The 57,077-nt window shown below is 25.0% G+C and overlaps 5 protein-coding genes across 5 annotated transcripts; 3 read left to right on the top strand and 2 right to left on the bottom strand.

Moving 5' to 3' along the window:
• The first annotated feature begins 15,280 nt into the window (after positions 1–15,280).
• LOC145845980 (uncharacterized) lies at positions 15,281–16,827 on the top strand. Its single transcript, XM_082952945.1, has 3 exons — positions 15,281–15,375; positions 15,646–15,674; positions 16,351–16,827. Exons 1-3 carry the CDS (start codon positions 15,308–15,310, stop codon positions 16,665–16,667), a joined length of 414 nt encoding a protein of 137 aa, XP_082809071.1. The 5' UTR covers positions 15,281–15,307; the 3' UTR covers positions 16,668–16,827.
• Positions 16,828–29,561: 12,734 nt separating this feature from the next.
• Positions 29,562–30,641, bottom strand: LOC145845982 (uncharacterized). The gene is made up of 2 exons (XM_082952947.1): positions 30,536–30,641; positions 29,562–29,896 (listed from the first exon to the last, which is right to left on the bottom strand). The coding sequence occupies exons 1-2, from the start codon at positions 30,613–30,615 to the stop codon at positions 29,587–29,589; spliced, it is 390 nt and encodes a 129-aa protein (XP_082809073.1). The 5' UTR covers positions 30,616–30,641; the 3' UTR covers positions 29,562–29,586.
• A 257-nt stretch (positions 30,642–30,898) lies between these two features.
• On the top strand, positions 30,899–32,114 carry LOC145845981 (uncharacterized). The gene is made up of 3 exons (XM_082952946.1): positions 30,899–30,993; positions 31,238–31,266; positions 31,741–32,114. The coding sequence occupies exons 1-3, from the start codon at positions 30,926–30,928 to the stop codon at positions 32,055–32,057; spliced, it is 414 nt and encodes a 137-aa protein (XP_082809072.1). The 5' UTR covers positions 30,899–30,925; the 3' UTR covers positions 32,058–32,114.
• A 16,563-nt stretch (positions 32,115–48,677) lies between these two features.
• On the bottom strand, positions 48,678–49,489 carry LOC145845984 (uncharacterized). The gene is made up of 2 exons (XM_082952949.1): positions 49,373–49,489; positions 48,678–48,984 (listed from the first exon to the last, which is right to left on the bottom strand). Exons 1-2 carry the CDS (start codon positions 49,450–49,452, stop codon positions 48,681–48,683), a joined length of 384 nt encoding a protein of 127 aa, XP_082809075.1. The 5' UTR covers positions 49,453–49,489; the 3' UTR covers positions 48,678–48,680.
• A 240-nt stretch (positions 49,490–49,729) lies between these two features.
• Positions 49,730–50,920, top strand: LOC145845983 (uncharacterized). The gene is made up of 3 exons (XM_082952948.1): positions 49,730–49,829; positions 50,069–50,097; positions 50,592–50,920. The coding sequence occupies exons 1-3, from the start codon at positions 49,762–49,764 to the stop codon at positions 50,906–50,908; spliced, it is 414 nt and encodes a 137-aa protein (XP_082809074.1). The 5' UTR covers positions 49,730–49,761; the 3' UTR covers positions 50,909–50,920.
• The last annotated feature ends 6,157 nt before the right edge of the window (positions 50,921–57,077 follow it).

Below are 57,077 nucleotides of genomic sequence, written 5' to 3' on the forward strand. Positions count from 1 at the left end.
TTTTTTAAAAGCAAGCTGTTTAGTTTAGTATACAACTCATTAAAAACTAAAAAAAAAAGACTTTTAAAATAATTTTAGCTTAAGTTTATTAGTTTAAGCTAATTTTAAAAGTAAACTGAAAAAAATATTGAAAGTTAAACTAAAGAAAGTAAAATTATATGAAAATAAAAAAAAACTATATATTCAGAAATATGAAAACACAAATCAACGGCAATCGAATCAAGCTGCAATGAAAAAATCAGAACAAGGGTAAATTAATAATAGAAAAACAATCACGTTTTTAGGATTGCACTAATTTTATTACAATTACTTGGCTACTTTGTAGTTCTATAAAGTTTTTACAAAGTTTTATTCATATTATATTTATAGATATAGTTTTATAGTAGTATTTAATTAAAACTTAACTTAAGATAAATATGCAGGCACCAGACAAGAAGTTCGAGTCATGCTAAAAAACCTTTTCGAGTAACAGGTTCAGTTCATGAAATTTTATTATATAGTACATAGTATGTTAATATATAAGAACTAATTTATAATTTTAAGGTATATATAGAAATTAAAAAAAAAAAACTTATATATTAGACATGTCATAAAAAAAAATTACAAACTTATGTATTCAATTTTGGTATTTTAAAAAACTTTCTGATTTGTAAAAGTTTGTCAAACAATTTTTCTAAAGAAAAAGGAATTAAAAAATACTATAATTAGCTTAAGCTCACAATAGTAATAACTATTTTAACTCACTTATATGTGTAGTATATAATAAGATTCATTTTAGTTTTAAATTCCTTCACATTGCATAATAATTGAAAATTTAGAGAAAGCTTAATTGTAAAACCTTTTTATAACTTTTTATTAGGACAGTTTGTCATAAATAAATGTTTGTTTTATTTGCAATTTAATATTGTCATGATATACAAATAACCTGAATTTAAAAAAATTAGAAATAGATTCAAGAACTTTAGAGGCTTACATAAACTATTGGCCTGCCACAAGTCAGAGCAGCAGGTCAAGAATGGTTGATTGGTCAGATAATTTTGATCGTAACATTGAAATTGACAGTAACCGCAAAGATGTTGATTGTGATCGCACAAAAAAATTACCAAAATCTACACATGGCAACTATAAAAAGGTTGGTAAATTCAAAAGGAGTTAAAATGTACTGGTTTTTATGCTTAAAGATAAACTTTCAATGATATGGATCAGTTTTTCCAAACTGTGTGCATTAGTGCACATTATAATGAACCTGTTTTAAACGAGTGTGTACCTGTTCAAAGTGGTTTATACTGTTAGTTGTAAAAAATCACCGCTGTATATAAAATAGACTTAAAAAACTTAAATTTGTATCTTTAACTCTAAGTTTTTAAATTTAGTGCATAGCCAAATAGTTAGAGTAAAAAATATCAAATATCTCAATCCGATAAACTAGTATTTTCATAAACATTTTGGGTAATTTTATACATTTTAATACTGTAAGCCCGATTAGAGGTAAACTTATAAATTGATTTGATAAACAAATGCATGTTCAAACCTAATATAAATGATAAATTGGTTTGATAAACAAATATATGTTCAAACCTAATATAAAGTCTAAAGAATAATTGAAGTTATTGTTTTACACATTTAGAAATACGAAAATGCAACTCAACACAAATCAAATCAAGCTCCAACGAAAAAAGTAGTACATGGGTAAATTATCAGTACACAAATAGTCATAATGTTTACTTTTTTATAACAAAACTGCTTTAATTTAGTTTTATTAAACTGTGTACCAAACTTTATTGATAATAAAATATTCACATTTAGAATTAATTTTTGGTTTGAAGTTACTAATAAAATAGAACTTAAGCTAAACAAACAGGGACAACAGAAGAAATTTGGATTATTTTAAAGAACCAACTTTTCAAATGACAGGTTTTTAATTACTTATTATAAACAAATTTAAAACAAAAAAAAGTCAGTTACGTTTTAAAGTTATTTAAAACTGCAAATTGCATGTATAAATGTTTATATAAAATAAAAAGTAAATAGGTAGCATAATATTGATAATAATTTTCAGAAAGGATTGTTATATAGATAAACTTTAAAAAATATAACTACTAATTATCTAAGTTAAAAAATATTAGAAATAGATTCAAGAGTTAGGGAGTCTCACAAAAATGATTGGCCTTCTGCTAGTCAGAACAAACAAGATAATTGGTTGGAGAAGATTGATAGAAGTATACAAATTGTTGGTAAACGTAAAGATGTTGACTATGATCGCACAAAACAATTATCAACAACTGACAGTTATAAAAAGGTTAACATTAAAAAAAAGTCTTAAATGTACTAATAACTATCCTTAAATTTTTTTACTTAAATTGAATTACTTAATACTATAGATTGAAGAGACTAAGATAAACTTATTAATGTTTTTGATCTATTTTTAGCTTTTATTTTTTAAAGCTAAAGCAAATTGTTGTAAAGCTCATTAAACCTTTTAAACCAAAAAAACGTATAATTTTCTATATACAAGTATTGTATACAGATTGTTAGTGTAAAGTATAACTTAGTTTATAAACAAAATTTATGTAAAAAACTAAAAAAAGACATATATGTTTTTGAAGTTATAAAAAAACATTGAATTTTTTTATTTTGTTTTTAGAAATATGAAAGTACAAAGCAACGTCAATCGAACCAAACGACAATCAAAAACGAAGAATTACGGTAATCTATTAGTAAACAAATATTCATAACTTTGAGTTTGCCTTTTTATAAAAAAAAATCTAGATATATTTTAATTATTTAAAACTACGTACTAAACTTCATAAATAGTAAGTAACTATGTTTTTATTAAACACTTAATATAACTTTCATAAAATAATAAAATTGTAATCAAACAAACAGGTACAGAACGGGAAATTTAAACCATACCGAAGAACCAACTACTTGCGTGACAGGTTCTCAAATTATTTATTACCAGAAATACAAAAAAAAACAATCGATTATGTTTAAAAATTATTTAATACTGCAAGTTGAATTAAGAGTGTAAAATAAAAATAAAAAGAATTATATCAGTAGTGACTTTTCTTAAAGTATTTTCTTGAAATTTAAAGTTAGAAAAAGAGGCAATTTAAATATAACTTTTCTCTAGACTTAATTAAAGAAAAAAACAAAAGGTGTGATAAGCTTGTCTATTATACGGTTATCTTATATAATGTGATATATTATAGTCTTTGTTTTAAAGAAATACAAAACATAAATAAAAAAGATAGATAGTTATTTAATTTATACAACTTTTGTAGAATTAAAAGGCTTATTAAATATAAAAGTGCAGAAATTAACCAAGTTTATTTTTAAGTTTTAATTTGGTTTAATATTGTATGATCACGAAAGTTCTGTTTATAAAAAAAATAATTTTTAGAACTTTTTCTTAAATCTTAATTATGAATGGTTCTCTTTTTTATTTGATTTATTGTTGCCACAACATAAAACTTATAAAAAAAAACTAGAAATAGATTCAAGACTTAAAGACTCTCTTATATTTGATTGGCCTGCTTCAAATCAGGGCAAACAAGATGATTGGTCAGATAACTCTGATCGAAGCATAGAAATTAATAATGAACGTAAAGAAATTGGTTATGATCACACAAAAAAATCACCGAAATTTACAACTGGCAGTCATAACAAGGTTGTTAAGTATAAAACGAGTATGAATACACTTGTTTTTATAGCTAAAGGTCATTTACATTAAGTTGATATTATTTAAACAACATACTAAAGATTCAATTTTAAAATATACAAGTGGTGTTTAAAGATAATTAAAGTAAAACTTTTGTAGGTATATATGTTATTTTAATTCTAAATTTTATTTTATAATATCTAACAGAACCTAGAGGCCTCAGTCCAACGGTTTATTGATGATTGCAACTTAATCTTGATAAGTAAAAACTACGATAAACAATATAGAAAAGTAATTTGTTTATACAACTTAATTGTTTTTTTTAGTTTTACAATGTTTGTCATTTTAAAACTGACTTTTATTATAAAAAAGTTTCTCTTAAACACTTCTCAGTACAATAAAAGAAGTTTAGATTATACAAAGTCTTAAATTTATAGCTATTTTTTTCATAAAGTAACACTTTGTAAAAGTTGTTTTACAAATTAGTTTAACAACATTATTGTAAAACAAGCAAGTAAGAGTTGTTTATATTTTTTTATACAGTTGTTAGATTTTATTGTTAGATTTTATTTTTTTTAAATAAACGATTAAAAAAAATAAAAATTTCTAGAAAAAAGTGCTTTCAATTATGCAAGAAAAAGACAATTTTGAAGTTTTAAATAAAATACAACTTGATGATCATTTATGTATTATAGATGGTGAAGATTTTAGGACTTTATCTGGCTGGCTTAATGCCATGGTAAGTATTTGATATCACATTTTTATTGGTTATAGCTTATATAAAGATAACATAACCTGTCCTTAAAGTAACAGTCTTAAGGTTTATATATTAATATTATGAATGATAATGATTTTTATTTGCTAAAATTTTTAGTTTTAATAAATCATATTTTGTATTAAGCTGTTAAAGTCTTTTTACAAGTTTTAATTCTAGATAACAAGGATCTTAGTTCAATTATAAATAAACGTGCTTAATTTTTTATTAAAAATGTTAAATGTTATAATATAGTAAGTATAAAAACAACAACTTTAAAAAAATAAATTATCTGCAGGAAAAAAAAAACTTTATAAAAGATTTTCTTACAAAAACTAAAATAAAAAGTGAAATTTAACTTTAAACTTAAAAAAAAAGCTTTTTGATTTATAGTCATATTATACTTACGTAGGTAATAGAGTTTTCCATATGTTCTGAGCTAATATTAAACAATAAGCTTGGAAAAATACTCTACCTAAATAACTCAATTATTGAAGAAGTTTTGAATGACAGCCACTACAAAATGCCAATGGAAGTAAGTTTAGTTTTTTTATTTAAGAGTTTTTGAACTTTTTAATAACTCTTAACGTTTGCAGATTCAGTTCACAAAGTACAAATCTTTTATTTCTTTCTACAATGTCAACAAAAATCATTGGAGGTTTATTGTAAGTACTGTTGTTACTTATTTGTATTTTAAAACATTTAAATGTACTTTCAAAGTAAATGAGCTTTTTTGTTTAACCAAATCATTTAAAGTAGCTAAAAATGCAAAAATTTAACTTAGTCTTTTAAAAAAAGTTCATCTGTAAAAACATTTTCAAATGTACAACAGTATTTTCACAATAAAACGTTCTACGTACTTGACTCAATGAAAAATGATTTCGATAAGGAAATGGAACTTTCAAATGAAGTCGCAGAAAAATTCAGGTTGGTTTCAACATGTATTTCAGGTATAAGTCACTTTTAATACCAAGCAAGACAGACACTTTTTAACTGTTTATTAAGTTAAACACTATGATCATAACTTTTTGGTTTTACAAAATTTTGACGTTGTTGTGTCATTTATTATAATTTGATGTTACTTCTTTGCTATTTAAAAGTGTTTTTGTTTAGAATATTTATCAGTAATTAAGTTGTAACTTTGTTTTTGCTGAATTAGTCAAAAAAGTAATGTATCTCTGTTTTGTTTTTAGTATTAATAGTAAAAATGACAAATAACAAAATTAAATACTCTGGTAAAAAATTAAAAAAATTGTTCATGTAAAACTAAATTTATATTTATGTTATTTAAATTACGCCTTATTTAAATAGTTAAGTAAAGTTAAAAAAATATAATTGATTACCCTAATTTATTTTTAAGTTTTGTTCTGTAAGAATTAACCTTAAAAAATTTTAAGAATATTTTTATTTTTGTTTCAACCTTAGACTTTTTTATTAATTATTTAATCAAATTTATTGAATTTTAAAACTACAATGCTAATAATGCTAGTTCATATTATCGATATATATTTTTAGAACAAACAGGATAGAAATTAAATGCAAAGAATTAGCTGGTCGAAGTAGAATTTGGTAATTTGTTTGTTAGGGTTAAGCTAGTAAATATTTAGAGTTAATAAACTGTCAAATATAAGTTTACCACCACAGAGCGTGCCTCAGCAGAACGATGGGCAGAAGCAACGATTGGTTGCAAGATTGGAAATACTGTGCATTGAATCATCAGGTTCAGAAGGACAGTACAAGCTGCGGGGTTCACGTAATCGAGGTTTTAAAAAGATGTGTTATAAGCAAATAAATTAAAATGTTTAAATATAAACTGAAACTTTATACTCTTTAGTTTTGGCAACTTCACAAAATAAATGTGCTAGCACCATTAAAAAAGAATAAACTTAGTTTTTGTTTGTTGAAGTACACATATCTGCATTTTAATTAAAGTTTAATACAAAGCTAAACATATTTTAAAGTTTAAAGTTTAAAGTTAATTACTTAATAATTTATGGAACCAGGGGCTATCAATTTTTACAATTTTTTTGTTAAAAGTATTCGCAAGCAGCAGTTATCTGCTTAAAAAACAGCTTGACGTCCAACGATCAAATTAAAAAAATAAAATTGCAACAAAGTTTACTAAACTAACACTACATTTATATACTTTATCAACAGCATCACTTTGTTAACTTTGGTTGTTTTGCACAGTCTTTGATTACAATATTAGTCTTTTGATTATTTTATAAAAAAAATATAACTTAGTAAAATTTTAGGATTCTTAAAAAAATTGTTTAAAACTAAAGAGTGTTATTGCTTTTTTTAGCAAAGCTTGCTTAAAAATACACTTTATGTTACATTAAAACTGTATACTTTTGTTTTTAATTTGTAACATTGTATATTACTTTTTAAATTACCACCAATCACTGATAAATAAAAATCATGATTTAAAAAAAAGTAAATACCTAAATTAAAAAAAAGAAAAACGGAACAGATCAGCATATAAATAAGGTAAGTAGAGTTTGTGAAGCATCAGAATTTTTGTACAAATGCAATTAACTTTTTAATGATATATTAACACTTAAAAAAAACTTCATTGATTTTAATTACAGCATGGCAGTATAATATTTAGTATAAAGAAAAAAAGCAACAATATTTTAGGTTCAGTATTTAAATAAATATACTTTATTAAATAAAAATAAATATACTTTATCAAATATAAATAAATATACTTTTGTGATTTGTTTAGACATTCGTTTTTTAAGGTTGCTCAATCAATTATTCGTAACTATCCGTTAATTCCCGAGATGATTGAACTGAGTAATACAAAAAAGTCTACTTTGCAAAAAAGAATCGATATCGGAATGGATATAATAAATTTTAAAGGTAAGTTTTTACTTATTTAAAATGAATAAACAAGCTACAGTTTTAGCAAATGTTTATACAAACTTTATATGGTTTAAAAATATTTAAATTAAGTTTGCTAATATAAAATAAGTTTTAATTAAAACATTTCTTTCTTTTTATTACTAAATTTTGTTTTAATAAAAGAAAATTAGCTGTATTAGTAGAAATGTTTTTTAGTATTCTTCATCCCTTTGTTCAAAAATATATTTATTATAAGATATGGAAAAGAAGTATTTACAAAAAAAGCTATCTAATATCTTTCTTTTTGTTTTACACTGCAGTTTAATGAATAGGCCGTTAGTATTGTAAAAACAAAAACTATTGGTACTCAAAAAAAAACAAGCATGTTTTTAGTTTTTATTAACACTTTATTTAAATAACTTAATAAATTAACGTAGAGTATAGTTTTATAATCTAAAACCAAGTTTTAAAGAAACATCTAATTGTCTCAACATGTTTTTATAAATAATGAGCGATTTGTATAATTATAAGTTACAAGCTTTTAAAGTATGTTCAATCTAAATAGTGAAAAATGTTTTTCAAAGATACTGAACACGTTGAATCGAAAAGTAGGCCACGAGAAGAAAGTGCAATTAGCAAAAAAATGCGACTTTCCAAAAAAGTTCAGCAGAGACTTTATTACGAAGACGATAGTAATTTCTGTTAAGTTTTTAGAAATTTGATGTGACATTTTTAGTGCTGCATAAACGGTGTATTCAAGTATAACAACGGAAAAATGAAATTTTCATCTAAAACTTCATTTTTTTCATCTAACGTTGAAAACTATCTAAAGTTCTTCTATAAGTTTGCTTATATCATTGTCGTTTTATGAGTTTAATAAAGCTTAAGACATTTAATACCAGTGTTGTGTATGGAAATTTTTTATTTCAAACTTACAACTGTGTCTCTATGTTCTTGTTCTAATATATCATGGAAGTAAACGAACTTGTTTATGAAAGTATTTTATATAAGATACACACAATTTAAAAAATAAGTAAGGTATTCATACACATTCGTTTTATTTGAGTTTTTATTCTGATGCATAAATTAAATTTAAAGTATTACAGCCACAAATTAAAAAAAGAAAACTTCAAAAACCAATATTTACCTGCTAGCTAAAATTTTACATGCTTACTTATTACTAACGTGTATTTTTAGAGTATACTATTTGTATGTAGCATACTTTTTGTCCAACCTTGTTTTCTTTAATAATATTCTACTAACTGAATTAATCTGATATATACTTTTAATAAAAAATACCTAGTAAATTTTAGAGACCATAAGTCTGTATTAATTTTTTTTTTCGGTATAATCTAGATTAATTATTAGCAATATTAAAATGATTATCATTTAAAAACAATCCTTTCTAATTGTTAAAGGAAAAAATAAAAAAATAAACAAAATTTAGCGGTTTTAGGCTGTATGTACTAGTTTACATTTTCAATTTGTAGTAAAAATGTTTGGTTTTAGTTAATAAAATAATCAAAAATGCTTTGTTTTAGATAGTATTGTTAATTTATGAAAAAAAAATCTTTAATTTTACTTTGATTACAATGTCATATAAGCTAGCTGTACGTTTTTATTTTATCCTAAAAAAATATTTAAAAATGCTTATGATTTTTACGTTGGTCACAAACTAGTAATTTAAAATAGTATGTTTAATAAAAAACATTACACTCAAAGAAAGCAAATGATTTAAACATATACAAACATTTAAATTTGCTTCTCAGTCCCAACTTGGGAGTTCAAAATAAATTTATAAACTTTAAAAAAAATTTGTAAACATAATCGCAAATTAAGTTCAAATACTCAATGCTACTGTTATTGTTGTATGAACAATTTTTTATCAAAAAAGTTCTGATAATAATATAAAGATATATGTCATATATAACTGTGTTATTTATATTAAAAAAGTTTTGCTGTGTTTATATGTATAATATATAGGTAAAAAATATAAATAAGTATTGTTAAAAAGTACTGTAAAATAAAGCGTAGTGTTTAAACTTTATTTTAAACTTCGACTATATTTTTAAATAATTTTGATTTTTAGAGATGTTTCAAGTTAGGCTTTTCTTACACATTTTAAGAGATTATGTACAATTAAAATCAAAAACAAACTTGAAGTTTTCGATAAATATTGACGATGTAGCTTCAGAATAATAAAAAATAGTTATATAACCTAAAAAAAACAATTTTTTTCGAGTGATAAAAACTAAAAAATTTCTAGTAAACTTTTCTAAGTTTTAGCTCAAAGAAAAGAGCGTTTAAGTTATTAATAATTTATGAAGTTAACTCTGAAATCGATGGAAATTACCGTCCAGGCAAATGAGCTTACACTTGAGTTCGAATTTTTTTTTGAAGTACCATTGTTGTTGCTATAGTAGTGAAGTCAGTGCATAGAGAAAGTTTCTACTATTTTGAGCACAATTTTTTTAATTCATTTTTACTTGTAAAAGTTTATTTTTTTTGTTGCTTTAGTAGCAAAGCTGGCACATTTAGAATATTTTTACTTTTATGAGCATGAGTTTATAACTTTAGCTTTATTTGTAAAAGATAATTTAGAATACATACAATTTCATTTTAATTATACAATACTTTATGTTTCTAGTAGACTTAATGTTTTTGTTTTCTTATAGAAATTGTATCGCTTTAAAATGTAAAATAGCTTATTTAAAGTTTGAATCCAAATGCAGAAGAACATTGTTGTGAAATTAGATGAGAAAAGTAACACTGTTATTGAAAATTCTAGCAGGCCAAGAAGTTTTTCAAGTTTAACTAATGATGAGCCTTCAATAATAAATGGTTAACAAAGCACTAAGTAAACAATATTAATAATCTAAATAAAGTTCAGTGATCTTAAACCTTTTCAAAAACTGTGATCACTAATTTACTGGTTAAAACTATATGTACACAAGGCTATAAAAACATAGTTTATTATAAAGAGACAGGTTTTTTTAGTGTCTGACTATATGAATAAAATGTTAATAAGTGTTAGTTTAGTTCATAATTACGTTTTTCTTTAAGATATAGACAAAACAAATGTCATCAAAAAGAATTATTTAATCCTACTAAACTTTTTGTACAGAGTAAAGTAATTTCAATACACACTAGCTTTTACATACTGTATAGACCACTGATTTAGTTCATTCAAAACTTTAAAACTTTAAAACTTTATTCACAGTTGTTACAAAAAATTTACTAAAAAATAAACTTACTTGAAAAAGAGAAGTGTATGTTATTATAATCCTTGAGTATAATTACTTAAAAATTTAACCAATTTAAAGGTAACATAGAAAACGATGGTGTAGAAATCTCAGAAGGAAGTGAAATTAAGTTTATCAACGAAAAAATAAAAGTAAATTATTAAAATAACTGTGTTAAATTGAAAGTTTGTTTAAGTTAACAAACTTATTTTCCTCATACTATAGGTCACAAACAAAGAGAATTTAGACGCACTCAAACTCTTATCAGATTTGAAACGGAGGTATACTAGAGAAACTGATAAGTGGAAAAACTTGTCGATTCGTTTGAGGATTACAAACTTTATTTTGACTTGTGTTATTATTTTACTTCAAGTTACTCAGGTTGTTTGAAAAAATTGCTAACTTGTTGCATGAATTTTGTAATAATGAATGAAAGTGTAATAAGATACTTAACAAATGTAAAAAAAAACTGTAGAGGTATTTGCATGTATGAAATATATTTTTATACTATCACCACGAACAGCTCGAAAATTAAAATGAATATGTGACTTCAATACTGGTAAGAAATTCAGTTACTGAGAAATATTTGAACGGTGTAATTAAAAGAAAAAAGTTTAACATACTTTATTTGTTTAAAATTGTTCGTGTTGTTCGTTTTAAGTTATGTTATTTTTAGTTAACTGTTTTAATAAATTTTTATAGTCAATATTTGTTTTCTATCAACTTAGACCTTTAAATAAAAGTTAAAAAGACAGTACATAGAAACTAGTCTTATGTTTATGCTTTAATTATAAGTGTATTTAAAAGTAAGTTTTTTTGAAAAAAGATTTAAAACAATGCACAAAATTATAAGCTGGTTTGAAACTATCATTTCTGTTAAATATAAGCACATTAAAACTTAGGGATTGAATAAGTATTCACAACATTTTAACTAAGCTTAATCTTTTTGAATATTTTGCAACAGGGTATTGTGTTTCAGCTAAGTGACACAGTAATATCTTCTACAACAAAAAGTTCTCTGGGAACAGTCATACCCATACTAGTTAGCGGGATTGCAGCCATTCAACTCAAATTCGGCTGGGCCAAGAAGTCAGATAAAGCTAAAAAATGTTTGTTGTTAAAAAAATTATATTAGACAAACTTCTTAATTTTATTAGTTTTCCTAAATTAATAAAGTTGATTAAACTCATTTTTATTTTTGATTGTAAGTTCTTAAAAGAAGAAACAAAAGTGTATATTTAGTTTAATTTTTCTTCTGTAAATAATAACATGTCTAAATTATAACATAACAAAATATTTAAATGCAAGTTATACCAAAATTTTTTAAGTTAATCAGTTTAAGAAAATGTTCTAAACTATATTTTCTTTTTAATTTTAAGTATGTTGTTTTCAGCTTAGAACCTATTGTGAATTTTACACATCGAATATATTTTCAAATAACAAATAGGTTTATTTGTGTTAATATTTAGGTGCGTTGATGTACAGTAAAATGCTAAAGGAGGTCAACTACAGATTGGTACTTGTACAAAGTGGAGCACTTATTGAAGACTTGGACAAAATTTGCAACGATTTTCTGTTAATGGAAACTGAAAATGCACCTGCTTATATTAATGCGTACTGATGAGTGCTGCATGTTGAAGTGTTGCCTTAAATAGCTGTGTGAAATGCTTAAGTTCTTGTATTACTAATGGTAGAAGTACTTGAAGTATGCTCCTTTTTCTTTAGTGTTATATTTTATTCATAAATCTGTTGATAATGCTTTAATTTAATGGAATGAACTTTTCTTACTTAACAAATTTAAGCTTTAGTACGTTAAACTTGCTTTGAATTTAGTTTAAATTTTATTAATGTTAAGTATAATATCAATTGAAACTATTTCTATCTATACATAAAAAAACTTATTAAAAGCTTCAACAATACAAAAAAGTTACTATAAGTTTTTGTTTAAAATTGTATTTTCAGTGTGCAAAAAATGCTTGCGAATAAATTGAAAAACAAAGTTATGTAAAGTTTCAGTTGTAAAAAATATATTTTTTATTAACTTAACAACCTAAAAAATAAGTTCAATGTATACTATATGTTACTTTAATTTTCGTCTAAATGTTTTTTATGACGAACAATAGTTTTATAAGTTAAGTATAGATCTAAAACTTTCTACTTTATTTTATCTTACAATGACCTTAGTCTTATAAGTTCGTACAATCATTTAAAAAATGTTTATTAAATTAACAGTTAAATAGTAGTAGAAAACTTATATAAATATTAAAAGTTTCTAAAAAATATAGAACCGAGTTGTCGAATTACGGAATTTGGATTTATAAAACTTTTGCTGATTTAGTGTTTTAAGATAGTTTTGCTATTAAACTTAAAGTTTTTATAAACTTTCTAGGAGTATACTAAAATTTCTTAGTCTTCTAAAAGCCTTTGTTAAAAGCATATGAAATAAGATATTCTAGATCTATAGTATTCTTTGAAAACTTTTCTTAAAAACTTAAAACTTTTATTTTTACAGTTTGTTTACAAAATGTAGTTAAAACTTTCAAAAACATAGCTCTGTTTAAATTACAGTTGTTTTTATTATTAAGAAAAAGCAAAAAAAATAAATAACCGTATATTTAAACTATAAAGTAAAATTACATGGTTTTTAAAACCAAGATGTAAACGGATAAAATCTAAATAATGTTTTTGTAACCAATTAAGTTAACAGAAACTAACCTGATTTTTAATTTTATATTTTGTGGATATAGAACGATTTTTGTTTTCAATTTATGTTAGTTGTTAAAATGCTCTAACATAAAATTCTTAATATCAAAAAAAGTGTAAGCTTACATCAAAGTTTTTTATAAAACTACGCTTTTCAGTTTATAAACCATATAGATATGAATGTATTAACGCAAACTGTAAAATTTATTTTAAACTTTAAGTAGACACACTTGCAATTGTTGTCTTTTTTTTATTTGTTTTTAATTTTTGGTTGATTCTCAACATTAATAGATAAGAACGCACCAGTAAATTACTAAATATGTATCTTTTAGGCTGTTTTAAAATTTAAAAGTTAAACAACAGACTACTGTCTGTATATGTATACTAAAATTTCTTAGTCTTCTCAAAAGCCTTTGTTGAAAGCATATAAAATAAGATATTCTAGATCTAGAGTATTCTTTTAAAGTTTTTCTTCAAAACTTAGATATAATGTTTTTACTGTTGGTTTACAAAATGCAGTTGAAACTTTTAAAACATAGCTCTATTCAAGTTACAGTTGTTTTTCTTATTTAAAAAAGGAAACATAAGTAAATAACTGTACATTTAAACTATAAAGTAAACCTACATGTTTTTAAAGCCGAGTATTTGTACTAAAATGTTTAGCTGACTACTGTAATACAAAACTATTGTCCAGTTTACTTAATACTTTTATTTTCAGTTAAAATTATCATCAAATTATCAAATTTATTCTTCTTCTTCTTCTTCATCTCCTCTCTTTTGACGTCCCCCGCGTCTCCACCAGCAGTATCTGTTGCAGTGACGATATTTGCGGAGCCAGTAGTAATAGACGCGCTTGCTCTTTGCAACGCGCACCCTCAAGTGGTTGTAAATGCGGGTGAGATGACGGATCCTGTTGTTGCATTTTTTGATGATGCGCGGCAGTCTGTGTCTGCAGATGCGGTATTGGTGACGGATACGAATGGCGTGAAGGACGAGGGGATTCAGCCAACGACCGCCTTTGATCTGACGGAAGTCATCTTCAGCTAAGTCAGTTCTGTTTAGCAGAAATTTGTAATTTTGTGAATTCGAAATTTAACGTAGGCTAAAAAAGCTGTTTTCAGATTTTTTATAGCACTATGTTTATTACGAGAGTTAATAAACTAATGTTTAATAGAAGAGGAATTATTGTACTAAAAGTAGAGGAGACTTAGAGAACATGATAGTTTTTATTTATCAAGGCAAAACTTCTAATTTTAAACTATACAATCTTACAGCAGTTTAACTAAGTTTATCTTTAAACAGTTTGTTATGTTTCGTGTTTTAGTATTGAAAGAAACTTAGTGTAGGCTTTTACGTAAAGAAATTAAAAAAACTTTATATTAAAATGATAGAAATATATTTTTTGACACTATTAAGTTTTTTTAGAGTTTTATTTAAGATTAAATTATACTATATACTCTTATAATTTATTATTTAGTATATAAATGTTACAAAGTTATTTTTAAGTAAATAAATTTATAAAAATTTTTTATGTGCTAGGTAGACTATTTATATATCATAAATTTAAGACTTAAATATAAATAAAAATAAGCTTTGCTTGTTTTTATAGCAGTTTAATTTAAAAATTATGATTAGATGATCATTAATGATTAAACTTGTTATGATATTAAAAAAAATGTTAGATTTTGAAACAATAAAGTTTTAAACTAACACATCTTCTTTATTTTCTTCAGCTTTTGAAAATCCAATAAAAAAGATGGCAGCAAAAGCAACCAGCAAGTAAAATTTCATCTCTACTTTTTATTGTAGTCTTTTAATCAACTATAATAAGTTTCTGTTTCTTCATCTGTTTATATACGACTTGCAATTTAATAATAAAAAGTGGGAAAATTAGTCAAAACAGGACATGACGTAATCAAAGCTGTGGGTTAATTTGCCTCCACAGTTTATTAAATCAAAACAAAAATTAATTAAAAATTGAATTAAAATAAAAACAAAAACAAAATTTAATTAAAAACAAAAGCTAATATAAAAGAATGAAAATTTTGCATAAATTTATCATTTACATTTGAACTAGCGTTTGAAAGATCAAAAATAAAAATGAAATTTTTAACTTTTGGATTGTTATCCGTACTTTTGCTAGCATACGCTTATGCCGAAGAATCGAAGTAAGTTTTTTATATTTAAATGAATTTGAATCTTTCACTAAAACCAACTCTGTAAAAATAAAAGTTCAATTCTTAAGCTTATGCAAACTATAAGTTAAAAAACATAGCAGTGTAAAGATCTTTTTTTTTACTAACATTAAGTATTTTTTGATTAACGTTTTATTAATTCGACTATTTTATTATAGTACTAATTTCTACTTCAGGAATATAAAAAAATTAATAATTTATTATTAGAAAAACTGTAAAATTAAAAGAAATAATTTTTCACAGGGAGCTTTCTGATAAAACAGATGCTGAACGTTAGTTTTATTTTAAAAAATACAAAAATTAATAGTTAAAAGCAAATAATAAATTTGAATAAAATTTATTTGTTTCAAATATAGAAAATTAATTAGAATACACGTTATAAGCTTATACTTGGAGTTTTTATACAAATTGGTTTATTGTACATATATTATATTTACATATCATTTGCAAATTATTATATAAATTTTACTTATTTTATTTTATATTTTATTTCACAAACGTTTTCAGAACTTTACAAGTTTCATTATCAAAAAGGTAAACGTAATGAATTTTCGAAACCTTCCTATAATACTTTATATTATAATTTCACTAAATATAAAGTTGAAAAAGGAAAATATAATTAGTAGATACATAACATTAGAATACTTTTTTTACTAAATCTTAATGTATATTTCACTAATTCCTTTTACTAAAGTTTTAAAAAATATTTTTATGAATACTTATGCTACCAACAAGTTATGGCTGCTTTTCATATTTCTCAATAAAAAATACAAACTTTTTAGTAGTTATTATAAAAAATTATTTATATTGACTGAAAAAACATACTGATTATTTGATGTTGTATACAGTTGAGAACTACTTGAAATTCATTTTCCTGATAATCTAGTAAAAACGAAACATTTTCAATATACTTATACAAAAGAATGTTAAAAAAAGAAATTTCTACAGTATTGAACACTGACTACCATGTCTGCACCGCCGGACATCTTCGCGTCATCATTCGTCGTTTGACCGTTTTGAGGAACCGTTGCTGGCACACCACCAAAGTTCGTCGTGCTCACTGTAGACGTCGCATCCACTGGCTTCTGACCCGCATCAGGAAATTCAGACACTCTTTGAAATACTACAACAAACGTATCCACATCTACAAGAGGAAATACTACTGGTGCAGACGTCGTTGTTACTGGAGCTGCAACAAAATCATCAATTATTATTCTCGCTACGGAGTCAAAAAGGGAGATGAAGAACAGCAAGATGATGAATAAATGTTTTGTTTGTCGCAATAAATAAAAGTTCTTTAAAAATATACTTTCGTTCATATTTGTTTCAAATTGATTACCTAAAAAATGTAGACAAAGATTTAATTCAATTAAAAAGACTAATAAGAGTTGAAATAAGCTCACTATCGACGTTTTTCTTGAGTCTTTTTGATTACCATGCATACAAATTAACTTTAAGTTATGGTTACAAGCATCATTTGTTGTTAACAACTAACCAAATGTAGGCCGTGTACATAGTAAACAATTTTTTGATAGTCTTTAAAAAATTTGAAGTATCACTTATGTATGATCGTAACAAAACTAAATCTTTTAATGTTCTATTAATCCACTCGTAAACATTACTAGTACGAATATTAAAAATTTTTGAGCATTTAAATAAATAAAATTTAAGTTCCTTTAAAGTATGCTTTCTTTACTTAAATATTTTCATCAGTTTTTTTTTTGTTGATCAAGTTTTGTTTTGACAAAATAAAAATTACTTTAGTTTAATTAAAGTTTTTTTTTACAGTTTTAAAGATAAAAGTAAACCATTAAAAACATATCTACATAAACTTTACTAAATAATTAAAAAAATCTTACTGCGTTAGCTGCTATAATTTTTTTTTCAATTTAAGATTTTATCAAAGCAAAGGGAAAATCTAAATCTCGAAGTTGTAAGAAAAGCTAAACAATAGATAAATTATAAAACTTGTAACCTTATCAGTAAAAAACTTCAGTAATACCGCTAATTCTAACTTATAAGCATTAAAAAAAGGTACTAACTTAAGTAATATTTTAACAGGTTTAATTTTTTTTAAAGTCAATAGAATTTTTAAATGAAATTTTTTAATTAAATATTTTTCCAATATGTATTAAATATAGTTTTAAGCGAAATACGGAATTCATAGTTTAAGTTTCATTTCTCTCGAAAATTATGCTTAAGTCTTTTTTTTGTTCTTCATTACAAACGCCAGATTTTTTAGTGTAAGTTTCAACTATTTCTGGTCTAGCAGGCCAAGTTTACATGCTCGCTTGCCACAATTTTATCTTTTTTGGGCCGTATCCCACTTAAAATAAAAATATTCTCGTGGACCTCATAAATTAAAAAAAAGTGTACTTTTTTAAAGTTTAAACAAAAGATATCATAATCAATCTATTTCAGTCTGCTTTGAAGAAACTGTATTTTATAAACTTGAAAAAGTTAAGTTTTTTACAATAAGATTTTTCTTACAAGTTTTAATACAAAATTTTTGACAATTAAAAATTTACTTTATCCTTAGTTAAAGCATTCAATCAAATATAATTACTATTTGAGCAAACTAAAAAACTTTTTGAAAGTGATCATTATGAAATAATTAAGTTTTTGTATAATATTTCAATTTTTGATTTTAAATCTCGAGGATAGTTACAAAAAGTTAGTTTTTTTACCTTTTACTTAGGCGAAAAGTTTTTAAAGATAAAATGGATAAAAACTCGGCTTTAAAAGAATTAAAATATTTTACATGAAAACTGATTAGATTTGAAGAACTATTTTAATAACCAGATTTTTAAAGTTAAATGATATAAGATTGTTTTTTCTTTTAACAAACACCTAACGTTTGTTTAATATAAAATTCGACAATCTCGCTTTTTGTTCTATTTTTGTTCTTTTTGTGTCAGTTTCTATATTTTTATTTGTTTTTCTCAAGAAAGTTTTATTGCTCGCAAAACTTCAATAATTCTTAAAAAAAAAAAAAATTTGTGTGAGACCTCTGTTTGAAATCTCACAAACGCCAATTGTTTGTTTGTTTTATACTTTAAATATATCGCCTAAAAATTTAAAATCACGCCCGAATATTTCCGATAACTTTTTTGTTTAAATTTTAAATCACGTCCTCATTTTTTTGTTTGTTTTTTCATTTTTGCACGCGTTTCTTAAGTGTTTCATATGAATGTTCGGTTTTTGTGCGTTTCTCAATACGTTTATATAACAAGGAAGCTTGTATGCTGTATATAAGCAGCTTTGTTGTACTTAATTCATCAAATCATGTCAGCTAGCTATGTTGTGGTGTCTGAGTTTAGTATAGAAATTCCAGAATTATTAAAGATTTCAGATAGGAATTTTGTTCTTGTAGTTTAGGGGTGGGCAACGTTTTTAGCCGGTGGGCCAGGTGTAGAAAGTTTAGTCCTTCATTTTGATTGGTATACTATCAAAATCCACCCGCGTTCAAAATCCACCCTTTTTTTTTACGTTTTCTATGTTTTTTAACTTATTTCATATATTAAATTTTTTTTTATAATTTTTAAAAATTTATTTTTCACTATCACTGTTACCCCTAACCCTTACCCTCGATCGGTAAGCGGTTCTCAAATTTTACTGGGTGGATTTTGAACGTGTCCCTTTTGATTTAATTTAATAAAATTTATTAGTTACATAATCAAGTTATTTTTCATAAATTATTAGTTTTGTGTGAACTTTGAAATTTTTTTTTACAATATCTAGTGTAAGTTTAAATTTTCCGTAAACTGTACCTAATACCTTTTTTTTTTGTTTTTCATTTGAAAATCGGAATATATGATGTAAGTTTTAAAATTTACTTTAGCAGCCAAGATTAAAATGCTCATGAGCCGCTGTTTTATATTTTTCTGGTTGATCTCTATTCCATTCTTGTAAACATTGGCGAGCAAGTTATTTTCTTTCCAAAGGCCGTATTGAGCCCGCAGACCGTACGTTGCCCACCCCTATTGTAGTTGGTAGTTGTAATACAACTACAATTTAACTGATTTTTTTTGATTACACTTGATGTTTATAATATAAAGGAAATTATCTATACTTAATCTATACTTCTATGTAGCAGCTTTGATAAGTATTAAAAAAATAAAATTTCTAGCAAATACAATAACTAAGATCTATAGCTATAAAAACAGCTCAGTTTTATTTAGCTAAATAGTTAGAACTAGAAACTTTGTGAGATTATTGTGATAAGTAAGATTGTGAAAAAAAATTATTACATTAAATACCAAAAATCGTTGTCAAATAATAAACAAATTCAAATGTTACAATTAGTTTTTGTTTTATTTTACATCTTAATCATTAAAAAGTTTATATTCTTTTTTATTAAGTAAACTAAAGTACCGAAAAAATAAAAGAATATTTATTTGTGGAGTATTTAAATCCTTAAACCACATAAATTTAAAAATACTTATAATAAATAAAGATTATAAGAAAAAAACATCACATTACTTTTTTTTAAATATTAATGCTGAATACACTATAAACGAAGAATATGATTGTGAAAAAAAGAACGTTTAATTAAATAAAAAACTGGTAAAAAGTAATGAAGAGATTAATAAAAAAATTTAAAACTTATTAGAATGTAACAGAAACTTTTTTCTGTCATACTTATCAGGTTTTGTGTTTATATTGATAAACTTACAGTAAATAAATGTAGTACTTAAATTGAGCTCGAATTTTTGTAAAAGAGTTTTATTCAATTAATATACGAATCACATATTATGCATATAAAACTCAAGTCTGAACTTTTTGAGTTTACCAAAATTGAAAACTTCTTAAAGCTTTAAACTGCTAACTAACTTATTATTTATTAAAAATATAAAATATACATAATATATATAATTAGTACTAACTAAAAGTTGAAAAGTAATTAAACCAACGAAGGACATGTTTAAATGTATGATATATTTGTTTTTTGTGGTAGCTTCAGTCAGAGCTCATCCAATTTCTATCAATAAAGTTAAGAATCCATTTGACCAGTACTCAGTTAGTTACTAGATCATTAGTATCATTATATAAAACAATATCAGTTGTTACTACTATTTAAGTACAAAATAGCAAAGTTTACATTTTTCAAAAAGCTGTTGTTTACTTTTAATATTTTTATAAACTATTTAAAAATAGCTTGTGTAGATAAAAATTTATAATATTGTTAAGTCGTAAATAAATTTTCACCTCAAACTTTTCTTTTTAACTTATTATCGAGCACTAAAAACTTATATAAATACTTTTATTACAGAACAGCACTAGTCTTGTGAACGATGATTTTGTAAATGTGATGGCTCAAAATTTTGTTTTTCAAAAAACTGAAAAAAATGAATACTCTTTCTAATGTAGAAACTACAAGAAGTAATTTAGTGGACTTATAAATCTATCGTTATAAACTTAAAAAAAATGCGTTTAAAAACTTTGGTCACGTGACAATTCAAGTTTTAGAATAATACTTAGAGGACCACATCTCAAAAAGTAATAAATGTTTAAAAAAAGTGTTATATACCTCTAACAATAAGACTATAATGATGAAAAAAATCTGAAACAATATTTATAAAATTAGAAAAATAATAGCTACTAAAAATTACTATGTTTCAGTAATTTTTAAAACTTGTTACAGCTATATCTCAAAAAATTGTTTAAATTTTTCAATAAGAAATTCTCATCTAGGTCAAAATTGTAGTGTTATAATAATCGTAAAATATTGTAGTTTTTTAATTATTGTTAATAAAGATAGTCAAAAATAGCTCAAAGTTATTAAAATTTGTCGTGTCAGAAGTTAAATTATCAGAATTTGAGTAGTCGTGCAGTGAAAAATTTTTATGCTGAAGCAATTAGTCTTTTTATACCAATCTCATCAAATCGTGTAAGTTAGCTAAGTAAAGGTATATAAGTTTTCTAAAAATATAATTTATTAGATATTTCAAAATTAAAACTGCTTCTTAAAGTTAATATCTGTAATTAGAGTAGGGTTATTTAGTTTTTAAAATTAGTTCAAAAGATAATTCTATTAAGGCATTCAACAAAGTGAGACGAATGTGCTTCATTAAAAGTTGTTTAAAACTACAAACTTAACTTTTTTAACTGATAAAGTGTTTAAGTTTGGATGTAATTGGTTTTTATAAAATACAATAAACAAACATGATATAAGTGAATTTTTTCCAAAATATTTCAAGCATATATGTTTTTTCATTCCCATTTTGATAAAATTACTACCAGTAATAATTTGCTCACTACGTTGAATAATATTAATATCAAGTTTATAAATGTGGTTTGAAATGATATATTTTACTTGTAGTTTTTCAAAAGTAGTTGAGAACTTTATCTGAAATGAAACATTTTCTATTAAAAGGCACAACAAACACTTGCAAGGACGTCAAACACACTGATCCGAGTGCAGCCAGCGGAATATGCGAGGTGGAAGTCCAAGGTGAAAGAATTGAACATGGAGTTTGTGACATGGGACACTGCTGGCGGTGGCTGGGCCGTTAGTGTTTATTTTTTTTTTGCTTTTGTGTTTGTTTAAATATTTAAAACAAACCTTTGATTATCAAGTCCTTCTTAAAATTTAGTGGATAGTGAATACGCTCTGAAATAGAAATTCAGATAATATAAAGCTTTCATAAACTTTGTAGAAAAAGATTCTAAAGTTTTTAAACCTTTATAACACATTTTAAACAGCCTAAAGTATTTGTTTTGTGAAACCTTAGTGCTTTTGATGAACGATTTGAAAAAATTCTTATGTAAAACATTTGTATTTATTTTCATGACATGAAAACTAACCATTTTTTAAAGGTTATCCTGAACAGGTTTAATGGGAAAACTGACTTTGCCAGAAATTGGATTACTTATGAGAATGGATTTGGAGATTTAAACGCAGAGTTTTGGTTGGGTTAGTTAACTTATTTATATAAATTATTGTTAGAACTAGAACATAGACGTACATATACTTTTTAGATGTTAAAAAGTTTACAATACTGTTTAAAACATCATAGAGAAAAAAAAGGTTTGTAACAAGTAAAAAGTTGTACTTTAACAGCTTGTGTTTTTTTTCAGTTTTCGGTTTTACTAATCTATGCTACATATCTCTTGGATTTTTAGTTGAAATGACAAAAAAAAGTTAAGTAAAATATTTAAAACAAATGCTAAATGCTTATCTTATAACAATAACACTTTAAGAACACATGATCATACTCTAGAATTTTTTTTAAAGGTCTCAAAAACATCCACAAGTTAACTACCGTTAAACAAGTTGATATTCGTATTGAAATGTCCTCATTTTATGGTATAGATAAATATGTTGAGTACAAGTTAGTTTGTAGACAAATTTTACTTAAATAAGTATACATGTATAAATACATTTATATTAAAAAATTTGTAAGATAAAGAGTTTGAAAACAAGATAAATAAAATAATTTTGATATTCTAACTTTTGCTAATTGTGATCAATATTTTTCAGAGATTTTAAGGTTTCTGATGCTAGTGACAACCAGTGGCGTCGCGTGGTATTTTTTTTAGGTGGTGCAGAATTTTAAAAAAATCCCCTACTTTAAAACTCTTTTTTATCTTAAACAAAGACTTTTTTCTATAACAATTACATTAAATTGCTAATGTAATTTGGGAAATTTTGTAAAAAAATGAAAAAATTATTTTTTCAAAAAAAAAACTATTTAAGAAAAAAAATTAAAAAAAAAAGGTAAATACTTTGAAAATTAAAGTAAATATAGGAATAGAAAAAAAAATCAAGTAATTTAAAAGACTCAAAAATGTTAACTTACTTATGATATTAATTTTTAAGAAGACTTTAAAGTTTAAACTAACAGTAGAAAAAATTTAGACAAAACAAATTTTTATTATATTGAAAAATACAGCAACTTTATTAGTTCTTTTTTTTGCCTCAACTTTATTTAAAAAACATTTGATTAAACATCATACTAAGAATGGTTATTTTACTAATGTTTAACTTAACAAATTAATAAATGTCTTATTAGACTTGGCAAGGAAATTAAAAAGTCTACAAACAAAACAAAAAAATTTTTTGTACTAACTGCAAGTTATTTTAAGTAAAATTTATTTTACTAAGTAGAAAATAATTGCTTATTTACTACTAAATATTGAAAAAAATAAACGAATATCAACTTAGAACTAATTAAAACTGTTGATGTTTGAAAAAAAAACAGCTTGACTACTAAGTTGAAAACACAAAAGTAAAATAAGCAAGCTCATAAATATCAAACTTTACGAAGTCTCTAACTTACAATTTAGAATTTAGATTAAACAGACTAATATTATAATAAGAAAATACAGCAAATGCAATAATATTTCTCTTAGCCTCAACTTTAGTTAAAAAATATTGGGTTAATTAAACATCAAACTATTTATAATTATTTTACTAATACTTAATTTAAAAAAATCTATTTATACTTGGCAACTAAATTAAAAAGTCTACAAACAAATAAAATGTTGTGTACAAATTGAAATTTTTTTGAAGAATAACTTATATTACTCAGTAAAGAAGTTTTAAAGAATTTTAATATACAATTAAGATAAAAAAAAAGTTTGACTAAGTAAAAAACTCAAAAGTAAAACAAGCAAACTAAATAATATTAAGTTTTACAAAGGCTCTAAAGTTAAAACTTAAAGTAGCTTACAGTTTAGATATAACAAACTTATATTTTAATAGAAAACACAGCAAGTATAGTAATATTTCATTTTAGCTTCAACTTTACTTGAAAATTATTGGATTAAATACCAAACTAAAAATAATATTTTACTTATTTTTAACTAAACAAAAAAGGAATGCATAATGAAGCTTGGCAAGTAAATTAAAAAGTCTACAAACAAAGAAAATCTTATGTACAAATTACAACTTTTTAAAGAAAAACTAAACTTGCTTAGTACAGAAAATGGTTACTACTGAATGAATACCTAAAAAATAAATCTGAAGTTCTAACTTTGCAAACATAAATACTTAAACTTTTACTTTTCACCTTTGTAAGTAAAATTCATTCTTCTCTCCTTTTGGTTGATAAACTTCTCCATCACCTCTTCCTTGAAACTAGTACAGATTTTAAGTAAGTCCCTACTAATTGAAATTACACTTAAAGAATTTAACCTTGTCTGACCCATGGTGTTTCTCAAAAATGTTTTGATCCTTTTCAAAGATGAAAATGTTCTTTCAGCTTCTACACTAGTCATGGGAATAGTTATCAAAATTCTAAGAAGCTTTGCAGTCTTGTTAAATATTTTAGTCAGGTTATGTTCTTCAAGGTATAACAATATTTTCACTAAAGCATCCTGATGCATTTCTGTACGTGAATAAAATGTTTTCAGTTCTCTTTCTAACTGTTTACATTCAACTACAGGATAACACTTCTTCACTGTTTCTATAAGCTTAAAAGGAAAACAAGATTTATAAACAGTAAAATATTTTGCCAAAAATAACTGCGAAATTCTTAAATGGCCTGAAAACTTGAACCTTTCAGTGATGGTGAAGCTGACACTATCACAGACTTCTTTTGCTGAAAAAGAAAGGCTTTTTTTAACATTCTCTGTACTACTTGAATTTCTTATACTGTTGACTGCAGCTTGAAATGTTTCCAAATGTTGTTTAACTTTTTGAACAGTTAAGTCTGTGCATTGCATGATATTATACAAAATTTCAATTGCAGGCATAATTTCCTCTGTTAACTCTGATAACTGGCATGATTTAAGCTTAGAAACTTTCCAATTTACTTGACTAGTATTTTTCTGCATTTTCCTAGTTATAAAATGTATAAAAATAGCAATTACCTTGTTCAACAAAAAATTGTTTTAGATATACAGAGTAAACTAATAAACAGTTTCAATATTAAAAAAATAAAAGCAAGGTTGCCACTCTGAAAACAAGGTTGCCACTCTTTGAGTCAAAAAACTGTCCTGAGTGAGCTTGAGTTGGGATGAAACACTTTTTTCACAATTTGATCTTATTTTATGTAGTTTTTACTAAGCTACAAGATGTTTTTTACAGATTTTAAAATTTTTAAATATTTTTTTAGATATTGCCGGTTAAAGTCGAAGGCAACAAAAGGTTCCTTATGGGAGGCACAAACTGAAACAGGGTTAAAAAAAAGTGTTTTAACCCATCCCCCCTTTTAAGCCCTTAACATATACTTTAGAATTATTTTACTAAAATTGTTTTATACAGTTTTAATTTAACTACAAGTCATCTTTTATAAATATAAAAAAATCATATTAATTTTTGAGATATAGTAATTCACAGTCAGAGGTAAAAATATATGTTGATACTTTTAAATTTAAAACTTTTCTTCAACAAAAGTATAAAATTTTATAAAAAGTAGGATGAAAAAATTTGATAAAAATTGCTTTAAAAATTATGGAGAATATAGGTTTTCAGTAAAATTGTATTTTTTTTTCTGTTTTGGTTTGCTCCTTGTATAATAAATCATTGTACTCTCTGGCTTTGACCGGTTGTATCTAAAAGTTTAATTGGAAATTTCAAGTTTATTAAAGAGTAACTATCAGCTTTCTGAAAAAGTTAAAATAAGAACAACATAAAAAAAGAGCCTATACACCCCCCTCCCTTACCCCTCACTATTTTGCACAATTTTTTTTACAAACATTAAGATTTTTATTAACTTTTTTTCTAAATTTAATGTTTTTTTGTTGGAGATTAAAAATTCAGTAGTTTTTTAAAGGTATGTTTTCTTTATTTAAATTTAATTTGTTTTTCATTTTGATGACAGTATTTTTCTCAGGAGCTCAACCTTTTTTAAGTTTGGTTAGTGAGGCTGTTGACTTTTCAATAAATTTAAAGATAAATTATAAATATATAACCATTATAGCAGTAATAAAAATGGTTAGTTAGTTTTCATGTGGCCATAGGGGTAAAACACTTATCTTTTTAATTTTAAATAAGCTTGTTGTTTTCAGAGTAAAACTAAAACTGCTTTAGTCAGCCCGAATATTTTTCTAATTTGGCCTGTTTTAATTTATCTTGGGTAATCTTGAGTTTTTTTTTAATTTCTAAGTTATCCTGATTATGAGGCAAGGTAACCATGTTTCAACAATTTTATCTAAAATTTTTGCTTTGTTTATGAAAAAATTAAACCAAAAGTCATATAAAGTAGACTAAATTTTCCTAAGATGTTAAACTATTCTAAGTAATCAAAGTTTCTAAGTTAAAGCTATTTACTTTATTTAAATATGTGACTGTTTCAATAATACTAATTTTTATTTAATATAAATCTAAATTATTTTTCTGTAAGAGTAAACTAGAAGTTTATAATAAACTTCTTAACATTTTTTTTCAGAACTCAAATTTTACATTTAAATATAATTTAGTTAAACATTTTATTAACTTTATGATAACAATAATCAGTTATAGTTAAGTTTATGTATGCAGATTAAAATAAAAAATCAAATTTTTAAGACTTTGGTGATTTAGTTTTTTTATCTATTTTTTTCAAAATATGTAATTTATGACAAGTTTTGTTCTTTTATTGTTTCGTCTTAATAGAAGTGATCTCTTAAATTTAAAATATCATGTGGGTACATAAACTTAAGTTTAATCCTTTGCACTTTGCAATAGCTTAGCTTTGTTTTTAGTTTATGTTTACAATAGCTTGTAGATGATACTTAAGCAAGTTCTGTTTTAGGGAATTTTCAACTTAACTTACTTACCGCAAGATATAAATTTTGCGGTAATTCTTAAAGAAATTTTGCTTTTTTGAGTTCATTTGCGGCAGTCAGCTAAGTGTTTGCGGCAGTGAAGTGGGCAAAATGGTCGTTTTCAAAATTGGAGGTTTAAAAGAGATTTCGTTCTAAAAAATAACAAAAACGTTATAAATACTTTTTTTTTCTTACAAAATTTTAAGGTGGTGCAGTTGCGGTAGTGCAACACCCCACGCGACGCCCCTGGTGACAACTATAGACTATCTTTCAACGGAAGTTCTTATTCCGGTAATGCAGGTTAAAAAGTTTTGTATGGGACCATTACAAATAAAATTGTATTGGTGAAGAACTTATAAAAACTCCAAAAATATTTTCAATAATAAAATGACCATTGTTTCTTTCTATAAATTTTATGCGGAAATTGAATAATTTGTTTACAATAACTAGAACTTGAACTACTAAATTAAACGAACAAAAATACTAATCTGACTGTAAAAGCTTAATAACAAACTTTAAGTTCATACACCAAGGATAAATTTTTATCTATACTTTTTATACAAAAAAGAAACTTACAAAATTTAATTAAATAGCCTCAGTTAAATGGTAAAATTGAACAAACTTAATTTCAACACACTTGTGATCGAAAATTAGTGTTTTTAGGTGACAACTTGAGGTTTCACAACCACATGCAGTTTACCACGCTTGACGCGGACCACGACTTACTCCGGAACGAAAGTTGTTCTGAATACATGAACGGAAACTCAGGCAACTGGTTTTCGGGGTACTATGGATGCTTCTTGCAAAACTTGAATGGGCTCTACGGCCGAAAAGGTGATTTCGGTAACAAGTACATGGTTTGGTTGTACTGAGGAGAAGGAAATATCTACGATGCTTTGCTGAAGTCTCGTTGGATGCTGCGCGAAGCAGTTTAAAATATATAATCTTTTGTTAATGTTTTAACAACAACTGAAAAGTATATACTAAATATATTGAACTTGTGTTTAAAGTTTTAATGCGTTGTAATTAATGTTATTATTTATTCGTTTAAAAACTTTATCAAATTAATTTGAACAAAAGTTTTTAGAGAGCAATTAACGTTTAATGATACTTTGCATAGATACACCCTTATTTTCTGTTGTAATTAATGTAAAACTTTGCTTGTGTAAAAAGTATTTATGTTTAATTGATTGTCTAAATAAACAATTTATTTGCATATTTGTTTTTGTTTAAAAAAAATGCAGTATAAATGTACTTTTTTCTAGTTAAATTATCTTTTTGCATAGTTTATAAGGAAAAATTAGTTTTAATATTAACAAAATAATTTTAAAGTATTTTTAAATTTATTGATTGTTAGCGAATAGTATTAAATTTGTTAAAGTTATTTAGAAACTACTGTGTAGTTTCAACCTTTTTGTATTAATTAATTACTACTAGCAACCTAAGAAAATTTTGTAACTTGTAAAAAAATAACAATGGTATTTTGTGCTAATTTTGTTCTTCATGGTTGAAAAAAATGTATTTGTGTTTTTAATTCTATCAAGTTAAATGAACTTTAGTTTTAAAACAATTTTAAATAAAAAAAAATATAAAAACTTATTTGTACTCACCTAAAATACATAATAAGTCTGCATTGAATCAAATAAATTTTTTTTAACTTAATTCAAATAAAGATGACTACTGCTATTTTAAAATTTTAAAATTTTATTTTAAAACTTTTAAAATTTGCATTTAAAAATGTTATGAAGCATTCTGGTTTGTTATAGTTTAAACTGTCGAAGCAAGAAAGACGGCTGAGTTTACGTAATTGTTATATTAGAATATTATGTGTACGCATTAAGCTGCTAAGAACTCTTTATATTTCCTTATTCCGTAACTTAGTTGGATATTGATGTGAAACTTTATTTTTTCACTTCAACCGTACAAATACCTATTATTCCACAAAACTTTTGTTTTAATAAATTCTTGATTAAAAACCCTTAAAAAAAAACTTCTTTAAACAAAATGACTTTTGTTATACCTATATTAAATTTTTGAATTTTTAATTTAAGATAAAAATTAAATAAAAACAAAACAATTCCGAACACACGTTATGTTCATTATTAGGTGGTTAAGCTAGAAAGCACTATTAAAAAACTGTTTTAAAATCTTTACTACTGAACACTTATATCTAAAATTGAATTCGTATTCCTTTTCTTGCTTGTCGATTCATAAATATTCAATTTTCTTTTCTATTAACAATTTACATACAGTAGAAACTATAAAAATAGGGATGTAAATGAATTTTTGGTTGTTTTTTGTACGGAATAAATAAAACATGTAAAAAATATTCTTATCGTTTATAATAATAAGATTATGTTTAAAACGAGGATAAACTGTTAACTTTTGTAAGATGTTTATGCTTTAAAACTTAGCATAACTCTAAGACAACATTAAAAAAAGTCAAATTTAATTTATAAATTTATTTTAAATTAATTATCAGCGATAAAATTATTCTTCTTCTTCTTTTTCGTCTCCTCTCTTTTGACGTCCCCCGCGTCTCCACCAGCAGTATCTGTTGCAGTGACGATATTTGCGGAGCCAGTAGTAATAGACGCGCTTGCTCTTTGCAACGCGCACCCTCAAGTGGTTGTAAATGCGGGTGAGATGACGGATCCTGTTGTTGCATTTTTTGATGATGCGCGGCAGTCTGTGTCTGCAGATGCGGTATTGGTGACGGATACGAATGGCGTGAAGGACGAGGGGATTCACCCAACGACCGCCTTTGATCTGACGGAAGTCATCTTCAGCTAAGTCAGTTCTGTTTGATTTTGTTACTTGATAAAGTAAGGTATTTAACTTATTTTATAAGATATTTTTAGTAGGATATTTACAATAAATTTATTTATTTAAAATTATTTACTATCTAACAAAAGTTTTCTAATACTTTACAGCATGTTTTCTTACTTTTTTCTAAATTATCATACTTTTATAGCAATTTTTCTACTTTAAAGTAGACAAAACACTCTTATTGTAGTCTAACTAAATTAAACGTTAAACAGTATTATAAATATATTTCAGAATTAAAATAAAGTTAGTCAGTTATTTTGAAAAACTAAATTAGAAAAAGAAACATAAAATTAGTTGTAAAAGTGTCCAATTTTTATAAACTTTTATTAAAAATTTTGAAATATTAAATACTTTTTTAATTAAAATATATAATATAAAAAAAAATTACTAACTTGTTCTTTATTAAAAAAAATTATAACAAATTTAGCTGTGCTTAATAGCCTATCTGTACATTATAAGTTTAAGTTAATGAATAAAAAAAAAACCTTGTCTCTTTTTATTGTAGCATAATTTAAAAAGATTTTAAAACTAGATAGTCCTTAATTTTTGAATTTTATATGCTGAAAAACGTTATGGTAGCATTAATAATTCATAAGATTTTTAAACTTACACATCTTCTTTATTTTCTTCAGCTTTTGAAAATCCAACAAAAAAGATGGCAGCAAAAGCAACCAGCAAATAAAATTTCATCTTAACTTTTTATCGTAGTCTTTTAATAAACTAGAGTAATTTTTTAAAGCTTCGTCAGTTTATATATAGTTTTATTTTAATAATAAAAAGTGGGCAAATTAGTCAAAACAGGACATGACGTAATCAAAACTGTGGGCTAATTTGCCTCCACAGTTTATTAAATCAAAACAAAAGTTAATTAAAAATAAAACCGGTTATAAAAAATAAAAACAAAACTTAATTAAAAACAAAAGCTATTATAAAAGCATAAAAAGTTTGCACAATTTTATCATTTACATTTGAATTCGCATTTGAAAGATCAAAAACTAAAATGAAGTTTTTAACTTTTGGATTGTTATCCGTACTTTTGCTAGCATACGCTTATGCTGAAGAATCAAAGTTAGTTTTTCAAGATAAGATGAATTAGAATAAAAATAAAAGTTAAATGCTTAAATTTGTGTTGATTATTACTTAACAATATGTTATTAAAAAGCATTAGATTTTACTAAAAATTATTTGCTTCGACTAACGTTTAATTGTTTTTAATGTTTTATTATAGTTTTAATTTTTACTTAATGGAACATGAACTATAAAAAAAGTCTCTTAAAAAATTATCCAAATTAAAAGTAATATATTTTTACAGCGAGCTTTCTGATAAAACAGATGCTGAAGGTTAGTTTCATTTTTATTAAGGTTACAAAAAATTAAAAGAAAAGCTATAATTAAATCTAAACAAGATTCATCTGTGTTTCACAAAGTAAATGAACTAAATTAAACGTTATAAGCTTGTACTTGGAAGTTTTATATAGAATGTTTTATATTACAATTTTACAAATACAAAATTGAAAAAAGGAAAACATTGCTAGTAGATATATAACGTAAGTTTTTTTTTACTTAATCCTTTATAAATATTCATGCTCCCAAGTAGTTATGGTTGTTTTTCATATTTATCACAACAAAAATACAAAATTTTTGGTAGTTTTTATAAAAAATTAACTATATTAATAAAAAAAAATTGATTTTCAATGTTGTTTTAAGTTGAGAACTAGTTGAAATTAAATTTTCTGATATTCTACTAAGCATGAACTGTTTCCAAAATATTTTTAGTAAAAAATTCCAAAAACTTAAAGAAAATCGTTTCTACAGTATTGAACACTGACTACCATGTCTGCACCGCCGGACATCTTCGCGTCATCATTCGTCGTTTGACCGTTTTGAGGAACCGTTGCTGGCACACCACCAAAGTTCGTCGTGCTCACTGTAGACGTCGCATCCACTGGCTTCTGACCCGCATCAGGAAATTCAGACACTCTTTGAAATACTACAACAAACGTATCCACATCTACAAGAGGAAATACTACTGGTGTAGACGTCGTTGTTACTGGAGCTGCAACAAAATCATCAATTATTATTCTCGCTACGGAATCAAGAAGGGAGATGAAGAACAGCAAGATGACGAATAAATGTTTTGTTATTTGAATAATCTCATGCTTTTTGCTCGTCAATAAAACTTTAACTTAAAATTATTTTCAATTTAACTCAAATGCTCAAATACAACTTTAAAAGGTTTTAGAATTAAGATAGATATAGGAAACCCACAACTGTACTAATTTTTTCTTAATTTATTATTAATTAAAAAATACAAATTATCAAACAAAAAAGTATTGCGTTATATCATAAGTAAGCTATTGTCTATTTATAAAAAAGTATATGGATACATATGCAGTTCAAATAGAACTAAACTTACTATAAATAGTTTCGTTAAATCAAGTACTATTAAATTTCATACTTTTTTGAAATAAATTTGTCAATACTAGACCTATGAAATTTAGTTCAGGATTTCAATCAGTAGGCGGTTTTAAATTTAGGAGGAAAATACTAGTAAGGGTAACTTAAGAGTAAATCGGTAGTTAACTAGTGAAGGGGCGATATATCTATAAAGGCAGGGAGATATTTATTTTTATAAGTGGGCGATTAGAAAGTAGTTTTAGAAACCCTGCTTAGAATATAAAGTACAACAGCTTTTACAACTTTTAAACTAAATCAAACAATGGCAACTTTGCCTTACAGTTACACTACTCATGTTTCAAGCTAAATTTACAAAGCTTCTTCTTTTTTTAGTAGTTAGATTACTGTTTATGTTTATTGTTTGGTTCTTTACAAAACTTTTTTCCGTGGATAGCGCAGTATCAAAAAAGTGAACCTAAATAAATCCTTTTATCCAAGTTTAAACAGACTTAAGATGAAAATCATACATAAAAAGTTTACAACACAAAAATGCTGAAGTAACCTTGTTCAGTCTTTTTAAAAAGACTTCAAAAATTATCTAATACTTTACTAATCGTGTAGATTATTCTTATTTATTGGTTAGCTTCAAACTCCTGTAAAAATACATCTGTAAATAAACAAAGTTTTACAACTATTTAAATTTTTTAAAAACATTTTATGTATGAATTTCATCTTAAGTCTCTTTAAACTCAAAAAACTTTACGTGCTGAAAGCGTAAAAATAATTAACTAAGATACATATGTAAATACTTTCTCATAAAAAATATATCACAGTTTATGAAAACTTTCAAATTTCATGATAAAAACAAAGTTCTAATTTCTTGTCAGTAAACTTTGTAGAGTTGTTCAAAGTTGTTAGTTTTCTGGAAAAATAACTTTTCTAATGCTTTTTAATTAAATAACTTTGGTTTTTAAACCGAACTTAAAATAACTGAAAATGTGTTAACTTGTTGTGTTGAACAAAATTTCATTTTGTAAAATTAAAAATAATCATTATGCAATCATATAAAATTTTAAAGACTTTTATAAAACGCACAATAGATCAAAACAATACTTAATTAGTTTGTTAAAGTTTTTGTTTAAAAGTTAGTACTTAAGGAAACATGAAAATCGATTTAATAAATCGTGTTTAACAGTTGCAAACCAAACTTACTAAACTATAAGACAAGCAAACAATAAGTATACCTGGATAATAAAAGAAAATATATATTAAAAGCATGCCACAAGTAACTATTCCTAATAAGAAAAAAAAAGATTCAGACATTATTAAGAACGTTTGGTTTTGAATCTAGAAAAAACCTTTATCATGAACTATAGTACTATTTTAGAAGCTTATTCGAAAAAATTTGTCGTGTTAAACATCAAAAACAGATTTTAATATTTATCATACAAGTTTTTTAGATTATGTTGCAAACTCTTACTTTTATAAAATCAAGAATCTAGATTCAAAAAGTTGATTTTGTTAACCAATAGTTAAAAAAATTAAACTTGTATCTTTTACTAAGTTTTTGTAACAAAAAAAAGTAATCAAAGTTTACTTATACAAGTCGTTTTATCTTTATTCTTTTAAAGCAATTAAAACTAATAAAAACAACAAGTTAAACTTTTTATACTTTCATAATAAAAATAAGAATATGTAACAAGAAAATTATTTTAGTTTTATCTTGAAACTAAGTTGTTTTAGATCAGGGATCAGGGATCAGCGGCTTGCAAGTTACTTTTAAGCTAAAAAATACTTTTTTTTTTAAATGAAAGGATTTTTTTTGTAGTAGAAACATACAATTAGGCTCTTAGTTTAAAAGCTACTCATTACAAGTGCGCTTTTTTGACTTATCTTAATAATTTTTTGCCTTAAAATAGTTTTTTTATATTGATTACTAAAACTATTTTAAACAACTGATGCCGGCGAAAATTTTTCTTAGTAGACTTACAAAACATTAAACTATTTAAAATAAATTGTATCAGAAAGAAATGTTTTTTTAATAATTTTTTTTGCAAAATTTAATGTAAATAACTTGTTGCAATGGCATTATGCATTTTTATGCTAGTTTATCTTATCATTATTTGAAAAAAAAAAACGACAATTGAAAATATTTAGTTTTATTTTCGAGGTGAATTATCAGCGATAAAGTTATTCTTCTTCTTCTTCATCTCCTTTCCTGCGTCCCCCGCGTCTCCACCAGCAGTATCTGTTGCAGTGACGATATTTGCGGAGCCAGTAGTAATAGACGCGCTTGCTCTTTGCAACGCGCACCCTCAAGTGGTTGTAAATGCGGGTGAGATGACGGATCCTGTTGTTGCATTTTCTGATGATGCGCGGCAGTCTGTGTCTGCAGATGCGGTATTGGTGACGGATACGAATGGCGTGAAGGACGAGGGGATTCACCCAACGACCGCCTTTGATCTGACGGAAGTCATCTTCAGCTAAGTCAGTTCTGTTTGGAAGAAATTCTTATAGTTAAATTCAAAAGTTAAAGTAAGCTAGATAACCTGTTTTATGTTTTTATGTTGTACGTTACTTATTAAGAGAAATGAAGTAATGAAAATAATTTTCTGATAACAGAATAGCATTATAGTTTTAGACAATGTTCTACTTTCAAGTTGGATAAACAATCTCACAGCTGTCTAACTAACTTCAACTTTAAATATTTTATAAATATATTTTATCACAAAGTTAAACTACTTTAAATATTTTAATTTCTTTTTTGTAGTAGAATAATTATTTTTTATCTAAAACGAGATGTTTCTTAGTGTTTGAACTTTCTATGTTAATAAACGATACGTTCAACAATAAAATATTTAAACTAACGCATCTTCTTTGTTTTCTTCAGCTTTTGAAAATCCAACAAAAAGATGGCAGCAAAAGCAACCAGCAAGTAAAATTTCATCTTAATTTTTTATTGTAGTCAAATAATCAACTAGAATAATATTTGATTTGAAGTCTCATCTGTTTATATATAATTTTTTATTTAGTAATTAAAAAGTGGGCGAAAAAGTCAAAACAGGACATGACGTAATCAAAATTGTGGGCTAATTTACCTCCACAGTTTATTAAATCAAAATAAAGATTAATTAAAAATTTAATAAAAATAAAAGCAATAAAAAACAAAAACAAAAGTTAATTAGAAATGTAAAGTATAAAAAGATAAAAACTTTGCACAAGTTTATCATTTACATTTGAGCTGTCATTTGAAAGATCAAAATTTAAAATGAAATTTCTAACTATTGGATTGTTATCCGTACTTTTGCTCGCGTACGCTTATGCTGAAGAATCAAAGTTAGTTTTGTATATTAAGAAAAAGTAATTAAAAAAAAAAGTTTAGTTTTGCTACTATACTTAGAGATGATGTTTTAAATTTGTTGTTATCTATAAACAAAAGTTAGATATTGTTGTTAAATTTAAGTTATTAAATTAAAAATGTTTTACAGCGAGCTTCATGATCAAACAGATAGTGAAGGTTAGTTAAATTTTTTACAATTAACGGTTTTAAACTAATTTTAAAAGTTTTAACTAGTTTGATATATCTCTGATAGAGTAAACAATTAATTTAAATATTGTAAAGTTTTAATTTAAACCTTATACTTGTATACAAACATTTCAAAGTTTTATATAAAACCTTGTATTATTAAGTATTACTAGTAATCATACTAAATAGTATTTTAAAAGAAAAACTTTATGTTTAAAGTACTTATGGTAGTTTTAAAGAATCTGATATTTAACTTAATTATTTTTTAATTATTTCAGCTTTTATTTCCGGGAAAATTTAAAAAGAATGTTATTAAAAGCAGTTCTGTGATATAGCTTTGACTACTATACACTAGCTTAATTTTTGTTTTTTATTTAACTGTAACTTAATTTTTAACTAAGCATCACTAGTTCGTTCCTAGTAGTATAAAAAGTTGTTAAAAACTAAAAACAAATATTGTCTACAGTATTGAACACTGACTACCATGTCTGCACCGCCGGACATCTTCGCGTCATCATTCGTCGTTTGACCGTTTTGAGGAACCGTTGCTGGCACACCACCAAAGTTCGTCGTGCTCACTGTAGACGTCGCATCCACTGGCTTCTGACCCGCATCAGGAAATTCAGACACTCTTTGAAATACTACAACAAACGTATCCACATCTACAAGAGGAAATACTACTGGTGCAGACGTCGTTGTTACTGGAGCTGCAACAAAATCATCAATTATTATTCTCGCTACGGAGTCAAGAAGGGGAGATGAAGAACAGCAAGATGATGAATAAATGTTTTGTTGTTTGAACAATCTCATGTTTTCAAGCGTCAATAAAACTTTAACTTAGAATGCTGTTTCATTACACTTACATTGAAATAGTTTTATAAATACTAAAGAACATAAATCAACTTAAGTTAGTCAAAAATTCAATTGTAAAAGATTCGGTATAGTATATATTCGACTTAGCGTCAAAAATACAATAAGTTATTTGAAGTATGAAAAAAAAAGTTTTAGTATAATATTGAACGCCCACAGAATTTGTTTTTTAATTTTCAGTAAAATTTTAAACTAAATGATTAAAGTAATTTATCTATTCAAAATATAGAATAAAGTATTTGTTAACAAAAGATCCTAGTTAAACAAGTTGACTGGAGTATAAATAAAAACTAATTATACAGTAATCTTCCTTTATTGTACAAACATATGTTTCTGTGTGTTAACGAATTAACGCATTTCAACTGGGTTATTTATGAAAAGAATAAGTCTTAGAATAACCCAGTTGAAACCCATTTGAATTAATTATTAAAACACAGAAACATATGTTAGTACAATAAAGAAAGATTACTGTATTATTTGTTTTTTAAAGTAATTAATCTGCATTAGAATTTTTTTTTGAATTACAGGGCCAGACTTAAGGATCTACCAATTCAAATTGCCTATAAAACTACGTTTTTAGAAAAATTTGAATTAAATAGCTCGGATTATAAAGAATTTTCATAGATAAAATGAATAACATGAAAAACTACTTTTATCACTTAATATTTAATGATATATTAAGAAATTTAACTTTTTTGTATGTACTTTAAAAAAAATAAATTGCATGAAAACTAAAACTTACAAAACAAAAATCGATATCAAAAAAATCTATAAAATTACTACTAAAAAGCTATAGTTTTATACAAAAAAAAAAGGGAAAATGTCTTTTGAAACGAATAGAATTTTGTTAACATGTTATGAGTAAAGTTAGTTGTAGCTTAACTCAATACAAAAAGTTTTAAGTTGTAAAAAAATTATTTGAGTTATTTTTGTATCGATAATTAACAAAAGTAATTTATTATGCGACTTAAAAATTATATTTCAACGATATGTTTTTTTTGTAAGTACAGAAATTAAAAATGAGTCTAACAAATGCTTGTCGTAATAATTAGAAAAAGGTTAATTTTTGATTTTAATCGTCTTTCTAGATTAAAAACACAAAACAAAAGTTGATTAAGTTTGAAAACAGTTTTGTTTTCAATAAAAAACGGCGTTTTAGTAAAACAAAAATAATTAAGTGAAATGTTTCATCACTGATTAGGTGCGACTCTTGTCTCTCTTACAAAATAAAACTTTTGTCTTAGTTTAAATATTCTTTCGTGTTCATTTACAATTAAGTTTAATTTTCAGCAGTTTTCTGATGAAGAGTTGCTTAAGGTATTTCCGTTTTATTTTTGTTTTAATGACGTCACACTTATATTTTAAATATCGATATGATTTTTTCTGCGGTGTGCACATTTTTGTTTTGTCTTTTATATTAATTATAGCATATGCTTGTTCTTAACTTGTTTTATCATACTGTATGTGATTATATTTCTTTAATTTATTTATTAGGTCTTATACGTTTTTTTGTTTTCATTTTATTACTTGTCTTATTTATTTTTGTGTATCTTGATTTATATTTGATTTAAAATCAATTTTAATTTTGATTAATGTAAATTATTGAAGCAAATTCTGATTTCAAAACAGGCTGTCAAAATTAACAGCATTTTCATGGCTTTCGTCGATTTATTACAGCATTAACAATAAAAAACGACCAATTCGATTTTTTTAATACAGTTACGTTATCAACAAATTTTTTATTTTTACAATTAAAAGTTTATTAACTTGACTTAGTCTAAAGGAAATTACATTAAAAAAAGATACCTACTTTAAAAAACAATTACATTAATAACATTGTTTTATTTTTGTATATTAATAAGTCTGGTTAATGCCCTCAATAAATTTATTTTAATTGCTGTAGAAACTTGAATTAAAAGCTTATGTAATTATATCTAAATTGATATAAACTTTAAAATTGTTTTTAATCAATATTTGTGAGGTATAATAGGTTTTTAAAAGTATAAAAGTATCAAGAGAAAAGAATCAAACTAAAACACTTAATTAGCTCACAAATCAAAGTTCAGATTAAAAAAAAAAATTTTCTAAGTAAAACGTATAAGAAAAAAAAAAAACTTATTGTATTTAAAAGATCTTCTTACTAAAAATTAAATTATTTTATTTTTTTACATCTGTAATAAACATTTTATACAACTATTTTTTTAAGTTTATCTGTTTTCTTTTTAGTTAAATGTAGAAAAGATATTTTTATTCATTAATAGCTTAAGTTTACGTAAATGCACAGCTTTAAAGTTTAGTATTATTAGCTTATACTTATAGTATAACAAAGTATTTATCCAGTTTAAAACAATATTTTTTATATGTCATTAACTTTTAAATTTTGAAAGTAAAAAATGTTAATTTTCAAGTTTTAATATTTAAACATAAAAAAGTTAAGTCGTTTTTCTTGTAATTTAATATGGATTTTATAATGGTGTGATTAATAAAATATTTCCAAAACCAAAGTTTCAAACAGTTCTCGAAAAAATAAATGAACATTTATAGAAACTCGAGTCCTATAAAAATTAAAAAAAAAATTATGATAAGAATTTAGTTACAGACATAATAAAAGTTTTACAGTAGGTAATCATTATACGTATTGTTTTTATTAAATTGACATTTAAAAACATTTAAAACTAAAAAAAATTAAATAGACGACATTATTCAAACGTAAGTTACTAAAAAATTCATAAAAGCAGAAAATATGAAGATAATTCAACTTTTGTACAATCGTATGTAACAAAAAAGTATTAAGAATATTCAGTTCATATTTAGTTTACAATATAGAAATATAAAGATCATTAAAAATATTAAGTTCAATATCGATTAAGAAAACAAAGTAAAAATCATAAAAAATATGCGGATCTTTTTTGGTTTACAGAACAATATACAAATCTTCAAGATTATTCAGAGGTCTTACTTAGTTTACAGATCAATATATAAAGCGTTAAACATTTTTATTCATGTTGGGTTGCAACTCAATATAAGGGCCGTCTTGTTTTTTATTGTCTATAACTTTAACATCTTTAACAACTTTATTGTTTTTAGTCTCCTCATACACATTCTCTTTAGTTGCTTCGACATCTGCGTATTCTTCCTCGGTTTTTCCTTCACTTTCAACTGTGATTAAAACTACGCTCACAAAATTGTTTAGAATTTAAGTTAAATCATCACATAAATCACGTAAACAAGACACTTCATAAAAGTGCCAAACACGTCATCATCTTCATTCATTATTTACGGTAGGACTTTTTATGTGTACTATTTTATGGGCACTATTTTATGTGTAGAATTGCTGCATTCAATTATGCCCATAATTTGATGTGATCTCATCAAAATTATGTGTAGTATTTAGATGTTGCTGCAATTAAGTTGCTGCAATTAAATAGAATAAATACTGTCCAGGCCTTATATAAATATTATGGATAGTTTTTGTAGTTTTAAGTTTATAAACAAACAAATAAAATATAACTTGAATAAACATAAACCAATAGTATGATTAATTTTTACATTTATTTGAGTTATATTTTGTAAACTGACAGAAGTAGTGGCTAGAATTATTAAAAGATTAAGGATATTTTTTTTATGTAATATTTAATAAAGAAAAAAAAAACTTGAATTCACTTAAACAAATTGTTTGATTTATATGTATATATATGTAATTTATTGTTTTTATACTAACAGAATTAATGGCTAGTCATATAATAAGTAATTTTGATATTTTTTATTTATTTAAAATTTTATAAACAAAAATTTATAAATTAAATTTGAACACACATAAACTGTTTGATTTAAATCTAAAATTGTTCGATTTATAGTTGTATATACGTAATTTATATTTAGTAAACTTATAGAGTAGAGGTTCGGCCTTATGTGTACTACTTTATGGGCACTATTTTATGTGTAGAATTGCTTCAATCAATTATGCCCATAATTTGATGTGATTTCATTCAAATTATGGGTAGTATTGAGATGTTGCTGCGATTAAGTTGGCAGAAATTAAATGAAAAATAAAATACTGTCTAGATCTTATATAAATATTATGGATAGTTTTTTGTATTTTTAAATTTATGAACAAACAAAAACAAAATAACTTGAATACACATAAACCAATAGTTTTATTTATTTTTACATTTATTTAAATTATGTTTTGTAAACTGACAGAAGTAGTGGCTAGACTTACTAAAATAATATAAAGAGTTTTTTTTTATGTAATATTTAATACAGAAAAAAATTGTTTGATTTATAAGTATATTTATGTAATTTATTTTTTTATACTAACAAAAGTAATGGCTTGGCATTTTATAAATATTTTGGATATTTTTTTTTATTAAAGATTTTAATATAAATATTTAAAATAAAAATTGAACACACATACACCAATTGTTTGATTTATAGTTGTATAGATGTAATTTTTATTTAGTAAACTTATAGAAGTAGTAGTTTGGTCTCATGTGTACTATTTTATGGGCACTATTTTATGTGTAGAATTGCTTCAATCAATTATTCCCATAATTTGATGTAATTTCATTCAAATTATGGGTAGTATTGAGATGTTGCTGCAATTAAGTTGCACTTAAAGAAAAAACTTCCTGTGTCATAGCTTTTAAAAAAGAAACCTGTTAAAAAAATATATAAAAAAAATTTAGTAAATGATCTTATTTTGTAGGGTTTGAATTAAGGTATAAATTGCTTTTTACTGTTTTACAAAAATCAAATTATTTTTCATATTTAATCAGTCAAAGGCAGAAACCAAAAAACAATGTAAAATTAAGAAACTCAAATATAAAGCAACTAAGTTTACTGTGCAAGAACTAAAAACCACATAATTAAACTGTAATAACTGATACCAAAATACAGGGTAGTCACTCATTTTTTAATTTTTTTTACAATTTTGTTCCAGATCTTTAAAAGTACATATTTTTGGGTCTATTTTTGTTTAAAGTTAAATTTAAGTTAAGATAACTATGTTAAATAATATAAAAAAGTAAAAAAAATCCTGTAGAGCTACTTTAAATTTTTTATTTTTATTTTTGATGATGAAAATAAATTCTTTCTATGAAATATATTTTTTGTGCTAAATTCAAATTTTACTACTGAACATGTTCAAACTGTATAAAATTCTAGGTTTTTCAAGGGCTTATGTTTAAAATTCAATATTTTTCCAGGTTTTTTTCAAAATTTCTTAAATTAAAGGTTTTTCAGGCTTTTTTTTTCCCTAAATTTACAAACTCCAGATTTTTCCATGTTTCCAGGTAAAATGGCAATTTCAAAAAATATTACTATTACTAAAAAAAACATTTAATGAGCATTATAGCAAATACTTAACCTAAAAAGACCAACTTAACAACTGTTTTACTACTTATATATTTATTTTCTATTTTTTACAAAAAAAAGTTAAGATTAATTCTTTTATTTAGTCTTCTATTTTGCTGCTGACACTTTTACTTCTTTTAAAATTTTGAATCTTGTAAAAAAATACAAAATATTTCAAACAATACAGAATATATAAAATATTAAAATTATATATTCTTGAAAAATAATATATTTTGTAATATATTTTTTATTACTTTTATATTTAGAAATATAAGTTTCCAATATGAAAAACAAAAACAAAAAAAAAATATTAATCAATTTTTATGACAAAATTAAAAGTTACACACTAATTTTTCAAGTGATTTGGCTATTTAAAAAAAAAAGCATTCATAACTTAACTATAAGCAAATTTTTAACACTTTAAACACTTATGTAAATTTTCAATGTTTTAGTCAGTATTGTTTACATGGCATAAACATAAGTTTAAATTTAACATTTTAGAGGCCTATACAGTTTTTGTTTGTTTACAAAAGAAAAGTACAAAAATTCATTTCACTTATTTGCAGCAACTTAATTGCAGCAACATCTAAATACTACACATAATTTTGATGACATCACATCAAATTATGGGCATAATTGAATGCAGCAATTCTACACATAAAATAGTACACATAAAAAGACCTACCCCATTATTTATTATGCGTTATTGCATGTTTTCGAAGATTTTAAAACTTAAGGCTTAGGCAGTCATATAAATTTCTATAATTTTAGCTTCCTTTTTAAAATTTGACCCCGAGTTAAGATTAAAACTAAAAAGTACAATTTGTTCAGGTAAAATATAAAGAGATAAAAACTAAGTGCTTAGGACAGGGCTTTCAAAAATGAGCGATATCGCATTCTTGTGGCAGTTTTGGCTATCAAGGGGCAATATCTTGTAACGTGGCAAGAAATGTAAGTGGGTAATAATCAGTATTGGGGCGATATATAATAAAAGAGGCATTAACAAAAATGAGTTTAGGAAACCTAGATTTTTTATCAACAGATAAATATTTGCTAGGAAAGAATGTTTAAAAAAGATTTTATTGACAATTTAGTTAAATTCGCAATTTTTCTATTAAAAACTTTTTGTTATGAAAAATACAAATTTCGTCAAAATCAACAAAATTATTTCAGTCTTTAATTTGTAGTATAAACCCTATTATAGAATAAAAGTACTTCAAACTATCATAATTAAAACAACCATAACATTGTGTATTTGAAAAGATGCCTGTATTAAAAACAGTAACAGTAAAACTAGTTAATTCGATATTTTCATATTATTACTAATATTCATTACATTAAAAATTGAAAAGTTACCTGAGTCTTTTATCTTTTTCGCTTTAAGCTTCCAAACCAATACAACAACGACAATTAGTAGCAGCGATACAGCTATTCTGAGCGTTATGTAAACTAGATTTGTCGTTGATTTCGGAATTTCGTATTTAGCAGGTACCGTTACAACAAAATGCGCGGGAATACTCAGAGGTTGATCTGGAAATGTTGTGGTCTCTCTGACTTTAATAGTTGCGTTGAATGTTGAATTTTAAGTGATTGTGTTCTGTTTTAGGTATACAAACATTTTAAATAATGGAAAAATATTCCTTTAAAGTTAATAGAACAAAAATACTCTCTGACTTACAAAGATTAAAATATTTTAGTAAGTAAATTGAATAAAAAGTATTTTTTTTACAAAAAGTTTTTAAAGATTTCTAACGAGTAGAAAACTATTGTTATTGACGAACTAACACAAGATGTTTTAAGTAAATAACTAAGAAAATATTATCGTTTATCAAACCTTATTTACAAAGAACTATGATAACTTACTTCTAAAAACGAGATATAGACCAATTGTGTATAACTCGAAAAATCTTTATCTTTAATTTGTGTATACATTTTAATTTAATTAACACTAGAATCACCTATAGATAGTTTAAATTAAGCTAAACTTCAAGTTTTATTTCACTACCTAACTTACTTATATCTACAGTTACATTAGTAATTTTTGGTTTCGACTGTATTTGAAACATGCAGTTATTATTTGCAAAACCAACAATCCAACCGCATTTGATCATTGTTAAGTTGCTGTCAGAGAGTCTGGGAGGATCTGAAACAAAAAAAGGTCTATAAACCTTAATAATAACCGTGTAAATGTTTCAACATTTTACAAATTTTTGTTCTTTACCAAAACAACATTCAGATTAAATTTGATCATTGTCAGGCTAAAACTAAGAGGTTAAAAATAAAAAGAAAAGCGGATTTTTAAAGATTCTTAGTAATCTTAAGTTTGTAAAATGAAAATAAAATGTTTGATCTTAAAAATGTATACACATTTATTTAAACTTTTTTATTTTTATTTTAACAAAATGATGGGTTTTTTGTTATCTGAAATATTTTATATTGAAAATTTAGACAGAAAACAATTGGTACATAAAAAGTATTACTTAAAAAGTAAAAACTTGTTTTATAAGACAAGGTTCTATTTTAGGTCAGTACAAACAGACTGTTGTAACCTACAAACAACAAGCAAACATTCAACAAAATATCCGTTACTCCAGGATGCATTTTTTAAACATTCAGTATTCAAACTCTGTACGTTTGATTGCAGGTGCTTCAAATTATACCCATCTCCACATCTAAACACTCCAGTGTCCTGATAATTGGAAGAAACTGAATCAACTTTTAAATAAGGAATAGTTGTTTTGCACTCTGTGTAAATATATCAAGGTTGTAACTCTACACATTTGAGATAAAGTTTTTGATAGTTATCAAAAAACGGTAATACTCAGTAATTTTTACCGAGTTAATTAAAAGAATGAGTAAGTATTCTACTTTTAAGTATTACGATAAGTAATCAGTGAAAGAAAGGGAGCCATACTTTTGTTAAACAATAAAATACTTTTATGATTAAAGAACAGTGTAAGTTTGTTTATTTTTTAATTTTTTAAAGCAAATCAAGCTCTTTATTCTTTTTTTTTTATTATTAATAGTTACTCTTTATACATTTAGTCCTAAGCTTTAAATTTTTTATGTTTGAAAAAAAAATTATTTCAGAAATTTTTTATCGGAAAAAGTAATGTTGTTAATATTACACTTCTTTGTTGTAGAAAAATCTTCTAACGAAAACACCAAATCAAATGTTGAATTAACAGCCGTCTCCTTGGTTACATTAAATCAAGAATTAAGCGAGTTGTAATTTTTGTAAACCACGGTAGCAATTTCAAATATTTCTGAAATCCTTTCTTGCGAGATCCGGTAATAATGAGAACCGTTGTGCTTGCTTTCAAAATAAAAGTTTTCTTCTGTTACGTGAAGTTTTCTTACTTCTCTACGTTTCCAGTTTAAACTTTTGACCCTTTGTTCTATCTGGCGCATATACAGTAACAGTAGTGCAGTTATATCCACTAGCCCACTTATTTTCGGAGTAATTTATTTCAGTTCGCAAACTAAACAAGTCAGTATCTTGACTATATCCACAGCCGTCTATGAAAACTAGGTTTTAATAATATTAACAAAACACACTACATGCATAATCTTGATAAAGATACATAAGTGAACATTTGTATAAAAGTATATGTGAATGATCTATATTAAAAAATGAAATTATACCAAGATATACAATTTTTAAAAAAACCTGTGGTTCTTGCGTGAATAGTCTTTGTATAAAAAACAGATGAAAACAAAACAGAAATTAGGTTTTATACTCAGTCAGTTTTATATCTAAATTAAACAGATCGAAATAATAGCAAACATTATTTAATTGGTTTATAAAACATGAGTCATAATTCTTGTGACGAATAATGTAAACACTGTTTTGAAAATAGTTTAAAACATTTTTTAAACCAACTAAAGTATTAATGAAATGTTATTTGTTAATTAATTTACTAAGAAAAAATGTTTTTTAGTTGTCTATGGTTTTATTCTTACCACATTTAACTTATAACATAACAAGTTTCAGGAGAACTTTCAGCCCATGTTTTAAATTGCGTAAAACAAAATTAAAATACAAGCCGCTTTAGTTGTATTTTAAGACAACTATAAGGTGAGTGATTAATAGTTTTTTTAAAACAAAGTTTTACATGGGAAATGGAAAGCACCTTTTTTGAAACTGCTTATAATTTATGACGGCTACAATAAAAGTACAGTATACTACCGCTTAAGTACGCACTTTTTTTGGTACGCATCACGCCTTAAGTACGCACTTATCCAGAAAGACAAAGTAAATGATGTTATACTAGAACTTCTAAAAAGTTCCTGTTTTTTTTGCCTAAATTTTCAATCATCAAGTTTTTCCAGATTATTTTATGTTTCCAGGTAGAATGGCCAACCTGCTGAGTTAGCCTGCAATTTTCACAACTTTTAAACTAGGGTGAGTAATCCTGAGCAGTCCAAGTGGCCTGAGATTGTGACAGTCCTGTTATTAAATGTTAAAAAACTAAATACTGATGTAGTGGTTGCAGAAAATTAAAAAAAAAATATATTTGAGTTGCAATGCTATAAAATAAATAAAAATAGATGACAAAGTTAAAAAAACCTACAAATACAAAATAGTTAAGTCATAATTTAATTTAAATGTACATACATTGATGTTTTGAAAATGTTTGGTAAACACATTGTAGTTTGGTACTTTCCCTCTAACAAAACAAAATGTAGCTTAATATTTTTTTTTATCATTGACTGACATTGACTTTCTATATTAAATGTATGTATTAATTATGTAGAAGCTTTTTATAGTTAAAATAAATCATTTTGCAAATTAGAATTATGTATTAAATGTTATTTAAAATAAAAAGACTTGTTTATTTGGCTTAATTATTTGGTGGCTAGTTGTAAAAAAGAAAACAAACAACTTAATTTCATATTATACTATGTCATCAAAAAGTACGCACTATCGTGCTAAGTACGCAATTTTTGGTCGGGTTCAATTTGCGTACTTAAGCGGTAGTGTACTGTACTCATAAATTCACAGCTATTCTGAATTTTTCTCAAGTTCGTAAAAGTTTCACGTTGTTCCCAAATTATCATTGCTTCCAAAGCGGAACCGTTGTAAATGTAACTTCTTAAAACCAAGTAGTAATAAACTTTATACTATTTTGCAACTAGTTCATCAATACTAGACGAGCGACGGTATATTTCAGGGTCTCTTAAAGTGGGCTATTTTTGCTATGATTAGTTAATTTCTAGTAAGGGACAAAAGTTTAATATTAAAGGAGCGATATCTAATAAAAGGGGCGATTATTTTTGAATTTTCTACCAAACGACGATTAAGGAAATGAATTGGGGAAATACTGGTTTAAACATAAGATACATCAACATTTACAAATTCTAAAATAACACAGGCTAAAATAGTAGCAATTTAGCTTAACAGTTATACAAAATATTTTTGCGCTAAGTTTGCAAAGATGCTCCTGAATTTTAGTAGTTTAATTACCACTTAAGTTTATTGTTCGATTTTTTACAAATTTTTTTACCGATAAAAGTGAAGTTAAAAAAAAAGTATACTTTTTGTGAAGCAAAAGTATACCAGAAAAACGAAAACTTGTTTTGAAAAAATAAAAAAGATGAAGTAGTCTTGTTTAGTCTCATTAAAACAATTTTGAAATGAAAAACTGCCAATTTTTTTAAATCCTTTAATATATCTTGTTTGTTAATAGTTTTTACAGTTTAAAATTGAGATATCAATTACAAAACGGTAGTTTAAAACTAAGTGTTAATCATTATTACTTATAAGGTAATTAAGAATGTAGCTTTTTTAATGCCACTTCAATACAAAAAAAAAACAGATAAAACTTTGATACTGAAAGTTAGTTTTGTAAAAAAACTATCATATTCAAGTATTTAAAGTTTTGAGAAACTTTAATTGAATGAACAATATATCAAGAAAAATAATAAAAGTTTAATATGTAACTAAACAAATCTATAGTTTAGACACAGTTATTTAAGTAAACACTAACATTTTTTCTAATCATTAGTTCATACTAGTGCAAACTAGTCTAACTAAACCGTTTAGGGACAGTTTTAGAAGCTTAAACATATTTAATAAGAAACAGAATTGGGTTTTAACATTTACTATACAGGTTTTTTACTTTTGTTGCGAACTTTTGCTTTAATTTTTATATTATATTAACTGTACTTAAATATTGATTTTTAATTTTCAATAAGTAGTGAAAAGTTTTAAATTAATCTCTTTTATGAAATGTTTATTATAAGCAAATTCATCATAAAGTACTTTAAAAAAGTTTTTTTTCTAAATTACTTTTAGCAAATTAAAAATAAAAACTGACTTTATACAAAAGCAAAGACTTCAAAAGTTAATCTAAGAAGAGTATAATTGTGAAATTATTCAGCTGTCCTAAAAAAAGTTGTTGAGGACTTACAAAGCATTTTAAACTATTTATAAATTAATGTGTTTTAAATCAAAGTGGTTTTTTAAGAGCTTCCAGTTAAACTGAATTTAATTTTTTTTATTAGCTTTACGCTTTTTTATACTACTTAAGCTTCACATTAATGAAAAAATACAGCTTTTCTTATTGAGTATTTTTATTTTCAATTATAACTGACAGCGATAAATTTATTCTTCTTCTTCTTCGTCTCCTTTCCTGCGTCCCCCGCGTCTCCACCAGCAGTATCTGTTGCAGTGACGATATTTGCGGAGCCAGTAGTAATAGACGCGCTTGCTCTTTGCAACGCGCACCCTCAAGTGGTTGTAAATGCGGGTGAGATGACGGATCCTGTTGTTGCATTTTCTGATGATGCGCGGCAGTCTGTGTCTGCAGATGCGGTATTGGTGACGGATACGAATGGCGTGAAGGACGAGGGGATTCACCCAACGACCGCCTTTGATCTGACGGAAGTCATCTTCAGCTAAGTCAGTTCTGTTTGATATAAAACAAACTAGTTACTAATAAGCACAAAAAGCAACAGTTTTGATTAAAGTTCTGATAGCAGAATGTATATCGGATATTTAAATGCCTGATGAATTAATTGACCTGCTACTCAGCTTTAAATAAAAAAACATTTTTAGAAAAATAATTTAAATTTCTCATAAACTTATCTGTTTTTTAATAATGTATTTTTGATTTTAAGTTTATTTTTAAACCTACAAGCAAAACTTAGTATACTTTTTGCGTAGTACTATAGTTTTATATTTAAAGACCACACTTTTTAAGTTTACACTACTAATATTTAATTCTCCTGTAAGTAGTTAATCAATACATATTTACGTATTAGTAAAACAGCTATAAAAAGTAATTTTTAACTTACACATCTTCTTTGTTTTCTTCAGCTTTTGAAAATCCAACAAAAAAGATGGCAGCAAAAGCAACCAGCAAATAAAATTTCATCTTAACTTTTTATTGTAGTCAAATAATCAACTAGAATAAAATTTCGGTATCTTTATCTGTTTATATACGACTCGCAATTTAATATTAAAAAGTGGGCAAATAAGTCAAAACAGGACATGACGTAGTCAAAGCTGTGGGTTAATTTGCCTCCACAGTTTATTAAATCAAAACAAAAATTAATTAAAAATTGAATTAAAATAAAAACAAAAACAAGATTTAATTAAAAACAAAAGCTATTATAAAAGGATAGAAACTTTGAACAAATTTATCATTTACATTTGAACTAGCGTTTGAAAGATCAAAATTAAAATGAAATTTTTAACCTTTGGATTGTTATCCGTACTTTTGATAGCATACGCTTATGCTGAAGAATCAAAGTTAGTTTAAAACAAAAGAAAAATTAGAATTTCTATCACAATTTACTAAAGTAAAAATTAGAATTAAGTTTGTATAAAGTATTTCTTAAACAACATATTAGTTGAAATTGTTTGTTTTTACTAATAATAGTTTGTTTCTACCATATTACTATAGTTTTAATTTTATTTAATGAAACATTAAATTCAAAATAAGTTCTTTAAAAAATTATGTCAATAATTAAAAAAAAAAAAATTTACAGCGAGCTTTCAGATAAAACAGATACTGAAGGTTAGTCTATTTATATTATTTTTTTAGATATTATATAAAGAAACAAAAAACTAAATTTCATAGCTTAAATTTAATTTAAGTAAAATTGATCTGTTTTCAATATAGCAAATTAACTAAAATAAATGTTATAAGCTTATACTTTGAAGTTTTATATAGGATGTTATAGATTTAATTTTTCTAAATATGATCTTGTTAAAATTGAAACATACTTAATAGATATTAAAAATTAATGTATAAATTACTAAAATCGTTTTTAATACTTATTCTATCAATTAGTAATGGTTATTTTTTATAATTCTTAAAATAAATTTACAACATTTATAACACTTATATTATAATTTATTTAAATTGATAAATAAATATACTGATTTTCTAATGTTCTATAAAGTTGAGAACTACCTAAAGTTTAGCTTCCTAGTATTGTAATAAACACAAACTACTTACAATAAAGTAGTATGAAAAATATCAAAACTAAAAACTAATATTTTCTTCAGTATTGAACACTGACTACCATGTCTGCACCGCCGGACATCTTCGCGTCATCATTCGTCGTTTGACCGTTTTGAGGAACCGTTGCTGGCTCACCACCAAAGTTCGTCGCGCTCACTGTAGACGTCGCATCCACTGGCTTCTGACCCGCATCAGGAAATTCAGACACTCTTTGAAATACTACAACAAACGTATCCACATCTACAAGAGGAAATACTACTGGTGCAGACGTCGTTGTTACTGGAGCTGCAACAAAATCATCAATTATTATTCTCGCTACGGAGTCAAAAAGGGAGATGAAGAACAGCAAGATGACGAATAAATGTTTTGTTTCACGCAATAAATAAATGTTTTCTAAAAATCAAAAGGAAATATACTTTCTTTAAGTTATAACGGAATTTAAAAAAAAAATAAATAGTTCTTTTTAGCAATATAGCTAAATTTTGAATGCAAGGCTAAAGAGCAAAGTGTTTATCACTAGCTATCTATATTTAGATACACATTTTACAGTATGTATGGGTTTAAAATAGCTAAAAGAAATAGTTTTTAAATACATGTTTAATAACAGTATTTACTAGCTTTTTAAAGACTAAAAATTCTATTAGAATAATAGCTAAAAGTGTGTAAATTAAATGAAATAAAACTTTTTCATAAGAAATGAATATGAAAAGTTACCATAAAAAACATACTTAAGCCAGTTTAGTTTTTCAAAAAGGGAAAAAATCGAATCCTGTAAAGACGATGAAAGTGTTATATAAAAAGTACTGAGTTGAAGCTAAATATAAACTTATTTTTTTAATATGTTTAGTATAAAAAACAAAATTACATCCTGAAAAGTATTTTCAACTTTTATTAGTTTTGACTAACATAATTTAAAAAAATGATTTAGTACATGAAATTTTTAATCAAAGTTAATTAAATAACTTTTTACTACTTAAAGTTTTAAAGTTTGCCAATTATAATTTAATCATTCAGTTTTAGAAAGTTTTTGAAAAATATTTATATTTTCATTTGCATAAGTATGATTATTTTTTTAAGTTTAGAATTTAATTCTATACATAAAAATTCCTTAGGATTAAAAAAGCAATGCATATTTTTTATTCGTATTGTAGTTTACAAACTCGTTTCAGAACTTTTAAAAAATCTTTTATACCCATTAACTAGTTTATCATCAGTAGTAGGTTTGTTAAAAAAAGCGAATATTAGCTGTAATTAAACTATCAAAAAAAGTAGAAAGTTTGTAAACTTAACGATAAGAAAACTAGTTAATTGTAAGCTTACACTTTTAGTAAGAATAGTTTTAAATTTATTTTGTAAATTACCATCAAGCTTGAACTTGTTTAAAGATTTTAAGAATTTAAGTTGTTTTCATTGTATTATTTTATTTGCTGTTTTTCAAATTTTATAACATAATCTCAAAAATTATAGTACGTATTTTAAAAAAGTTTTACAAATTTAAATTTATTAAAATGTTTTATTTTATTAATAAAAGGTGTTTTGTTCACGTTTAAATACAAAAGTACTAATATAAAACAAACATATTTGAAGTAAACAAATACAAATTTTACTGTACTGTCTTTTTGACAATTTTTAAACTCTTATACACTTGACAACTCAAAACTTATACTTGATAGAAATGTCTAAAGCAGGGTTTTCCAAACTTATTTACTAAATTGCCCCCTTTTCCGAAACTTGAAAAATAATCGCCCCCCCCCACGATTTTACAAAGTAGTTTTTCTCTTGAGTACAAACTTTTGAGCCAAAAAAATTGTGTTTGAAATGTAACTTAGTCTGGTATTTCTTATGCACGCACTTTTGGGCTGTGTTCAAAGTAGTTTACAGGGCGTGAGAAAATAAGTTACAGTTGTTTTCTTATAGGCCCAGTAAAGTGTATAAAAATACTTAATTTTAAAAAAGCCTTGTGTAATCTGTAATCGATCCTGTTTAAATATGAACTGTTTTGAAACTAATTAAACTTTTAGGGTAGTGGTGGACAACGTTTGTAGTCAGAAATTCATATTTACTAATAAATATTTTTCTAGTTTCAACTCATAAAAAAATGTAATTGCGGGCTGCATAATTTAATATAATAACATACAATAAAATTAAAAAAACTCGATTAAAATTGTAATAAAATTATTTAGTATTATTGTGATATAGTAAATACTATTGTGAACTGAAAACCAAACTTAAAGTGTATTTCAAAATATCAAGTATCAAAAAACTAAATTTTGTTTATTTTGCACGAGTAGTTTTCAAGTTATTTAGCGCATCGAAATTTGACTGGATCTTAACCGTACGTTACCCATCTGAAATCTTAACTGAAATCTTACATTATAATAATCTCTCATATAACAAATTTCGGACATTTAGAAGTTAATACTAAGTAACTTATTTAAGCCGTTAATTATTAGACTATAATAATTTACCGGAATAAAATAGTGAAAAACTAAAAGCTAGTGTTGAGCTACTAAAATAAACAACAAATTCTAATTGCTAATATAATAAAAATTAAGATAAAACAAAAAACAGTTGTAGTAATAGTTTAAAATTACTTAATATATAGATTTTTTAACAATAATAAATCAAGTTAGAAAATAAAATTAAATTTTTTAATCTTTTAAATAAAAAATTTGAAGTCATTTCAAATAGAGACTTCAAATCTATACTCTTTTAAAACCAAAAAAAAAAATTTGAAATAAAAACTTTAATGGTTATCAAGATTTTTTTATTTATACAGATTTAACAAGTAATAACAAAAAGATGTCAAAAAAATTTCTTTCAAACAAACACTTTAATCACTACGCTATAAAAACTTTTAGTGTAATGTAAAACGACAAATATAAATACAAAATTACCCAGGTCAAAATAAAACTATTAACAGATTTAAAACATTAACCATTTGATAAATAATGTAGACTTCCGATTGAAATCGCACTTTGAACAAAATTAAAAAGTGCAAACTCAAAATTTATTATCAATTTTTTTATAAGATATTAAATATTATGTATTTTTTGTTTTATTAATACTTAGTTAGTAATAGACTTTATTTTAGTTAAATTTAGGAAAATATAAATTTGCACTTTTTTTTGGGTAAAAAGTGCGAACTCAAGAGGAAGTCTACCGTAACTATTATTTATTAGGCATTATGCAAACCTGTTGTAGAATAAATAACTTTGTATTTTTTTTATTATAAAAAGACTACTTAAATACAATACAAACCAGGTTAATAAGAAGTATTTTAAAAAATCAAGAAAAAAAAAAATTCATAAAAAATGTCTGCTACTGAAGTCTACCATAATGTGAAGGATCAGTTTCATGACTGCTTGCAAGTTTTTCCAATCTGATTCTTAATCAGAAAAATAAAGCCTCCTTTACAAATATCTAGATTAGATCTTTTGCTCAAGATGTTGATAATGAACTGATGGCTTTCTCAACAACATAGTAAAAGGAAAGACTATAAACAACAATCTAAACTCCACTCAAATGATTGGATACTTTTGCCTTATTTTCTGTTGAGTCCAAAAACTATCATATCGTTCTTTGGAAAAATTTGCTTTAAGTTCAAGGTCAGTTTGTAAGTCTGAGAAGGTTTCCTGTAAGTCGTTTACTTTAAAAAGATCTGCCTCGAGGGAATCCATATTTTAATCTATATGATAGCTTATTTGTGTCAAATAAAAGTTTTACTTGTTAATATGTTGAAATTGTTGAAAATTATAGATTTTTTAGGTTTTTTATTTGCCTAAATTGTCAAATTCTAGGTTCTTTCAGGTTTCTAGGTAAATTGGGCAACCTGTATAGTTTTATTTATTAGTCTAACCTAGTGACTTTTCAAAAAACAATTGAAAATATCATGAGGTGATAGTTGATAATAGATAATATAGAATTTTGCAAACCATTTATGGTCCAAAATAACATTTATGTCAGGTTATAAAATGGTGAGAAGGATTCCGATCGTCTATAATCTATGTAATTGTCAAATAAAAAAACATATAAATGAAAATATGTAATTTACTTAAAAGTAAGGGTCATAAGTACTTAATTGTTTTCTCTATATTTTACATAAACAAAATAAACTTTTTTGTTTAAGTTTTACCTCAGGGTCAAATATTTAATAGCAAACTAAAATTAGTAACATAGCAAAATAAAAAGTAAAAGTTTTATGACAGCCCAAAATTATAAAATCGCCCCCTTTTCGCCCCCTTACTAATTATCGCCCCCCGACTTACTAAAATCGCCCCCAGGGGGGCGATATCGCCCACTTTGGGAAACCCTGGTCTAAAGGCACTTTAGAATGAATAAATAACCTCAATATCATCAGTAAACTTTAAAAAACTGTTTTCTACTTAAAATATATAATTTGACCGGTTATTCTAGTTCGAAGTACTATAGACATAGAGTATACAGAAAATACAAAAGTGATTTTTAAACTTCTTTTTTAATTTAAAAACAGAATTACCGGAAAAATCATACTTTAAATTAGGTATACCACAAAAGTTAAAGAAGTTCGAAACTTTATAGTCTGTATATAGATCAGGGGTCGGCAGCCGTTTTTAACTCGCGGGCAAATTTTTCCAGAAAAATTGCTTGCGGACCGCACTTTGTACAAAAAACTTTTCGAGGGCCGCAGTTATTTAAAAAAAATCATAATAATTAGTAAAAAAAAACAACTTTAAACGAAAATATTACAAAATAAGTAGTAAAATAGCACAAGTTAATATTAACTATTAAATTAAAAGCCTAACTGTAAGTTTTTATTGCAAACACTTTATTTTTATAAGTCTTGAAAAAAAGTGTGTTTAGCTGAAAAGTACCTCGCGGGCCGCAGATTTAGGCTTTTAGGGCTGCATTTGGCCTGCGGGCCGCAGTTTGCCGACCCCTGATCTAAACTAATTTAAATTGTCTTAAAAAAATAACCATATTTGTAACTAAACTGTATGTGTATGAATGTAATTTATACTGTGAATTGGGTTCTTATGATACAATATCTATACTGTTTTGGTAAGTATTTTTAACTTAAAACTTTAAACTACCTCATAACATTAGTTTCTGAATTTGTAAGCATTTTTATTGTAGCTTTCATAAAATATACGTTGTTTCATAAAAAGGTATTTTTTATTTGCCATGTAGAACAACTGTCTTCAAAAAGTATGAATCATTCTTCTTAATCTTTAAGTAAAGCGGTTAGTATTTATTTTTTTTACATGGATTAAAAATTAATTTAAAACTTGTTTTATTATAAGTTGAACGTGATAAAAAATAATAACATGTTTAACATAAATATAAAAAATTCAATCATAATTAAGTTAATACTAATTCAATTTATAAATAGAATACATTTCATAAACATTTAGTTAATTAAGACAAGACTTTGAAACTATTACCAAACAAAGAACTTATCTTAACAGTGGTTTACATTATTCGTCATAAGAATTATGACTCATGTTTCATAAACTTATTAAATAATGTTTGCTATTATTTTGATCTTTTTATTTTTTCACAACTGACAGAGTATGAGATCTAGTTTCAGTTTTGTTTTTATGTTTTTAATTATTTTTTATACAGTCAAGACTGTTTACGCAAGAACCCCAGGTTTTTTTATAAAATTGTATATTTTGATAAAATTTTATTTTTAAATATAGTTTTTTTATGATTATTTTAATGTTATTAAACAAATAAATGTTCTTCCATGTATCTTTATCAATATTAATGCATGTTGTGTAATTTGTTGACTTTAATTTTTCTTTTCATAGATGGGTGTGGATATAGGTCAGATACTGACTGGTTCAGTTTGCATACCCAAGTTAACCCCGAAAATAAATGGGCTACTGGATATATAGGCCAAATTGTAAAAGCGTCAATGCCAGATAAAACTAAAGTCAAAAGTTTTAACTGGAAAGTCAAGCACGGAAGAGAAGAAAACTTTTATTTTGAAAGCAAGTACAATGGTGCTCATTATTACTGGCTTTCGGAAGAAAAGACTTCAGAAATTTTTAAAGTTTCTACCTCGGTTCTCACTACTGAAAACTCTTTTCATTCTGATTTTAGTGTAACCAAGGAGACGGCTGTGGATTCAATTTTTGACTTGGAGTTTTCGTTAGATGATTTTTCTACAACAAAGAAGTGTAGTATTAACAACATAACTTTTTCCGGTAAGAAACTTTCAAAACTAAAATTTTTCAACCATAAAAAGTTTAAAATTTTTATCTTTTATTTATTAAAAGTAACTTCTAATAAACAAATATATAAATAGCTTGATTAGTTTCAAAAAAAAACTTTGTTTTCTAGTTTAAAGATTATTCTATTATCTTAAAAATGTATAGCTTACTTTTTTTCATTGACTATTTCTCATAGTACCTAATGATAGATTATTTACAAATGTTTTTTATTCGTCCGGCTTAAGTTACTAAGTATAATCAGTTTTTGAATATAATCAAAACTGCATCTTAGTGTGTAGAGATACAAACTTGGTATATTTAAACCAGAGTGCA

The sequence above is a fragment of the Thalia democratica genome, unplaced genomic scaffold, assembly GCF_965202585.1.
Source record: "Thalia democratica unplaced genomic scaffold, ktThaDemo2.hap1.1 HAP1_SCAFFOLD_231, whole genome shotgun sequence".
Lineage (NCBI taxonomy): Eukaryota > Metazoa > Chordata > Thaliacea > Salpida > Salpidae > Thalia > Thalia democratica.

Bases quoted from the DNA above. Each gene is read 5' to 3' on its own strand.
- LOC145845980 (XM_082952945.1), top strand. From the start codon at position 15,308: ATGAAATTTTTAACTTTTGGATTGTTATCCGTACTTTTGCTAGCATAC. The intron at 15,376-15,645 runs GTAAGTTTTTTA...AATTTTTCACAG, and splicing joins GCTTATGCCGAAGAATCGAA to GGAGCTTTCTGATAAAACAG. The intron at 15,675-16,350 runs GTTAGTTTTATT...AAATTTCTACAG, and splicing joins TGATAAAACAGATGCTGAAC to TATTGAACACTGACTACCAT.
- LOC145845982 (XM_082952947.1), bottom strand. From the start codon at position 30,615: ATGAAATTTTATTTGCTGGTTGCTTTTGCTGCCATCTTTTTTGTTGGA. The intron at 29,897-30,535 runs GTAAGTTTAAAA...AAAATCAAACAG, and splicing joins GAAGAAAATAAAGAAGATGT to AACTGACTTAGCTGAAGATG.
- LOC145845981 (XM_082952946.1), top strand. From the start codon at position 30,926: ATGAAGTTTTTAACTTTTGGATTGTTATCCGTACTTTTGCTAGCATAC. The intron at 30,994-31,237 runs GTTAGTTTTTCA...ATATTTTTACAG, and splicing joins GCTTATGCTGAAGAATCAAA to CGAGCTTTCTGATAAAACAG. The intron at 31,267-31,740 runs GTTAGTTTCATT...TCGTTTCTACAG, and splicing joins TGATAAAACAGATGCTGAAG to TATTGAACACTGACTACCAT.
- LOC145845984 (XM_082952949.1), bottom strand. From the start codon at position 49,452: ATGAAATTTTATTTGCTGGTTGCTTTTGCTGCCATCTTTTTTGTTGGA. The intron at 48,985-49,372 runs GTAAGTTAAAAA...TATATCAAACAG, and splicing joins GAAGAAAACAAAGAAGATGT to AACTGACTTAGCTGAAGATG.
- LOC145845983 (XM_082952948.1), top strand. From the start codon at position 49,762: ATGAAATTTTTAACCTTTGGATTGTTATCCGTACTTTTGATAGCATAC. The intron at 49,830-50,068 runs GTTAGTTTAAAA...AAAAATTTACAG, and splicing joins GCTTATGCTGAAGAATCAAA to CGAGCTTTCAGATAAAACAG. The intron at 50,098-50,591 runs GTTAGTCTATTT...TATTTTCTTCAG, and splicing joins AGATAAAACAGATACTGAAG to TATTGAACACTGACTACCAT.